This window comes from Procambarus clarkii, chromosome 69 (genome assembly GCF_040958095.1).
Source record: "Procambarus clarkii isolate CNS0578487 chromosome 69, FALCON_Pclarkii_2.0, whole genome shotgun sequence".
NCBI classification, from domain to species: Eukaryota; Metazoa; Arthropoda; class Malacostraca; order Decapoda; family Cambaridae; genus Procambarus; species Procambarus clarkii.
Window position 1 is genome coordinate 19862567 of NC_091218.1, and position 72089 is coordinate 19934655.

Below are 72089 nucleotides of genomic sequence, written 5' to 3' on the forward strand. Positions count from 1 at the left end.
TGTATAAAGAATATACTTAATACTTATGCAGGTCTGTGCATTACAGTGTACCAAAGAGTGTTTGATCATACAGGTTTGCTAGCTGCTGTTATTGGTTTAATACCAGATTGTATATTAAGTTGCTGGCCATTTTAGTTTTTTTTACACACTTTTTTATGTACTTATAGACTCCTGGCAATAATGTAGAAAGCATTATGTGTACTGATGGAATACTGTAAATCTGTGCACCTTGAATGTTTAGTGCAAATTTAGAGTGACCTTCAGTCCATTGGCAATAAGACCAAGTGTAACCACCAGTTCACTTCCAGAATTCCAGGAGAGCAGGTATTATATGAGCTGTGCTTGGTCTTGGTACCAAGAGTAAAGAAGATTGTACAGCTGCAGCTGCTTGGTCTTGGCACAGCTGCTAGAGTGAAGAAGATTGTACAGCTGCAGCTGCTTGGTCTTGGCACAGCTGCTAGAGTGAAGATGGTACAGATGCAGCACCACTGGCTTAAACACAATTGGGTCATGTTACTACTTTGTAAAGTTTGCCTTGTTTGAGGTTGTGTTGTGAGTGTATCAAAAGAGTGAGGTGTGTACCTGGAAAACAAACTCAAAGAAATCTAGAATGAAGGTCTGCAGGTTGGAATATACTGTACTTTGTGCAAAGGCTTGCCTGGTGAGCTGCCTTCATCCTCATATCATCACTTACTTGGGACTCCACTATGTACTGGTAGACACCTATTAGATTCTTTTGATGCTGAAGAATTTCTAAAAACTGTTTTACACATCTTTTTTATAGCATTATAGTCTTAAGCTTATATGTGAATGTTGGCAGAACTTTAATTACAAGCCATTTGTGATGTCATGTTTTCCATGTTTAATTATAGAGTGAGTGGCATGTGAAGGTGTATCTTGATTTAAGGTTTACACTAGACCACCACTACTGTGCCAACTCCTGCGGCTTCCACACAAGTGTGGAGGACAAACAGTACAGGGGTAAATCACCTTTCCTGAGCCAGTTTTTTTAAATAAGAGTTAACATCACATCGTCTCCTTTCTCTACGTGCATGAACACAGTTTTATTTTCTTATTTTGATATCTTAAAATACATTATTGTTATATGGTACAGTATTGCTTAGCTTTTGAGCAGTTTATGTGATATGTTTTCTTCTATAATCTCAAGGTTTTGTTACAACCATGTGTAAGAATGAGTATACAGTATATTGATCATAATATAAGTTACTTTATATATAATGTAATAATGTTCAGCTTCACACACAATTAGTGTGTATGATGTGATTTGAAAATTCAAACACCGTTTTAATATAAAAATAAAATCTGTAGACATTGAAATGGCCCTGCAGTCAATTTTAATGAGCAAGGAATTATATACATCATTAATTTACTGCTTTTTTATAAGTGATGTGATCATTATCATGTATGTTAATAAATTTGTGTTGGGAGGAATTTTATTGATAGTTGATGGAAGTGTATATATGTGTAAGGGTTATTGCAGCTGTGAAAACAACCAGCTTCTGTTGGGACTGTAATGCTGCTAAGGGCTCATTTGATCACATTTCTTGTACTGTACATTCCTAGTTTTTTTTTTTTTTTACGTGAGTTTCAGTTACTTTTTGTACTTATTGAAAGTGGTATATCATTATCATGACACAATAAGCAATACAATTTTCATGTCGAGACAGTCAATTTGACAAGGTTCAGAACTGATTAATTTCATTGCTGGATGTAAACAGTGTGACATTTATTGTACAGTACATCTAAAACAATACAATTTGTTTATTGTATTTTGCTTGGCATTAAATTCCTTGAGATGTGGTTACTGCAGAAAATAGGTGCAGATAATTATATTAATTTGTATCCTTGACTTATTCCTGCTGACCTGTTTGTGAAAAAACATTTGGCAGTCCTGTACTCACCTAGTTGTGCTTGCGGGGGTTGAGCTTTGGCTTTTTGGTCCTGCCTCTCAACCGTCAATCAAATGGTGTACAGATTCTTGAGCCTACTGGGCTCTATTATATCTACATTTGAAACTGTATGGAGTCTACCTCCACCACATCACTGCTTAATGCATTCCATTTGTTAACTACTTTGACTCTTGAAAAAATTCTTTCTAATGCCTCTGTGGCTCATCTGGGTACTAAGTTTCCACCTGTCCCCCCCTTGTTCGTGTTCCACCCGTGCTAAAGATTTTGTCTTTGTCCACCCTGTCAATTCCCCTTGAGAATTTTGTAGTTGGTTATCATGTCTCCCCTTACTCTTCGGTTTTCCAGGGATGCGAGGTTCAGCTTCCTTAGTCTTTCCTCGTAGCTCATACCTCTCAGTTCCGGGACCAGTCTGGTGGAATACCTCTGAATCTTCTCTAACTTTGTCTTGTGTTTAACTAGGCATGGACTTCAGGCTGGAGCTACATATTCCAGGATTGGTCTGACAGATGGTATACAGGCTCCTGAACAATTCCTTACACAAGTTTCTAAAGGCAGTTCTTATGTTGGTCAATCTAGCATATGCTGCTGATGATATCCTATTTATCCTTCCTGTGTGGTAGTTCAGGTGACCAGGGAAATATGTGACCTCTATCATAATAGGATTTTTTGTATCTTCATCAGCATTGCCCTTGGTACATATTAATGGCAAGTTCAGGAATCTTGCATGCCATGCTTGTGGTATAGAGAGAATTGCGCATATTGTGTGTGTGACATAATAAAATGTTTGTATGTCTCGATCTCATAACTAATTTTTTTGATTACACAAAGGGTGGGAGCCTCATAGTAGCAAGTTATAGTTGCCAACAAAGTTTATACAGTATATTATTTGCATATTTTATATATAATTTGCATATATATATATTTTTTTTTCTGAGGGGAGCCCCTTCGGCTCTGTGGCTGATATATGTTATATTGGTCTGGGGCATCAGTCAATTTGGAGTTCAGCCTACCAGGGACCACGAGCCAGAATCTGGCCCCCCTCAGAGAGGCAAAGGGAGCAGTGGCCTGTGGAAACCCCCATGTATTTGGAGGCATTTCGTGTCTGCCATTGACACCCAGAAAGGTAGGCAAACAAAACAGACCCCACATGGTAAGAAAATTGTAACCGAAGGCCAAACAGAGAGGTAGAATTCAGCATCTTTAAAGAAACAAGCAAACACCACACTCCACTGCAGCCTTTACCCCTCTGGGAGGGGGAGGGGGGAGCCCTGAACCCCCCGTGCCGGCTACCCAACAACTTCAGTTCGTTGACTGATGTCGTCTGGGGCGGACGTTGATTCTGGCTTGAGATTCTAGGCAGTTGTGTACTTTAGTGGTGTGTTCTGCTGTGTGTGAGGCATGGTGGCCAGGAGAACTTTGAGAGTGCTGGGACTGCATGCATTTGCATGTGTTAATTTGGGCCTAGCTGGTTTTGCAGTACAGTACCTTGCCTTGGCTTCCCGTATCAGTCAGCCTGCGGGCCTTGAAAATCCCCATTGGGGCTCATTAGACTAATGGATGCGTCTTTCGAGTTCCACCTCGCCTTTTGAGTTTAAAGGTTGCTATGTGCCCTTGTCTCAGGGTGACAGTCACCGTTTTTGCCTCTTGTCATGATGCCTGTTGAGTTGACGACATCTTTGACCCGGAGTCTTGCGAGTTGTGCTCTGCTTGTTCTCCAATTTACTCATTCTGATGACAGTGATATTCGGGTACAGGCAGCATCTGCATTGCATGCTAGGTTTAGATTGCTGCAACACGCTAGGTTGGTGGTCTCAGGGCATCTGGATGCCCTGAGGCCCTTTCTTTTTTTTTTTGCCTTTCCCCTGGACTATGCCTTTTCTTCAGAGGTAGGGGGGATGGAGGACTGCTCTCCCCAGGGTCCGGGTTTGGACCTGCCGAAGACCAGGGAGCCTAGAGGCTCCCTGGTACTCTCCCTCCCTCCCTCTGGTTGGCAGTTTTTATGTGGGTTTTGATGCTCAGCCTCCGAACTGGAGTTGTTGGGTAGCTGGCGCGGGAGGGTCCAGGGCTGCTCCTCCCACTCCCGGTGAGGGGAGGGCTGCGTGGACAAGCGGAGTGTGGCATTTGCTTGTTTCTTTAAGGAGGGGAGTTCTGCCTCTGTTTGGTCTTCGGTTGCAATTTTCTTACCATTTGGGGTCTGTTTTGTTATGCCTACCTTCCTGGGTGCCAACCCTGGTCAATCGCAGACATGGAATGCTTCCAAATACATGCGGGGTTTCCATAGGCCATTGCTCCCTTTGCCTCTCTGAGGATGGGGGGCCAAGTTCTGGCTTGTGGTTCCCGGTAGGCTGAACTCCAATTGACTGATGCCCTGAACTAATGTAACATATCAGCCTGATAGCTCCAGGGAGCCTCCGGGGGCTTACCCAGAAAATGAAGTTTCATTACATTCAACGCTGTTTTGATTTTTTAGTACGGCCAATGTTGGGAAGGTTAACTAATGTGGCAGAATTAACAAAGTATATCTATAACACTCAGATAAAGGCAAAAGATACTTTTTTTTTTTACTGAACATTATAAGCAATTGCTCTTAATTTAGGACTTGCATTGATACAGTCCACACTATTCATTACATTTTTTATTAAAGATGATTACTATGATATTTTAAGTTTATTATTTTTAATCACATAATGTCTAAGATTTTTACATTTTAATGGAAATAGATTGAATTTTCTCTTGACATGCATGATGCTCATTGTACTGTGTGGAGCTGAGTGACACAGTAATACAAATACTCTTAATGCAGTACCTTACAAACCTGAGGTTAATTTCCCAAATATAATGTTGTGTATTTATCTTGTCAATGTTCCTATCATCTTTATATATATTTTTATAGTTGGTATAACCAAGGTGGTGAGGAATATTTGTATAGTTAATATAACCAAGGTGATGTGGAATATTTGTATAGTTGGTATAATAAAGGTGATGAGGAATATTTGTATAGTTGGTATAACAAAGGTGGAGCGGAATATGGATGCCGGTCATGAAAATAAAAGGAAATTTGTTATCGTTCAGAACTTTCCTTCACCCGAATAATTCAGTAACGGCAATATCTGTACCTTCTGTACCTTCAATGCAATGAAAGTAATTCAATGCATTATGTAATTAAGAATTAATCAGTAAACATATAGTTATGCTGCATCTAACTTAGCCAATAAGACTATAGCTGACTACACTTTACATGTAACCTGTCATATTTAAATGCAAGACCAAAAATAAGAAAGTTAATTTAGTACATCTGTGCCATGAAAAGTAGTATTGTTGTAATATGTATTTTTTATGTATTTTATATAAATTACAATACCTTCACTTGCTACTCGATCTTTTATAATGGGACAAGTTTAAAACATGAAAACTACAGATTCCTTTTTGTATACACTCAAATTTATTGGAAATTTTGTACAAGGTTTATGGAAATTGTCTTGTCCCACACATAGGTTGATGCTTGTCATGCACACACATTGCTCTTTTATAGTGAACATTTACCAAACCATATTCATAATCATTCATCCATCTGGTAGTGACCAATGAATCAAATAATTACAAGCCACATGAGCCTGCAGCATGGCATGGGTGTACTTTGAGCAGTATCCCTTAACTTGGTTCTTCAGATTTGGATTCTGTCCTTTTGTTGTGTGGGTGAGGAAAATGTTGTAGATTGTATTATTACAAAAGTGCTTCTCTTAGATTAGAAACTGAAACAATATTGAGACAAGGAAAAACTCATAAACTTTGTGTTTGGTAAATGACTGTATATGCTATTGACATCTAAAATTCACTTACTGTATTTGTAATTTCCTTATTTCACACCAATAAAAGCTATTTATTTTATACTCTGGCTAACTAAGTTTTGTAGAAGTTTTATAATACAGTACTTAAAGAAGTTATTTATTTAAGCTGCAGAGCCACATTTTTTACAAACGGTGAATTTCCACTCGGGCATCTGGACATAATACTTGAAAACTGTCATCATATGCAACTTGTTATACCTTTTATCATCTGGATGTTTTATTTTTGTTAATTATTTAAATAGCCTTACTACTTTTCTAAACATAAAGATATGAAGAGGTATTTTATGAACTAAGCTATTGTGTTTGTATTGAAGGATAAAGAGATTAGAGTATGGTCTCTTGATGTGGTTAATATTTGTTATTTGCCTCTGGATTATGTACCAGAATTTTTTTTTACTTTGTATTGTGAGATTAATTAATTCAATGATCAATTTACTCTTTTCAAGGCTATTAAAAATGCAAAAAAATTGGCACTATTTACAAGCAAATTGACTGAAATACACGTACTTCCAGTGGACAACTAAAACACACTTTCTCAGTTGCAAATATAGTACACCTAATTAAAAATACATTGTTACTTAACTGCATGTACTATTGACTGTTGCTCTGCCATGACAAAAAGTACTGTAATTAAAGAATAGTCCTTTAGTTTTGATCAGTGAATCATTTTATTTAGGTTCAATCCCATTTTCTGTAATGTTAACAAATTGTAAGCTCATAGTATCTTGCCTTCTGTCAGTATGTGTAACGTGCCACGAGAGGTGGGACACCGGGGAGGTGCATGTGTGCCAAGAGTCAACCCAAGTAGGGATCAGAAACAAGTACAATCCTATTCTCTAGTGTTGCTAGCACTTAGGTAGCTCATGGTAATTTTCATCTTTAATTTTGGTTGGGTCATTTCTAACAAAAGCTAAATATGAAAATATTTATTCAAACTGAAAATGTAAATAATTTTATAAGTGTCAATTTATTAGATCTATTGCTGTTTTAAATGCATATTGGTATGTGCTCGTATCCAGTGTATGCCATTTAGTGTTTGAAACATCTAGCAGTGTTTTTATATCATAAATTATCTTAGTTTAAATTGCACTGATGTGTCATCTTTCTTTTAGCAATAAAAATGCATTTGAGATGTAGATAAGATACAGTAGATTTAATTTTGAAATTGTTTAATCTCACAAAATAGGTACTGTATACAGCATATTAATATTGTACTTATAGGAAACTTGTACGTGTACAGTTCACTGAAGAATTAGTCCTAAAGTTTGTTGAAATTTGGAACATAGTCATATTTTACAAAAATGTAGTAAAAAAACACCATTGTGTTATCAGTTTGACCAAGTAGTACACTTACATACATTTTTTTTAGCTATCTGTTATTTGACTAAAACATTGATTAGTTCACATGTCTACTACCAGTGAGCTCACACTTATCACACACTCCCATATCAATCTTCTGTACTCTTCTCACCTTTCATTCCATGCACACATTTCTCAAATTTTTTAATTAATATCAGTTCTCTTCTTTACAGCCCTTCAGTCCATTATGCTATATCATCTTTTGGAGATATAATTCAGAGTTGTTATTCCCATTTTTTTCAGGTCAGAACTTAATACTTGTACAATTCTTTGTATTGTATATTGTATTTATATATTCTGGATAATGGGCGTGCAGTTTCTTTACATTTTACAGGAGATGTGATTCTCCCATAAGTGTTGTTGTAGTAATGCTTAATATTACATCTTGTGACATAAGTTACTTGCAAATAGTCATTATGTGAAGTAATCCTTAACAAACACAGATGGGGGTGGAGTCATCATGGATGGCAACATTATTTCTACACGACAATTTGATGTTGTAACTGCTTGTAACTATTTTCAGTGGAAATTACTAAAAGCTGATATTTTTGTAGTATTCTTTTGTATGTCTTGTGGATAATACATTATTAATATATGCTGAGTTAATCAGTAGTTGTGTCACTAATATCTACAATGCATTTAACAATTTTGTGACTTTTTAATGTACAGTACGTTAAATCAAACTCTTAAACGTTTTTGTGTTTAAATTGAGGATTAAGACCGTGAAAGACCAAATTTTTATATTTTGCAAAGCAGTATTACTGAATGTGACACAGGTATTAATATTATTGAAAATAATGTGTGGTAGCCTGTATCTAATTCATAATACAAGTAAAGCATGTGAAGAGTGTTTGACCTTATGTTCTTGTTATTAAATTTCTCTCCCATCGTTTGGTGTTACACACCGAAGTGAGAGGCATGGTATTGATGGCAACTTTTTAATGGTACTGTGGAATTTTTACATTAAAACCAACCTTTTAATAAATATTCTTCCAGATAAATAAAATGATATATTTATTTAGATAATTTTGTATCTTTAGTCTTTATGTTTTCATGCTCCAAGGATTTTTTTTGTAATTATCCTCATTATGTGTATGTTGAAATGAATTTATTAAATAAATTGAACTGCAGCATATTTTTTGTATCAATTTAAAGTTTGACCAAATGCAGAGTATAAGGTATCCTACCCATTTACTCCCTAAGCAAACATATATATACTTAACATGGTGTAAAGGGCGGGGGCCTAGCATAGTTGCAGTTATTTAAAATTAGGAACATAAAATAACCAGCGTCGAATGTAATGAAACGCCATATTTTGGGCGAGACCTGGAGGCTCCCGGAGCTATCCGGCTCATACGGATATATAAGCTTTGGGCATCAAATTACATGGGTACACAGCACCGCTCCTGTGCCAGATAAGTCCACTACCGGCTCACCATAGCCCGTGCTACTTGCCCTGCTCCTGTCAGGTAAGTTACAGGCTCACCATAGCCCGTGCTACTTGGAACCTGTTCCGAGTAGCTGAATCTATAACATGTACATGGAGTTCTAGGCCTACCAGGGACCGCCAGTCAGAACCTGGCCCTCTTAGAGAGGTGCGAGGAGAATGGCCTATAGACACACTTTATATATATGGTTTAGAAGTACTCTGCCATCGACCAGGTCTTGCACCCAAAAAGATAAGCGCCCCAAAACACACCTTTCCCCGATTCTGGTGAAGAAATGCTACCAAACGCCGAACAAGAGGCTAGATCTCTCCATGGAGAATAACGATCAAACGAGCATGACGTCATCTCGTTACCAAGACGCCGCCGTCTGTGCAACCCCCCCCCCCTCCCCCGGGAGGAGGAAAGGGGAGCCCGAGACCCCCTGCCGGCTACCCGAGCCTGGCAGTTAGGCTGGATATCACAACACGCGAAAAGAACTGCCGACCGGAAGGAGGAAGGGATGTCGTAGAGCCTCCGGGTCTCGCCCAAAAAATGGCATTTCATTACATTCAATGCTGGTTTTCTGGGGGGGGGGGAGAGCTCTTTCGGCTCCCCGGAGCTAACTACCCAAATACAAGGACAAAAGAGGGACAAACCCGGGAGGCGAAAACCACGCATCCGAAAGCAAGATAATTGGCAACACCAAACGACCCCGCGGATGACCCGGAAGACCCGAACCCTGGAACAGGGACGAAGGGGATCCCCCAGGACACTTGAAGTGCGCCCAGGGCCGCAGATGACGCGACACGCAGGCAATGGCTGAGAGCCACAACCGGACATAAGATGATGCATCCCCGGCCAAACCAACCAAGCATCAACAACCCCAGGGACTCCTCCGGACAACAGCCGGCCCGACCTCGCCAGAAAAGAAGTGACGGCTGCAAACGAACAAACCGGACACCAGAACCCAAAGGAGTTTTCATTTTCAAATTACGACTTTTTATACTTAAAATAAGGCAATTACTGAAAACGGCGATGGGTCATATTTTGCCCAAACCCCCCTGCAGTTTTCAAAATATCTGAAATGTCGGAAATTTAACTCCTGAGCGTGACTTTTGAGCCGAATTCTGACTTTCTGCACCTATTTTCATTTTCAAATTACGACCTTTTATACCGAAAATATACCAATTACTGAAAACAGCGATGGGTCATATTTTGCCCAAACCCCCCTGCAGTTTTCAAAATGTCTGAAATGTCGGAAATTTGACTCCTGAGCGTGATTTTTGAGCCGAATTCTGACTCTCTGCACCTATTTTCATTTTCAAATTACGACTTTTTATACAGAAAATATACCAATTACTGAAAACGGCGATGGGTCATATTTTGCCCAAACCCCCCTGCAGTTTTCAAAATATCTGAAATGTCGGAAATTTGACTGCTGAGCGTGATTTTTGAGCCGAATTCTGACTCTCTGCACCTACTTTCATTTTCAAATTACGACTTTTTATACCGAATATATACCAATTACTGAAAACAGCGATGGGTCATATTTTGCCCAAACCCCCCTGCAGTTTTCAAAATATCTGAAATGTCGGAAATTTGACTCCTGAGCGTGATTTTTGAGCCGAATTCTGACTCTCTGCACTTATTTTCATTTTCAAATTACGAAATTTTATACGGAAAATATGCCAATTACTGAAAACAGCGATGGGTCATATTTTGCCCAAACCCCACTGCAGTTTTCAAAGTGTCTGAAATGTCGGAAATTTAACTCCTGAGCGTGATTTTTGAAACGAAATCTGACTCTTTGCACCTATTTTCATTTTCAAATTACGACCTTTTATACGGAAAATATGCCAATTACTGAAAAAAGCGATGGGTCACATTTTGCCCAAACCCCCCTGCAGTTTTCAAAATGTCTGAAATATCGGAAATTTAACTCCTAAACGTGATTTTTTAAACAAATTCTGACTCTCTGCACCTATTTTCATTTTCAAATTACGAACTTTTATACGGAAAATAAGGCAATTACTGAAAACGGCGATAGGTCATATTTTGCCCAAACCCCTTGCAGTTTTCAAAATGTCTGAAATGTCGGAAATTTAACTCCTGAGCGTGATTTTTTAAACAAATTCTGACTCTCTGCACCTATTTTCATTTTCAAATTACGACCTTTTATACGGAAAATATGCCAATTACTGAAAACGGCGATGGGTCATATTTTGCCCAAACCCCCCCTGCAGTTTTCAAAATATCTGAAATGCCGGATATTTGACTCCTGAGCGTGATGTTTGAGCCGAATTCTGACTTTCTGCACCTATTTTCATTTTCAAATTACGACCTTTTATACCGAAAATATGCCAATTACTGAAAACGGCGATGGGTCATATTTTGCCCAAAACCCCCTGCAGTTTTCAAAATATCTGAAATGTCGGAAATTTGACTCGTGGGCGTGATTTTTGAGCCGAATTCTGACTCTCTGCACCTATTTTCATTTTCAAATTACGAACTTTTATACGGAAAATATGCCAATTACTGAAAACAGCGATGGGTCATATTTTGCCCAAACCCCCCTGCAGTTTTCAATATGTCTGAAATGTCGGAAATTTGACTCCTGAGCGTGATTTTTGAGCCGAATTCTGACTCTCTGCACCTATTTTCCTTTTCAAATTACGACCTTTTATACGGAAAATAGGCCAATTGCTGAAAACGGCGATGGCTCATATTTTGCCCAAACCCCCCTGCAGTTTTCAAAATGTCTGAAATGTCGGAAATTTGACTCCTGAGCGTGATTTTTTAAACGAATTCTGACTCTTTGTACCTATTTTCATTTTCAAAATATTACCTTGTATACGGAAAATATGCCAATTACTGAAAACGGTGATGGGTCATATTTTGCCCAAACCCCCCTGCAGTTTTCAAAATATCTGAAATGTCGGAAATTTGACTCCTGAGCGTGATTTTTGAGCCGAATTCTGACTCTCTGCACCTATTTTCATTTTCTAATTACGACTTTTTATACAGAAAATATACCAATTACTGAAAACGGCGATGGGTTATATTTTGCCCAAACCCCCCTGCAGTTTTCAAAATATCTGAAATGTCGGATATTTGACTCCTGAGCGTGATTTTTGAGCCGAATTCTGACTCTGCACCTATTTTCATTTTCAAATTACGACTTTTTATACGGAAAATAGGCCAATTACTGAGAACGGCGATGGGTCATATTTTGCCCAAAACCCCATGCAGTTTTTAAAATATCGGAAATATCCCAAATCTGACTTCTGAGCAATATTTTGGAGCCAAATTCTGGCTTACTGCACATATTTGGAGTTTGAAATTATGACTTTTTGTACCGAAAATATGCCAATTAGTGAAAACGGAGATGGGTCTCATTTTGCCCAAACCCCCCTGCAGTTTTCAAAATATCGGAAATATCTCCAATCTGACTCATGAGCGTTATTCTTGAGCCGAATTCTGGCTGATTTCACATATTAGGAATTTGAAAATACGACTTTTTGTACCGAAAATGTGCGAATTACTGAAAACGGCGATGGGTCACCGTTTTCATCACCCTTACACAGACGGTAGTACTGAGCTTCTCAATTCTTTTACATATGGTTGAACGCGTCAGCACCTCATGTACTCTACCTCCCTTCTATCCCAGTGAGGATAGTGTGCGTTAGGATAGTATCCCAGACCTCGGTACAAGCCTAACGTGGTTTACCAGCCCATCCTCCTAAGGGTGACCAATGCCAAGAAAACGGTCAAGTTATAGTGACCTCTTCTAACCTACCAGAGGACCCAAAACAGAAAATGGGACAGAACGTCACTTTTGCCAGCCGCTTCCATGTTCTAGTACAACAATTTTTGGCCCTTATATAACGCAAACGAACGAAAAGCGACGATCTTTGTAGGAGTACAGGTTGTATAAACACACACACACTGCCTGTCCCGCGACACAATGAATTAATAATTATTATTATAAACCCTCGGAACCGCCTACCCGCCGAAAGTATAAATGCCAAATATCTGCTGAACTTCAAACTCTCCCTGGAAAAAATTATCAGGACAAACTGAGGACCTTTGACAAGTCGCCGGCTTCCTGTCCTCGTCGAAGCCCCTTGAGTGTTAGTGGCCCTCAGGTAAAAAATTCAGGTATCTTGTCCAGTATACTGAGTAGTGGTAATAGCATCTAGAGCATTCTAGATGGTTAGCTCAGGCAGAAGTAACACCTCTGATCTGCCTTGTCTAGCCGCACTTTACATCTCGCTTTGAATTGTGTATTATGATTCCTTGGTCCTTTTCCTTTGTTAATTTTGTAGCTGTGATGTGGATTGTTACGCTCCACATGCAAGGTCTTGCAATTTGTCGATATTAAAAAGTATTTGCCCGTCTTCTGCACCTAGAAATAATATATCTGAATTATTTTAATCTATGCCCGAAACGTTTTTCGTAATAATGTGGCTTTAATATACATATTTTGTAACAACTAATTGTTACAACTTCTCTGTATCGTGGTTAATTAGTTGTTACATAATTATATCTTTTGTATATTTCTTAAACTTTAATTATTATTATGACTGTATTATGCAACATTTTTATTTACTGCGCGCTTGGCAAAAGCCTCAACTTTATTTTGTTGTTGAAGCCTATTATATGATTGTTTGGGGGGGGGGGATCCACAACAATTTAACTCTGGCCTCCTTTATTAAGTATATTCATATACACCTATCTGGCTCCAGAGACAAGCATACGATAGTTTGAGTGTAAACATTTATAAGTGGTGAGAGATGGTAGCAGCGTCGCCAAGGTCATCAGCTTGTTGCTGGTACTCTGTGTTAAGGTGACATCTGCCAACTCTCACTTGAGTTTCAAATTCACCTTAATTATGGTCAATATGTGTAGTAACTATTATGTGACCTTAGAAGGGAATGTAACCTGGTGCCATTAACGTTAATATGTAAGTATATATATATATATATATATATATATATATATATATATATATATATATATATATATATATATATATATATATATATATATATATATATATATATATATATATATATATATAGAGAGAGAGAGAGAGAGAGAGAGAGAGAGATGGCCATGTATAGCCTCTTTATTACAATATATAATATGCAGTATAATTGCTCTTCGGTTGAAAAATAATTCAAGTAGTGGCTAACAGAGATTATGGCTTAAAGATACATTAGATCCATAGAGTATGGTTTAAAGATACATTAGATCTAGAGATTATTACATTGAAACTGCAGTATTTGAAATAGTGTTTAGATATGGCATTTGTGCACAGTGGTAACAGAGGATATGATTGAGGTTCTTATGCCGTGGGTTCAGAAGACCAATATTACACTGCTCACATGTATTGTGTACTTTAGCCTCTCCACAGCCACCTTGTGCCAGGGATCACCAGGCTGCGTTGCCAGTCTTCTGCATCGCCTTGAGAGTGCTGTTAGTTCTTCAATGATACAGAGGAGAAATCACTCGTTAGAATTAACCATAACACTAACAAGAAACCATTCCAGCATTTGTGTTGCTCTTGGCAACATATCATTCAAGGTATTTTAAGTTGATGAGTGAATGTGTAGTCTTTCCGTAGTATAGTTGGCTTCGTTCTCGACTCAGAATCGGGGTCCCGGGTTCGATTACCAGGTGGGACAGAAATAGGTGGACATGTTTCCTTTCGCCTATAACCTCTGTTCACCTAGCAATAATTAAATAGGTACCCTGGAGTTAGGCAACTGGTGATTGATATTGTCTACCAATTAAGAAGTGTTACTTGTTGTCTTGGGAAAGCGCCAAGCCATTACGACTATATAGCACTTGGAAGGGGTCAGGATAAGGATTTGGGAAGGGGGGGGGGAAGGAATGGTGCCCAATTAAAATATATTATGATACCTGCAACATTATATAGTATAACTGACTGGTAACTGCTCAATATGTGAAGGTGTATTGATGTAATAATATGCATTACATTTTGTAACTAGCTCATCACGATTGTAACTTGCTTAGCTAAATGAATTTTGGGATTCAGTCCCTGAATTTATTATATATACGTCTGTAACCCATTTCCACTACTGCCCACAGGATGGGTATGGGGTGCATAATAAATGAACTTAACTAAAAACACTGTTGCAGGAGTAGAAGACAAGCTCTGGCGGCAGCAGGCGATGGTGGTGCGGGTGGTAGTGGTGGGCGGCGGGGTGAGTGGTGTGGGCAGTGCTCTAGCCCTCCTCCAGCGTCTCCCTCAGTGTAGCCTCACCATTATAGCTGAACACTTCACACCCACCACCACAGGTCAGCTGGTGGGGGGGGGGGCGTGTTTTTAGCGGTCAAAGGGCAACAGGTCAAGGTCGGAGATCAAATACTTGGATTAAATATGAAGCCCGGGGTTAATTATGAAATCAAATTTTGCTCTTTTCCGCTAAATCTGAAGTAAACACTCGACTCCCAATCAATGTTTCAGTTTGAGGGAAAGTTAGAAGACAACTCTAGTTAGGATTACACCAAGACGCAGTTGGTGCTTGCCCATCAGTACTTATACTTACTATAAATTTATCAGTTTTTTGGAGCCCCGATTCCTAGCCATTTATAGTTTTTTCTTTTTATCTAATGTTCGCGCACTGTTATTTACTCTTAAGGCTATGATAGGAGAAGTCTTCCACTGCTTATTATTGAGCATTTCACGTGTTGGCCAACCTAGCAGTATATAATTATTTCTTTGGGTTAATCTCACTCGTATACATTTCCAACTTTCATCCATGTCTTTTTATCCTAATTTGTCTCATAAAAAGAAAGTTTGCCCTTTTCCACCTTGTCTACGTTCAGTCGTGAATGATCTTGAAGTAAGTAATATTGAGGTCAACTCTGTTAATCTTATATCAACTGGTGGTAAAATAGGACCCTATTAACGTAAAATGTTCATAATCTATAGCATCATTTTAATTCTAGCAGATTGAGTGTAGTACGTTTGCTGACACTGTTTTGTGTCTGATTGCCAAAGTTGACACCGTGCTTATTATGTCATGGTCAAAGTTGATGGCCAAAACCAAGCTTAGTGTCAGCCAGACAAATACATCAGCTTGATGTTAACCTGTATGCATTTGAGGTCAATTTGATATTGTGACCAACAGGTGACGGAGCAGCAGGACACTGGGAGCCTTATATGAGTCCTGGAACTTCAGAGGAAAAGATCATGTGAGCCAAAAACTATCTTCTCTTTATATTGCTGTGCGACCGCACGGATTAAGTTCCAGCTCCTGGACCCATATACATTACCTTCAATCACCTGACATAAATAAGCTTTATTATATAAACTTGTAAAATTATGAATAGACTCACCATCTACGACTTTCTCTTAGATTCTACTTCCTCACTGCAAGCTATTCCTGCATTACTCTGACCCTCCTGGGCGCTCGACATTCATGGATTCTGGTTCTGGTCTTTCCCGTTTCAAAGAGTGTCTTTGTCTACTCTTGTTTGTTCCAAGGAGTATTTGTATGTCGTGATTACATATCCTCTTGTTCCGTCCTTTTCTAGTATGGTGAAATCCTGCTTATAGCCTCTTCTCGTAATTCTTGCCCACAAGCTTCAATGCCAGCCTGTTGATAACTCTGCACTTTTTTGTTTCTTTATGTGTTTGGTTAGGATTAGAACTTCAAGTTGGATCTTCGTACTCAAAGATTGGCTTTAGATACATGTTGCATATGATCCTGAATGACTCCTTATACATGCAGGTGCCACTGATAATATAGAGTTTAGGGGGGCTTGTGGAGATGAGTTCTGTATGATATCTTCTTTCTAAGTCCTTTCCTTTACAAGTCTTGTGAAGTTGTTCCTCTCCAAAGTCTTACATTTCCTCCGGCCTCCTTCCTTTCGAATCAGTCTTCATTATTGTTTTTTCTTGATAGGGGTTGAACTTCAGGAGATACTTAATGGAGCTCGTGTAAATATTCCTGCAGTTTTTTTTTCCAGGAATAAAATGTATACTAATACACAGGTTTGGGCAACCCCACTTCTTCGAGGTGCAAATTTTATTCTCACCCGGACTTGCATCTCAATTTTTGTTTATCAATCTATTCGCCCTTCTCTTTTATGTATTTTTGTTGTTGCTGTATGTGTGTGTATATATATATATCTAACTACTTTCCTAATGGCACTTACCTAATAGAGTTAACCGGGCCACATTTCAGCTCCTTAGCTTCTTCTTTCCTGTTGTCGGTCGAATGATGTAATGATAAACAACTCCCTTTTCGATTTTTGCTATACTGTATTTGATTAATGAGCTGTGAATAGGTCTAGCTTCAGGATTCTTCTTCTAATTCATGCCAATATGTACTCCCTCCTGTCTGGTGAGGGAAATTCCTGGTGCGGCGTATAGCCAGTGGTCCCGGGAGACATGGGAGCTGTTCCGTGGGTGGTGGGAGAGTGGGAGGCAGATGGGCGTCTCCCTCGCTTATGGAGAAATCATCAGTCGCGACCACATGCAAGAGAATCCCTGGCGACATGTACCCCTTGCGTACCGAACCCTCACTGACGCTGAGTGCACTAAGTACGGTCCCCAGTACCGGTAAGTATTCTTATCTACAACTACACTAGCTGCCTTGCAAAGTTGCAAATCAAGAGAGGCCATTTGCCAACCGAAATGGTTTGAGAAACCAGTAAAACTATTTACGTGCAGCTAGTTTTGGCAACTGGCTTATGTGATGAGCATCCTCCATGATAATTCAACAGAGGAATGCATGCAGAGTTAGCTGCAAGTTAGCTCTTCAAGCACTTGAAAACCCAACATGCAAAATAGATACTAGGAATATTGTAACATCAATTATATTCATAATTAATGTATTGATCAAGTTTCAGAATTTCCTGTGACCATCTCACCTAAGTGTTGTCCAACCTGATTATACAGACGGCAGCTAAAATTGCTTGTAATAAACCTGAAATTTCAAGAAACTTAAGGCTGATAGAAGAGCGATCACTGACACTCAAAGGGCAGAAAGCACTAGTATAAAGAATTATGATAGTGAGAACTATATGTACGGATATAATACATCCACCAGACAGTGACATTGTAATTGCCAGAGTTAGGCTTGTGTGGGGTAATCCTAGCAGGCAGTATGTGCTTATTAATTAGTGAATATTTATTTTGTATTTTTTAGTTTACTTCAATATAAATTATGATTCTAAGTGGACTGTATTTTAAATTCAGCCTGCCTGTTTTTACCTGCATATAGTGGATGGTAAATGTGGACAACTTATCCCACAATTGATGGTGATATAATAAGCTATAGACATTTACCGTTTGCTACATATAAATTATACCACATATGGTGGTAATTAGACTACAGTATTTGTTAATACTACAATTTATTGGGTTAATATAAAGTAAATGGGTAGCCTTAGCTGTGATGGATGTTATGGCCTGTTTAGGCTGTTCCGTCATCTGTTAGGGTGTGGCACATGTGGTCCTGGGTGTACCTGGTAATGGCGTCTGTAAGGGCAGCTAGTGTATGCAAGAAGTCATTGTTTCTTGCAGGTTGTCAGCTCAACTAATATCTCCAGATCACGAGCTTACCTGCCGATGGAATGGGCTATAAAAATGGTTCCATTAACATATAAAGTACAAGAGTGACATATAACAAATGGGGAATTATGTATAAGAGACTTAGCTTACCCTGTTTTGGGGGTTCTCGTCCATTATAACCGGACTACATGACATATAATTATAAAGGCCCATATAAATTATGTTAAATTATATTTTATTTGTAGACCGGATACAATATTTCCCGAAGTTGATGACGTTACTATGGCTGGATCACTATTGGGCTGTCTAATTTGAGACCTATGTAGTGCCACGTTTGCTAACCTCAGGGAGTATCCTCTCGAGGCTGTTTTTTTCCTGTTTGTAACTGTTTCACTCATAGATATTGGAATATATGCTCATTCTCTACCCAACATTTTTTGGTGCAGGCTAGTACACTAGTAGACTTACATTTTCAGTTTCGTCATTCGAAAGATTGTATTGCAACTTCATACAGAAGTGGTCACATACATCCAGCAGTTCATCTTTCATCTTATCATCACTGCAGATCTGGCTACACCTTTGGCACTTTCTCGGCGGAGGTATCAAGGTTCCTGCCGGTGCTGCTGGAGGAGGTAAAGGAGCTGGGAGGTCGCTTGGAGGTTCGTCGTCTGTCGTCTCTGACAGAGGCGGCACAGGAGGCAGACCTCGTCATCAACTGCAGCGGTCTTGGAGCCAGGGATCTCGTGCCTGACCCAGCTGTCTATCCCTGCAGAGGTCAAGTCATGAGGGTCAGTGTCCTATCTAACTGTGGTCAATATTATTTTTATTATTCTTGGAGACCTTTCCTATGTTCATTCGTCTTTAATACACTTCTTTACAAATATCGTCTTAAACCAGAAATTGATGTTAATGCTCCTATATGTGTCGGAGATGCTATCATTCGAGGGACATCCTATAAAAGTGCAGCATACTTGAAGTCCCCCCCATGTTTTTAATAATATATATCTTATCTAAAGAGATTATCTGAACTGATGTTGTTAGTAGGAAATCAAGGTTCCTTCTTTTTTTGTTATTACAGACAAAAGTACGTGTAAATTCTTGATAATTCCAACTGATTTTGAGTTATCGTAAATTAAACTACCTTTAACCAATTTAAAATACTGTATATATATAAAGAATTTCTTCCAAAAAATATTAGTAATTGATTATTATATAGCACTAATTTAGCAAATGTATTAGGGTTAGGAAGTAATTATTAATGGTTGTTACCAATTTTCTCAGGACTATAAACAATCCTTGAGGGATAGATATATGCATAAATCATTTATATTTATTGACCTAAAATTATGTAAATATGCTATTGTAACAATTCCAACTTTAGCATTATCAACCTATATAACTATATCATTAAATTGGTGCCATCTTTTGATTAGATGAACTTATAGCTAGTTTTGTATCTACACTTTGTAATATTTCATATAGAATAGGGTAGCACATTGCTGTGTATACCTAAGCTTGTTAATAAAAAAAATTATAATTACTTTTAATTTATGGTTTTCCATAATCGAAGAGAGGAAGGTTGTTGAGCTTGTAGAGATTCCTCTAAATTCCTCTACAATTCCTCTATAGAGATTCCAATTCCTCTGTAGAGATTCCTCTACAAGCTCAACCTTGTACTGTACCTGTACAGATTTAGAAAAAAAAGAGCCCAAATGTAAGAACAACTCTCCTTACATCCATAAAACCTGAGAATTTTGTAGTTCAGTTCTAGTTTTGCTTCTTGTACAAAATTCTTAATTTTTGTACGGTTGGTTTTCAGGTTCGAGCACCGTGGGTGGGAAGGTTCCTGTGTGACGAGTCTGACGAGTCCTTTGCCTACATCCTCCCCAAGTGAGTCCCAATTATCTTCTCCACTCACAACATGTGTACTAACTAACTTATATCCTCCCCAAGCGAGTCCCACTTACCTCTCCCGAGGCCACGCGTCCTAGCCTATCTCACAACCTAGCAACGATACTGTTTAAAAAACTGAAATATTGATTTACATACAAATTTAAGTAATAATGATAATAATAATTATTATTATTGTAGTATTAGTAGTAGTAATATTGTAATAATAATGAAATATTATGATGTGACGAGTATTGAGACGGTAGTGGTAGGAGGAACCCACCAAGACGACGACTGGCGGCTGGAGGTGGACCCCGCAGACTCCAGAGTCATCTGGGATAACTGCACCACTCTCATGCCCTCACTCAAGGTTCTCTGCTGTTATTTGTTATGCTCTGAGTGTTCTCGCCACCGGCCGTTAGCTTACGTTACAGTGACAGGTAGAACAGAAGGATTACAGAGAGTGTTTAACTACATCCCAGAGGATGTTGTTTAACAATGTTTTTTACAGTTTACTGAATCTTTATTTATTTATTTATGTATTTATATATTAGAAGGTATATTGGGTTTATGAGAGTACACAGCATTGATGATTTTACATTCTTGCAAAGATAGATGCTCAATTATTCATCATAACCGATTGTTCGCACACAGGCGGCTAATTTACTGTGCACCCTATACTCATCCTATGAGCGGTAGTTTATTATGCACCCCATACTCATACCGTGAGCGATAGCACAAAGAATTACAAAAGGGTGAAATTTTTCTCAATCCGACTTCAACAACAATTTTGACATCATTACATCTAATGTGCACTCCAATTTACATTGTCATTTTCATAATTGTCAGCTACTAGCTGACAATTACAGTCAGCTAGTAACAGACTTCTTTCACTACATCTTGTATGTATTAACAATAGATTATTATATATATAGGAGGTATGAAACTTTGTTAATGATTAAATAGTTTTCAACATTGGTTTTCACAAGGAAACCCGTACATTGAACATACACATGTTATTCATTAACTAGAAGCGAAATATAGATATACTGCAAGCATTTCACATATTTTATCATTTGCAATAAAATGATTTGATATTTCATGCAGCATATGTGCAGTGTTATCTCTAAATGGCTAAATTGCTAGTATAAAGAATGCAATGCTCTAGTCATTCTAGTGTGTGTCTTGTCCACACTTCACTTCATCTAAAACTCAGTAGAAATGTCTGGCGATGCAGCCTAATCCCCGTGTACTCACCTATTTGTACTCACCTATTTGTGCTTGCGGGGGTTGAGCTTTGGCTCTTTGGTCCCGCCTCTCAACTGGAGTGTGGGTTGTGGTTGTCTTAGTGTTGTCACCTGCAGGCGGCGGTGGTGGTGCAGGAGTGGGTGGGACTGCGGCCTTGTAGGAAAGGTGGAGTTCGTCTAGAAGCTGACCAGATTAAAGTAGACTCACGAACTGTCCCGGTAAGTTTACAATTTGTGCCAAAACGCATGATAAAGTGTGTAGTTCTGTATCTATAATTTTGGTTATAATATACCGATACTAATACAGTATGTGTATATTCGTATAGTGCACTGTTACGACCCTGGGTTCATCAGTGGAAACCAGAGGTCAAATTGAGCTAAATAAATGACTATATTATTTGAGACGCTTGTTCACGTGTCTCTGTTCGTATCTTCCTTGCCAGACGTAAGACGAATCATTTATAACATGCACACTCAAGCTGTGATGGAAAGATGGTGACAATAACCATGGGCGTGACTATATACTGCAGGTGGTGCACAACTACGGCCACGGGGGATGTGGGATCACAATGTTTTGGGGGTGTGCCAGTGAGGTCGCCCACATAGCCCGCGATCTCGTCCACAGGCACTACGGACTACCCTGCCGGCTCTAGCAGTCTATGAACTCCTAGCAAGCTAAATACTTCGCCAAGAAGCTGTTCAAACTTACCCACAGGTCACAAACTCTACGACTTATCCAGCGTGCTCGTAGCCTTTCTCCTGATTGATTTTACGGTGTTGCCGCCAGCGACAGCAAGCTTATTGTGCACCCCATTCTCATCCTGTGAGCGGTGGGGGAAAACAAATATCATAGAGGATATAATAATTGTCGTTTGAAGTGAATAGCTTATACTTACAATATTATAAGCACACGTTATATTTAATTATAATGGTAGCTAGTAGCATAACACTCCAACCTTTATATATAATTACTAATATATCGTTTTCTAAGGTAAGCAATGTTCCAATTGAGCATCTTGATGTCACTATACTTGTTTACATTACAGTAATTGCCCATTTCTCAGTAATTTTGAATTACTGGATTTCTTTTCATGATATCTTCCAGACAACGATACTATTCATTATGCCTTTGAATTGTGGTTTCATCCAAGTCAGGCAGCGCCAAGTCTTCCAGTATGAGGTTAATTTTTATGGATTACAAGCTTCAAACATCCAGTAACACGAATACAAATTTGAATTCGTATTCAAACATGAATACTAATTTAGTAAATCGATAAAACAATTCAACTAGTCTTTAATTTCCCACTGATTACTACAAATGTGCTTGCCTAGATGTGTTTGTGGGGCTCGAGCGCCAGCTCTTGGCCCCTTCCTCATAGACACATTGCAGATTGATATACATTTATGAAGCGACTTGCCTGCGTAACATTCAACTACTGCAACGAGAGTCATAAACGAGCACTTTACACCACAAGTAACTTATAGAGCATATTTAATTTAAAATGAAATAAATGTGAAAGATATGTATGCAATCAAAGCTCCCGAGTGCATGTTAAAATTGTAAGATATTAACCAGACCACTTCTTTAAAAGATCCAATGTAATGCAAGTAGGAGTCACAATGTAATACAAGCTCAACAAGTCACAATGTAGGACAGAAAACAAGATGTTCTTTCACCATACTGTTATCAACCTCCAGCCTCTCCAGCGCGGAACCTCAGAAGAACGTATAAATCCACGATGGACAACATTGATTATGAGTTACTTTAGTTCGTTTATTATGGGTACCCCACTTACCAAAGGGTTGAGGCCAACCCCTTTTTGTCATTAACATCAATGACATAGAGGAGATTATTACAAACCACATCATCAAATTTGCAGATGACACAAAGATATATGGTAAAGTGGGAAATAATAATGATATTGGAGCCCTACAGAGAGTTCTACGTGAACTCCACAAATGGTCAGAAGACTGGTAAATACTTTTTAATATCGACAAATGCAAGATCTTGCATGTTCAGGCATGATAGGGCGGATCTCTCACATTATGCCCCTCATTTGGTCCTGAGGCGGGACCAAAGAGCCAGTCAACCCCCGCAAGCACAATTAGGTAAGTACATTATGCATGTAGGACATAACAACCCACGCAAGTTTCCAAAATTATATCATTATATTACAGCAGATTGATGAAGAAAATGACCTTGGAGTCAAAATCCACCATTCATTAAAGTTGCACAACAGGTGGGAGCAGCAGTTAAAAAAGCTAACCAAACTCTTGGGATAATCAAGAGTACTTTTGACTATAAGGACTGAGAACAAGAAATGTTTTTTTCACCCTCAGGGTAATTAACCCATGGAACCGCCTACCTGCCGAAGCCGTAACTGGCGAAACTGTTTAATTTCAAAATGCCACTAGAAAATATTATCAAGGCAAATGGGGGGGGGGAGACCTTCGACAAGACGCCAGCTTCCTATCCTTTTCGAGGCCACTAGTGCCACTAGTGGCCTCTGTCATGGCCACTAGTGCCAGTGGCCTTCAGATAAATTCAGATAAAAACCCATGGACCTGCCAACCCGCCTGAGAGATGGATGCTAGATTCCAAACAAATCCTCAGGAATAAGTGAGGGAGGGGTGAGATATTTCACAAATTACCAGCTTCTTGTCCCCGTCGAGGCCACCAGAGATATGCTAGCCCTCAGGTAAGTTCCAGTAAAATCAGGTGAATATATTTTACACGATGCACTCTAGAATTTTTATATGATGCCTAATGTATGATGTGACGTCACACTAATCCGGCCCCAGACGGCGGCTGGCGAACACCTTCAGCGTCTGATAAAATGGAGTCGCTGGAAATAAGCTACAAAATCCCGTGAGTAATTATCTTACTACTCATTAAAACTTTGTAATCCAGCTGTGCGGATTTGTTGTGCAGCAGGAGAGGCGAGATAGCGCGTGCTGGAGGAGAAGTTGGAGCGTGTAAGAGTGGTAGGTGATGGACAAGCCAAGAGTTGCCCCAAACATGTTTGAGTAAACAGTTTGGGGAAGGTAAACAAAATTTGGTAGCTAACCATCTTGCTAAGGTCGTGACTGGCGGCCTTGGCTCTTATTGTTGTTACATACTTCACCTGCACCACTTGGGTAGTGGTGTTAGGGAGCTGAATGTTTGCCTCGAGGCTGTCAACTCCACTGTTGTACATTGGGTGCCTAAACGCTTCTGTCCTGCTACAGCAATTAAACCTGAGACGACTTTTTCTTTTCCTGGTAATCAGCCGTGCCCTAAGAAGATCAGGAGAATATTGTGATAAGATACAGTAATCAGTAAAGGTTAATTATTATTACAAAATCTGTAACTAGTCTGGGAAGATTGGGCATGTCTCTTTTTCACCTAATGCTACTATTCACCTAGCAGTAAATAGGTACTTTGAGGTCAGGCAACTGTTATGGGCTGCATCTTGGGATAGGTCACCAGTAGTTAGTGTAGGTGAACCTCAGTAAGCCTTGCAGGGTTTCACTCCATGGCTATGTGAGGTGAACCCATAAACTGAAACATAGGATCTGCATTTTTGATGGTACAATATACTGTACAGTATTTGTATAGTGCAGTGTGCCATGGGCTGTGTCCAAATATCACAGCATCTAACACTTGCTTCCAACATACCCACAGTTCATAGCTTAGATAATGATTCATTATGCATATATTTAATAATACTCGAATGTACAGTACTACCGGGACCGAAAAGGTCCCAGTAGTAGTTAGGTTAGTTCTCGACTCACAGTTGAGAATTTCATGTTTGAATCTCGGGCGGGTCATAAATGATTGGGTGCATTTTCTCTCGCCTAATGCACCTGTTCACCTAGCAGCAAGTAGGTATTCAGGAGTCAGCTTGTTGTGGGGTTGCATCCTGGGTGGGGTCTATAATTCGACCTTGGGGGGGCAAGTGGGGACCATATAAGCCTAATGTGTATAAACACATGAATTATTATTTCTTAATTACTGCTAAGAAGTGGTGCTCCTCATGTTATTGTCTACTTGCCAATGATGTACTAAGCACACCTCTTGGTGGACGATAAGTAAAATTCATTAATTTGTGGTTTATTTTATTTTTCAGAGCAGGGCAACAGCTTGCTTGCTACAGTTGCAATGCGGTATTTAAGGATGTGTTGTCTGCAGCCGAGCACACCCTGGAGTGTATCGAACCTTCAACCCCCATAAAGAAACCAGAGTTTGTGGCAAAGGAAAAATGTACCCCAAATAAAGTAAAGATACCAAGACGTAAGTGTAATTATTTAAGGAAACCGATTCACAAGTTGTCTGGAATTAATCACAATAAATCACACTATTTACAACAAATTACAGCTTGATTTCTGTTAGCACACATTTCTAAGTACGGTGAGCTTAGGTTTTAAGGTATTTTTGGGTTTTAGTTTAGGTTTTAAGATTACTTTGGAGAGTAACTCGGTAGTAACATCGGTAACAGATCAATCAGAGCTACCGATGTGCTTTAATATACCTACTAATCTCTCTCGTCTTTTTTTTTTTTTTTCTTGCAATGTACCTGTTAGCACTTCATAAATTTTGCTAGAATTCACCTACTTAAAATTATATGTTGGATTAAGGACCTGCCCGAAACGCTGCACGTACTGTACTAGTGGCTTTACAAGAATGTTAACACCATGCTAAGTATCCTCAGAAACCCAATGTACCTTTTTGTATATACAGTATATAAATAAATAAATAAATAAAAACACCTCACAGTGCACATTCTGTACCATGTTAATCTAAGGTTCCATTGTGTTGGTTTAGGTAAGGGTTGGGTGGAAATAGGATGACTCATCATGTAACCATTTAGAATGTAATATAGGGGTACCTCGGTTTAAGAATTTAATTCGTTCCTGGAGACGGCTCGTAATCCGAAAATTCGTAAACCGAAGCTAATTTCCCCATAAGAAATAATGGGAAATGAATTAATCCATTTCTGACTACCCAAAAACTTCACTTCAAACTAAATTTTATACCTAATTCATCCAAATCTACACTACTAAAGTATGTTCAAGTTATTATTTACCCTTGCTGATGACGCGTGTTGGCGTATGGAAGATGGTGAGGACGGGGGGAGGAGGAGAGGTGTTACTGTTTGGAAGGGGAGTCCCCTTCCATTATAACATCAGGCAGTGAGGACATCACTGGTGTGCACTCTCTGGCACGTTTTGCCTGCATGTGGCTCACTGCTTGCTTGTCTTACTAAGGATCTGTCTAAAGACACTTGTTTTTCCCTACATTTTAATACTTGTCTGTAGTAAGACATCACATTGTCATTTAAAATGTTAATGCAATGGCCTGCTACAGCTTTATCTGGGCGAGTTTTTTCAACAAAACTTTGAAGTTCTTCCCATACTTCAAACATTTTCTTAATGAGGAAGGGACATCCTCTGCTGCCTCTACTCGCAACTATTTTCTTACGTTGAACCTTACCACTGGCTTTCTTGGGACCCATGGCGAGATATATAATAACAATTTTTATGCTTAAGTGGCCAAAAATCCGACAAAAAACTGTAAATCCTTGTGAAGAATTCAGGCGGGATAATCACTTGGCGCGAGGCACTGGTAAACTGAGGCGCAATCATCGTGCCACCACGCACTAGGTCAGCCCGTACGCGTATCAACAAACTCGTAACCCGATGCAATGCTCGTATCCTGATGCAAATTTTCCGACCATATTGGGCTTGTAACCCAAAAAACTCGTAAACAGGGATGCTCGTAACCCGGGGTTCCACTGTAGTGTGATCCATCTTGTTTGCTTGTACTGAATGTTCTGAAGAAATTTTCCTGTGAGGTACATTAGCAGTTGTCCACTATCTTATTGGTTTTTCACATGGATTTGAATTTATCCTTAACTTTTGAATAATAGTACAGTACTAGTATATATAATTTGTGCTACAATTGCAAGTGAATTGGTATAGTATGTGTACTGACATGAAATCGTTACTGAGAATTGGGCTAAATAACCCATTATTTCTTTCCTTCTTTACAGTAGTTAATTTGATAGGCAACAAATTGTTGTTAAGACAAATTTTATTTTCCAGCTCCAAGAACTTGGATAAGGGAATATGAAGCTATACTCTTGAAGTGCATGATGGAACATGTTAATGTTATTGGAGAAGCAAAGGCGAAGGTCGGCAAAAAACCATACACAATTGTCATGGAAGAACTAGCAAAGGAACTACGAGTATCTGTATGTTACTCTTACATTTATTATTATGTGCAATATATAATATTAATTGTTATTGGCAAGATGAATGTTCTTACTACAATCTTTGATGAAATAAGATATATTAACCCATAAAGCCACATATATTAATTTAAGAACTTGCACTAAGAAACATTTTGAGAATTTTGTGTTGGACTGGCCTGGATATGGCTAACACTCAGAGTACAGTAAAGCAAGATTAGGTTTGTAAATACTGAAAGCTCTTTTACTGGTAATTTTGGTGCAGTCCAATGCTGAATACCGAACTTACCTCTTCATCTCAGAAGGGACACATGAAAGTAAAAAATACATGCATACTCTACTATAACAATACTGTAATGCTAATCACATTAATTATAATTTATCTTGCCAGATATCATCTGGATAATGTGAAAAAGATTTGAAGGTCTTAATTAGAAGGAATCTTTTTTTTTTTTCAGATTGGGGAATGGGTTGACAGGAAGTCTATTATAAAAAAATGGTTGGGCTTGTTGCGGCGGGTCAGGAACTTCGATGCACTCCAGAAGGGTAATCAAATGCTAGGCTACCTTCATCTTGATCCTCCAGAGTTTTATGGATCTATTAAAGAAATTGATAGAGGTAAGTAGAGATAATCAATATTCTTAGCCCTTGAACCATGGCTGGCATCATTTGATGTTATCCTAGGCATTCATAGCTGACATCATTTGATGTTTTAGTTTTTACAGTACTCTTTTGAATATTAAAGTGCAGCCATAGGAGATGAGGCTGTCGTTCACTGCTTTAGCACCAGTACATCTACTGCCATGATGAGAGATGTGTGTGCTTAAGCTCCTGATATCATGTTAATCACTCTACAGAATGTTGGCAAATAGCACTCACTTTACAAGACCAAACAAAGGTAAATGTATAATTTTCTATGCTTTAATTTTCAGTCATTTTCAGTGAGATATAGTGATCCACAGTGCTTACTAAGGATCAATCACTCGCTCAGTCAGACAGGAATGTGTATGTATGTCACCATTGCTACAGAGATAGTGGCATCCTAACATGCTCTTTTAAGTTGCTTGGGAGATAATAGAAGAAATATCAATCCAGCCAGGATATCAGCTATTTAGAGGCTTTGTTCTCAAGCCCAAGCTTAGCAGACATCAAATACACCACCACTGATATCAAATGCAAGCTTAACACTAATCAAAACAAATATGTACTTCTCCCTATCACTGTTAGGTGCATCACTACTGTGGCACCTTCACTGATCTTACATCTGGACTGTATTAGCAACAATGTTAGGCTGTCAACCAGGTATCAACCAGGTATCAACCAGGCTCTTGTATAGATAAGTGTTGGTATTCTTGAGTTTGGTGTTAAACTGAAATATTGGGTATTCATCAGGTTGGCTAGTTATGGATTATTATTCACTGACTAGATTTGAAATTTATGTAACTAGCGATGCTGTTCCCAAGTTGGAGAGTCTCAGGGTTGAGACGATCTAATAGCTCTCAATGGTTATTTAATTCTATTTTGTTAAGGTGCTGTTCCATGGGTTTGACATTTTACTGAGAGACCAGCCTTTTTCTGTGTGGGAGAGGAGCAGTAGTCTATTTTAGTTTGCAAATAAATCTGTAGGCATAAGCATTGGAGTATGAAGCTTGAGATTTGTCCACAACTGACCCAAGTTTGTCCATCTCGATGGGTAAGGAATGGTAGGCAAAGATTTGTCTTTGTTGGGAGTCTGTATACCACTTAACAAAGTATCTTCTCACTTTGTTAAGGGGTATTATCCTGTTTTATCAGTTTTTGGTATAGATTTCCACAAATTGAAAGGGGCAGCAACATGTAAGATTTTATTTGGGGGTCAAAATCAAGGTTACCATATAAAGTTAGGGGTTTGCATGGTTTTGCTTTAGGCATGCACCCTGTTGGTATAAGAAAGGTTTCACCTACAGGCTTGTTACATATATAGGGTATCCACCCTACACCAGTTCAGAAATAGAGAGTAGACATGAAATTGAAAATCTTTCTTGATCCAACTAATTGTAGTGTAATATGTGATTGTTAACAATGAGCCTGTAGTGAAAGCAAGTGTAGAATGTCTGATGCTTATATATCTAAATATTTTCTATCATTTTGGTGTTCATTTTACTTTTATTTCAGAAATCCAAAAGGTAAAACTAAGAGTACAGCGGGAAAGAAAACAGAAAAAAGATAAAAATGAAGATACAGAGGAAACTGCACCAGAAAGCACCAAAAACAACAGTGATAAATTTGGAGTGAAAGACTGTAAGGTATGGAAAAATACTGTATTAATTAGTTGAATCAAATCTGAATTATTATAATAGAAGCACAAGGAGACTTGGTTCTAAAAGTTCAAAGCTCGAAAAAATTAATTAGGTATCATCTGACATGAGAATCATCTTCAATAGAAATATTGTTTGTAAATAGGATTTGTTCTTGATAGGTTGTTCCTGTAATGTACTATTGACACTGTCTAGTAGTAAGATTATTAGAAGATTGCCTGATACAGTAGTACTAGTGGTGGTTGAAAGGTTGACTGAAAGAGTGCAATAGATTGTTGATTTTTACTGAGCTAAAATCACTCCCTTAGGTAATGTCCTGCTTTCTAAGATATAGTACAGAAACAGCCAAGTCAGTGTGAATTCCTCATCCTTGATGCAGCATGTGTCTTTTCAAAATTTGGCTATGTAAACACATTTCTCTATACCAAACTAATTAGTGCTATTATTTCAGGTGGAAGCTGATATCGAGTATATTGTGGAAGGTGGTACCCATGATCGAAAATGCATTGAGGTGGTTGATGTTGCAAATACAATGATGCGCAAAGATATTGTGATCTCAATTTTGAATCGGCTAGAGCAAGGAATTTTTACTCCTGGAGATATTGCACAAGAGTTTGAGATTGATGAGATTTTTTTGGAGCTGATAAAACAAAGAAAGGAAATCATTATACAAGGGTAATGATGACATTATTTCCTGTTACACTATAGAGTATTACTCAGTGCAGAGCATTATGCTTTCATTTGTTGTTTGTCATCTTGTTAATACTCGAGTCTCCAGCAGTTATCTTTAAAGACAGCTACTTTTTTGGGTTGCCAGATTAGTCTACATTTATCAATGTACAGTATATCATTCTTGGCAAAATAAGGTGGATTCTATGCAACAAAGAACAGTATAAAACATGACCACAGTGTAATTACTCAAAACATTTAGTTCATTTAAATATATTTATTTGTATTGAACTTGTAAATTTTCTGATTAAAGCATCTTAAAGTTTATTAGAGTTAGCTAAAGTTAGCTATTGATTTTTCTTACAAAAAAAATTAGGTAACAAGAAATGTACTGTGAAGAATTTGTGCAGCAATAACAGTTTACCTTAGAGTTTCATTCCCTGAAGGTCACTCTCAGGGTAAAGTCAGCCATAACTGGATAATAAGTAGTTGTATGTGCCTGAAAAAACAGCACCAGCTTCAATGTATATAATGAAATCACAAACTCTTCAAATATACTCCAGCAACATGTTATAACATGATAGGTATAGAGAAAGAAGGTAGGAATAAACATTTAAATGATAGATTTCTCATGATTTTTTCCATGCTTTATATGAAAATTCACTGTCCATCTCTTGACAACAAGCTCTGTTATCTGTTTTATCTGTCATTTGATGGAAGAAACTCAACCTGTACCAATGCCATAATTTTCTGCCAGTCACTTTCATTCAGTATACTCAAACTCAATTCTGTCTAGAGCCCTAATACCCTACCCAGAGCTCCCCATTAGGAAGTACTAACACTTGCACCATCACCACCCCCCACATTTTGGTCAGATTCATTTATCACCAACACTGCTCTACTTGATAAAAGTGATGGGTGTGACTCCATACCCATCACCAGCCTTTTCCTCACTCCTTGCTGTTAGTTGCTTATTTCATCTTCTGGTGGATAATATTCAAGATTACTTCTTGTAAAATATTTGTCTTCACTAAGATCTTCCAACTTTTGCAAAGTCTGAGATTTTTGTATTGCATTAATGGTCACTTGCATGCTTGCACTCTTGCACTGTGTAGTCTATGAACTTGATGGAAGAGTATCAGATGAGTGGGCATTAGAGCTACTTGCAGATGCCCAGGAAGGAACTAAAGCACCCAGGATATTTTTTTCCCAAAATGGCAGATTTCCAAAACCCTCATAAGGATGGAACTGTAACTGTACAGTAATATTTGAATAATTAAGTTTAATTAAAGTATTTTCTTATTTCAGAATTGAAAGGTGCTCCTTGTGTCACCTTTTACTTATTAATAAGAAAGATCTGGTATCACATGAACTACAGTGTTCTGCTAAGAATAACTGGGTCAAAAGTAAGTAGGTTTTATTATTGTAATTTGTTTAAAATTTATAGTTTTTTATATATTTGTGATTTGAGACTGAGAGGCATAGGGTACTAGGATGATAGAATAGAGAGATATAATGTCATTGAAGTTTAGAGCAAAAGTGTGTGCTTGTAAGATAGAGAAGAAAATAATTTTATGGTATGGTCTTGAAAAATGAATAACTTGTACAGAGAGTGGCGAAGAAAGTTACTATGGTTGTGCTTTAGGGTAGAAGGACGACAAGAAGGCCTATAGCAAATACTGTATAGCATGTAAGTACAATATTTGGATAAAGTATGAACATGACTGTAGAAGTGGTTTATTAAAGGGAAGTGGGTGGTAGGGAACTGACTTTTGTGACTGTGTGTGTGTAATTACCTTAGTGTCATTACAAGATGAAAGTTACTCTCGTGATGTCCCGTCTTCCTTATAATCACTTAGGAACTACCAAGATAGTTTTAATATCTACCACCTTCTCACTTAAATTTTTCCAACTGTGTGCAGCTCTGTTTGCAAAAGAAAATTGTCAGATTTTTCAAGAACCTGTGTTTCCTTAGTTTGTCTATGGCCTTTTGTTCTTGAAGTTGCAAGTTTAAAAAATTCCTTTTTGTCAACCATGTTGATTCCGGTTACAGTTTTATACCAAACCACACACACTAGAAGATGAAAAGACAATTGACTTGATAATGGTCCAGGACGGATCAAAACATCGTCGTCTTTTCATCTTCTAGTGTGTAGTTTAGTCATTGGTATATTTAACTCTTCAAGACTCTTGTAGCTTTTTTTTTTTCTCCACTTCTTGAAGCCATTTAGTAGCATGTCATTGCACCCTATTTATTTTATTGATGTGCTTCTTGAGATATGGACACCATACAACTGCTGCATATTCTGATATGCCTAGCAAATGTGGTGAACAGTTTCTTTAGTATTTCTCCGTCCCTATATTTAAACAAGATTCTGAAATTTGCTAGTGTAGCATAGGATTTTGTCATAATATCTTTGATGTGATCTGATGACTGTTTAACATGTAGAACGAACCCATTTCCCTTTCTTTGTCAGCTCTTTAATATTGTTTCATGTGATTTACTGTGTAAGTTGAATGTGGCCTCTTTTTCCCAAATCTACATATCATAATGTAGCATTTATTCACATTTATTTTATTCACTTATTTTGTCTAGATCATCTTAAAGGGAATGACAGTCATATGGCTTTTATTTTCCCTAGTAATATATCCTGTTCATGTAACTCTGTATCCCCTCTGGTAGATTGTTTATACAGTTTAGACAATAAACATTACCAGCACTAGCACTAAACCTTGTGGTCCTCTGCTAGTAACATTTTCTAGTTTAGAACATTACCATTAACTACTGCTTTAATTTTTCTGTCAGAAAATTGTTTACCTATATTTGCTACTATTGATTTTAAATGCAGATGACGATATTGAACTGAGTATAATCATTTCTGCACTCAGGTTGTACAGATGACAGAGTTGACAATGACAGTTTCCAGTTTTTCCCAGCTACAGTTGAACGACTAGTTCAGCTTGTCATAGAGACCAACCCACGTGAAAACAGAAGAAACACTTGGAAAAAAATTGCATTTCACCTGTCTGGCCTCGTAAGTTATTCTGTTGTGTATAATACTACAGGATGGTACTGCAGTTTCACTGATGGATAGATATTTATGAATATAATCTGCAGTTTGAGTATGCTTGTTGTACCAATGGATTCTCACCAGAAAAGATGGAGACAATGTGATTAATAAGTAAACAGTTAAAACACTGTCAGTTGACATAAATGTATTTCTGGGTGGGGATCCACCTCGGTAGCTCTCCCAAGTTATAACACTTGGGCTAGGTTATTGCCTATGGCAATTGGCCCAGACTTTTGAAACCTACCCTTACATACAGTCAGCCAAGACCAAAATCTTGAAAGAACTCTTCTAGAAAACATAAGCCTGGCAAAACAAGCCGCTGCTTGAGAGTTTAGACCTTGAAACTTAACCACGTGAATTTCACGTGACCGTGAAACTGTCACATTTTAAATGTGACAGCTTTACAATTGAAGCTCTTGTAAAAGTCTTAGGGCAGAAATGCAATGGAAAATTTGTTAAACTGATAGCTGGCTGGAATAATCTCATTACACCACCCTGTTCATATTTCAGTTGTTTATAAACTTTACACTCCCAGTACTTGTTACACTCCTTGTAGTTATTATGCCCTATATAATGACTAAAAAATTTTGTTTTTATGTTGAGATTTATTAGCCTTAGAGAAACCATTACCCATATGCAACTGAGCCATACCCAATGATTTTTTTTTATTTAACAGTTCTTTCAGGTCATATCTGTCGGTTTTGATTCTCATATGGTACCAGGCCTCTTTGCCTCTCTCTAATTTGTTACAGTGTTACTTATGTGAGGTAACAACACTGGTGCTGTATATTCTCATTTGTTTTATGGATGTACCTACCTTCTCACCACCCAAATAATGCAAAGATCATTCTCACTCAGTGATGGTAAAATCAGTCTGTCAGTCTGTGAATTATTTTGTACTACTACTGTTTATTTTAATGTATTATTTATTTATTAACAGCAAGATGGTGTGACAGTGAAACGCTGCAACCAGAAGTGGCGCAACCTTGTTAATCAGTGCCGGTCTTATGAACAATTGGATAAGTGGGCCATAGCTCATAATTATACACACTCTAGACCTATGCCTGAATTCTACCATTTGATTATGCCATATGTAAGTGCTTCAGAGGGCAAAAGGGCTCGACCCTCTCTTGATGAAATTCGAAAATTCATTTCTACAAGCAAGGGTGTTGGCAGAGATGATGATGGTAGCTGGGATGAATCCAATAATTTCAATGATGGTGGGGATGAAGACAATGATGAAAGTCCAGGAGATTATGAAGACCCTGATTTAAATGATTCCTGTGATCACCTTGACGAGGCTTCCAAGTCAAAATCCACACCAGAGCCTCCTAATGATGAAGTTTCTAATGTAAAAATGCCTTCCCAATCACACACACTATCAGATCCACCAAATGATGTAGTTACCACTGTGAAGTTGCCCACCAGATCAAAATCTGTATCAGATTCTCCTAGTAAACAGGTAAATATTTGCACTATTGTAAAAATGCTTGTATAGATATTTTGGGTATTAAATAGCATATTAATGAACATTTTACATATTTTAATTACTGTACTGGCATATGCAAATTTTTATCACTTTCTCATAGCCTACTGGTCTTGTCAGAGATATGTATTACATATCTTCAATCAACACAATTAAAGCCTCTTTATTTTTTCTCTCCTTGGTATTTAAAAATAAGTGCACTGGAGAGTCGAGCAAAGTTACTAAGCCTAAAGTGAGTGATCCAGGTGATAACAAGGCCCAAGAAACCATCAAGAATCAAGCAGAGCTCATAACAAAGTTTGGAACCAAGTTGGATAATGCTTTAGGTATGTATTAATTAACATGGAAATGTTAAATAATATCTTGTTGCCAAAGGAAGAGAGACAGTACTCACTATGTATCTGACCATTCAGAGACTCATTAAAAAAGCATTTTTTATTAATAAACTTTTAATTACTACACTTTAGATCAAGTATTTGTGAATTTTATACTAATTGGTTATTGATTTATCACTTGAATTTTTTTTTACAGTTCTGCTGAGAGATATGGCAAGAGAGAATCAGCGACTATGCAAAGTGGCAGATACAAAATCAAATTCTAGCATGGCAAATGTTGTGGAGAAGATTTGTAAGGTAATTCAAATGCAGTTAGAAATGCAAAATCAGATGATGAAACGCTTTGATATAATGACAAACATGTGGGAACGTCATCATCAGGAGAATCTAGATGTTATGAAGACACTCATTGTGGAAATAAGTCCAAAAGCTGCATCTAAATTATATGTTAAGAAGAGTACAGAACAGACAGCAAACCTAAATCAGTCAAATAACAGCACTACAGTAAAATCAAAGCAGGTATATGTTCAAGAGGGAAGTGAACCAGACCAAACTTATAACAGTAAGGGAATGAAACCAAGTCAGACATACAAGAGGAGCATCAAACCCAAACAGACAGGCAAAAGCATTAAGACTGACACAACAAAACTGCATCAGACTTGTAGCAGTAAGCAGACAGAGACAAATCGGCAGTGCATAATTATGACTAGAAAACGAGGTCGACCTGGCAGCAGTGACTCTGCAAAAGTAGACAATATAAGCAACACACAGACAACAAAACTAGATGGCACATGCAATAGTGTGACCAAAACAAGTCAGGAAAGTGACAGTAAGACAGGGAAATCAGAGGATGAAATGCCAAATAAAAGAATAAAAAAAAAGAAAGTCATTTATGACTATTAATTCTGTACAATAGTTCATAATGGAAAGTTTTTATTACTGTAATTCTGTGAGATATAATAAATACAAATTTTATTATTAGTTCACCTTGTTTTTCACTTCCATGGTGTAGAAAGGTGCATTAGGAAAGGTTAGAAAAATATTTGACATATATGGCTAAAGATTATGAGCATGTAAATTAAATACATACTCATAATGATGTATGAATTAAAAATGGTATATTTGCTAAAAATAAAGAATAATTCTTCAAGCCAACCCCGGTTTGGTGCCTTCTTTTGATAATTATTTACTCTTCAAGCCAACTTAACAGTGAAAGACAAATAATCTATCAATAATTCATATTGAGTAATTGGCAAACTCAATGGTGTCACCTTAATGTGGCTAGGGGACATTTACATGCTGTTTCCAGGTGCTTGAGGGTAACTTCTGCTCCCTTCTTACTTGCTGGAGCTGTGTATAGCAATGGCACCTGTGTTTGGGTCATTGGATCCATGAAAACTATGGTATTGAGATGAAATTTGTGTCCGGTGCCTGGGTAGGAATTCTCAAGTTCTGCCCACAAGATGGATATGGGGTGCATAATAAATGAAATGCTGGCATATCACTTTGTTATCCTACACCAACTCATCTGTAGCTTGACCCTAAATGCTCGTTTGTTTATAGAGTTTATTGTTAGATATCATTAGGGATCAACTTTGTCAATCAAGGAATTGCTCCCCAATAGGAAGAAAACCCACTGAGTTGTTCATCCTGTCACTTGTACCCAGACACAGCTGGGACTTGCTTAACTGTCTCAAGTGAACAGCTTCTAAAACAAATGATTAATATCTGTCAAACCCTTAACATCTTATGTTATCTTGCGGGTGCAAAATGGGGGAATCTTTTAATCAGAGTATCAGTATTTGACAAAGTAAGTAATTATCAAAAGAAGGCACCAAACCGGGAAGGCTATGTAGCACCATCAAATACGCAAAATAATCAGAGGGCGCTAAATATCACCAAGGATGCCAATACGAGAACAAGAACGATATCAAAAGTATCCGAGTCACCAAGAATTCTATCGAGGGACAGGTGACCGCGAGGGGCGGTTGGAAAGTAAGACACACGCTCGTCCTGGAAGTCAGGACATGCACGACCGTAAGAGGGACAATAAGGAGCAGGGCGGCGCTCCATCAAGTGACCATGGGTTAAGCGAGTATGGCCAATACGCAACCTCGCCAGAGCTGTTTCCCACCGTCGGTTACGGTGGAAGGAGGACGGCCACGAGGAAACACAACATTTAAGAGTACGTAGCTTGTTACCAGTAACAGACAACCAAGAAGCCTGCCAACGGGTAAGGACTGAGGAATGGATAACCGGGTAAAAGTCGGAATACGGAATGCTTTTGCGAGAGATGGGACAAGAGTGGACAGCTTCCTTGGCAGCAGCATCCGCACGCTCATTTAAAGACACACCAATATGGCTGGGAACCCAACAAAACTCAACCGACTTAAATTTACTGTGAACGAGAAACAGCCAATGCTGGATCTCGACAACTACTGGATGAACCGGATTAAAGGACCCGAGAGCCATGAGGGCACTACGAGAGTCAACAACAACCACAAAGGAAGACTGAAAACGAGAAAGCAGGAGACGAAGAGCATAGAGAATAGCATAAAGTTCCGCTGTAAAGATGCTAGTCTCCGGAGGCAAGCGACACATATAAGTGCGATCAGGAAAAACAACAGAGTAGCCAACACCGTCCGCTGACTTAGACCCATCGGTGAAGACAGAAACGGAGCGGGAGTGAGAAGAAAAGTGCTCGAGGAAAAGGCGTTTTAGAACCGTAGGAGGGGTAAAAGCTTTAGTGATACGGGTCAAGGATGTACAAAACCGCGGAAGAGGGACCCTCCACGGGGGCAAAGAAGGAACAACACGAGGAGAAACATCAGAAATACGAACGGAAAGAGAATCCTGTAGGCGAGATAACCGGACAGAAAGAGGGAGGTGGTGAAGAGGAACAGGAACCGCAGGAGGGGTAAAAGTTAAAGCACGACAGAGGCGAGAGGAAGGATGTTGCAAGGATCGCGCAAGATAGCAAAGACAATAGCGATCACGGCGGTCCTGGAGAGACAGGAAGCCAGTGTCAACATACAAGCTAAGGATGGGAGTCGAACGAAAGGCACCAGAACTGAGGCGCAACCCAGTATGGTGCAAAGCATCAAGATGGCGAAGAGTAGAAGGAGAAGCAGACGAGTAAGCAGGGCAACCATAATCGAGCTTAGACAGGACGAGAGAGGAATGTAAAGCAAGGAGAGTGCGCCTATCTGCCCCCCAAGAAGTATGGGACAAGACCCGAAGGAGGGTAAGGGCCTTAGAGCACTCAACACGGAGGTAAGAGATATGGGGAGACCAAGACAAACGAGTGTCAAGGAATAACCCCAAAAGCTTCGCGGAATCTTTGTATTCAAGGGGATGACCATAAAGTGAAAAAGAGGGACGAAGAACAACCCGTTTCCGCGTAAAAGTAATGGCACAAGTCTTAGAAGTAGAGAACTTGAAGCCATGACCTGTGGCCCAAGACGACACGGCATCAATTGCAAGTTGAAGCCGGCGTTGAAGGAGAGGCGAATCATCACCCTGACAACAAAGGGTAAGATCATCGACATAGAGAGCGGAGAAGACACCAGAAGGAAGAGAGGAAAGAAGACCATTGAGGGCAACCAGAAAAAGAGTAGTGCTCAGAACACTACCCTGGGGCACACCTTCGTATTGCTGAAAAGAGGGAGAGAGAGCGGTACCAAGGCGCACCCGAAAGGAACGACGAGAGAGGAAGCTGCGGAGAAAGAGAGGGAGATGACCACGAAGGCCAAAAGAATGAAGTTGAGATAGGATATGATAACGCCAAGTGGTGTCGTAAGCCTTTTCTAGGTCAAAAAGGACGGCAACAACGGAGGTCTTCGCAGCAAAAGCAGTACGAATATAGACCTCCAAGTTCACCAGGACATCTGTCGTGCTGCGGCACTTGCGGAAACCAAATTGAGAAGGGGAGAGGAGGTGATGGTGTTCCAGGAACCACATCAGACGAACGTTAACCATACGTTCAAAGAGTTTGCAGACACAACTTGTGAGAGCAATAGGGCGAAAGTCCTTAGGGGAAGTACCCAGAGACCCCGGTTTGCGAACAGGGAGGACAACGGCATCGAGCCAGTCTTCAGGGACTGACGACGACTCCCAGATCCGATTATACAGACTCAGTAAATACTGAGACGTGCTCGGAGGGAGATGGCGAAGCATCTCATAATGAATACCATCGGAGCCCGCCGCCGTAGAACCGCAGAGGGCCAGGGCAGAACGAAGTTCAGAGAGAGAGAAGGGATCATTATAGGGAAGCTGAAGATGAGTGCAGAAATCTAAAGGACGAGACTCAAGGACAGGTTTACGAAGAAGGAAAGATTGGGGAAGATGAAGACCAGAGCTAACAGAAGAAAAGTGGGAACCCAGTTCGGAAGCGACCTGCAACGGGTCCGCCACAAGAGTATCATGGAGGTGAAGGACCGGTGAAACATCGGGAACGAACTTACCCGCTATCTTGCGGATACGCTTCCAGATCTGGGCCAGAGGGGTTTCGGACGTAATTGTTGAGACGTAAGATGCCCAACATTCACGTTTAGCCGTACGGATGGCCCTACGGGCCACCGCACTCGCTCTCCGAAAGAAAAGAAAAGAATCGGTCGTCTGCCTACGGCGGTGCCTCTTCCAGGCTGCACGCTTACAGCGGACAGCCCGAGCACAGTCCGCATTCCACCAGGGAACGCACTTCCGTGGACCCCGAGAGGAAGAGCGAGGAATAGAGCGGAGGGCAGCGTTGAAGACAGTGTCATGAAAAAGGAGGAGAGCGCGAGAGAGGGGCAGAAGGGAGAGGTCAGAGTGAGTAGCACTGAGGGAAAATAGGGTCCAGTCCGCCTTAGCAAACTGCCACCTAGGGAAAGAGAGGGAAGGGCGAAAAGAGAAAAAGGAAACAAGGATGGGGAAATGATCACTTCCATGGGGGTCATCAAGAACCTGCCACGTGAAATCTAAGTAAAGAGAAGAAGAGCAGAGAGAAAGATCAAGACAAGAAAGGGTGCGAGTCCGAGAGTCCAAATGAGTGGGCTCACCAGAATTCAGAAGAGACAGGGAAGAAGAGAGGAGAAACGGCTCAAGGAGGCGACCCCGGGTATTCGTCAGAACGTCACCCCAAAGAGAATGACGACAATTGAAGTCACCCAGCAGGAGCACAGGCTCCGGCAAGGAGTCTAGGAGGTGTTTCAAATCAGGAAGAGAGAGCGGGACACTCGGGGGGAGATAAATGGAACAAACTGTGTACCATTTCCCCACAAAGATACGAGCAGCAGAACAATGGAGAGGTGAAGGAAAAAGTAAAGGAACAAAGGGAACATCAGCCCGAATCAAGAGAGCAGAAGAATTAGAAGCCCCAGCAATGGCTGGGGAGGGGAAAGAAAGGAATAGCCACGAAAACGACCAGGACGAGCACCAAGCATTGGCTCCTGGAGACAGACACAAAGGGGCGAAAACCGCGAAATCAGAAGTTGGAGTTCGAGGAAATTGGCGTAATAACCTCGAACGTTCCATTGAAGAATGGACAACGACGAGAAGAGAAAGGACAAAAACAGAGAACAAGGAAGAAACAAAGGCGAAAGAGCAACAGAGCACATTAAAGAATATCAGGGTCGGGATCAGGGTCAGCAAAGTCAGGGTTAGGGGGCATGGGTAAACTGAGCAAAGACGGAGGGAAGGAAACGGGAGAACAGATCAGAGGTGGGCGGGCAGGGTCCGGAGGAGGAGGAGGAAGAGGAGGAGACAACGGAGAGGAGCAGTCAAGGACAGCAGCAGGAAGAGGGGGAGTAGAAAGAGGGGAGTGCACCCCAGCAAGAGCAGCAACCGAAAGGGAAGCAGGGGCCAAAGAAACCTCCATAGCAGGAACAGGGGGCGCAAGCACTGAAACGAGAGGGGAAGGAGCAACAGAGCCAGAAGGAGGAGCTGAGGAAGAAAGCGAAGCCTTCTTACCCGCCGGGGAAGAGGAAGGAGAGGAGCCAGGCTTACGCTTCTGACTTAAAGAGACCGGTGTCCCAGCAACTACGTACCGGGCAACGGATTCCAGTGTCTCAACAGGAGAAGCCGAACGAGAGCACACACGACGGCCGTTAGGAGAGCGATGGACATCCGCCCGCACCGACAGGCGGTGGGGAGAGCCGATAGATGGAGGAAGAGGATGGGAAGGAGGATCGGAGGGGGACGAGGAAGAAGACACAGAAGACACGACAGACCGGGTAGAAGGAAGGGGAACCCCAGACAGAGGACCAGGAGGAGGATCCTTCGGGAGAGAACCCAAAGGGACAGAGGAGGGGGCAGTGGGCGCATCAGGGTCCAAGGCCCGGAAACGGTTGAGTCTGAGGAAGGCGGGAAGGACGAGGAGAGGAAGAGCGCAACACGCGAGCATAAGAGATATTAGCATAAGGCGGGAGCCGGCGAACATGGCGCCTCGCCTCAGGAAAAGATAAACACTCCCGGTGCTTCAAGTTGAGGACGGCTGCCTCAAGCTTGTAATGGACACACGCACGTGAGAAGGTAGGATGGGCCTCACCGCAGTTGAGGCAACGAGCCTGGGGAGAAGCGCACTCCGACTTAGAGTGACCTTCGCCACCACACAAAGGACAGAGAGAGACAGTCCCGGAGCAGCGGAGGGCACCATGCCCAAACCTCCAGCACTTGTTGCAGAGCCGAGGAGAAGGAATGTACTCCTGGACAGAGCACCTGGCACCAGCAAGAATGACAGAGGGTGGAAGGGTCCTACCATCAAAGGTAATCTTCACAACCCGGAGGGGTTGACGGCGACTACCACGAGGGGGACGAGTAAACGTGTCCACCTGGAGAATAGAATGGCCCTGGGCAGCGAGGATATGCCGAATATCGTCGTGGCAGTCGCGCAGGTCCCGAACACCGGTCGCAACATGGGGCGGGAGCAAAATAGTGCCAACACTGGCATTCAACTGAGCGTTCTTCGAGACCCGAACGGGGGTCTCGCCAAGGCAGGATAAGGCAGCCAAGCGGGAAGCAGCATCCTGAGAAGGAGCAGCAACGACACGTGTACCGAGACGAGTGGGGTTGAAAGTAATGGAGGCATCCACGGAATCAATGAGATGTCGATGGAGGGAGAAATCGTCAGGAGGCGCAGAATCAAGAGGGAGGAGATCAAAATATTTGGCCCACGAAGCGGGACCAAACAAGGCTTGATAGGTAGCAGAACTGGAAGGAATCGAGCGAGGGCGGCCGTGACGAGGACGGCGGTGAGAACCCCCAGAGAGAGAGGGGTTAAAAGGCGCAGTAGTTACAACTAGAGAAGGAGCCGCGCCAGGGGACGAGGTAGTCACCACTGGGGGCTTGGGGCTCGACCCAACCACAGAGGAGGGAGGGGAGCCAGGGGAAGGAGTCAGAGAGGCCAAAGGAGGAGCAAGGTCGGGGCCCAATGCAGCGGAGGCTATAGAGCCCGGTCTTCCAATACGGACCGACTCGGGGGCTTGGTCGCCCACCCCACGAGCCTGAGAAGGTAAACCAGAAGAAGCCGAAACAGGGCGTATCATCTTGACGAAAAGAAGAATTCACTCACGAATGTGCCCCCACACCCACCATGGAGCCACAATTAGAGGCAGGACACCCAACAAGAAGCTATCGCCGATCTTGTCGGGGCCTCCTAGGGGTGCGTCGTGAGTATACGCCCCACAAACGCCACCTTAAGAAACCGACAGTCCGTCGTGATCGGGTTCAGTGACGAAGTGGGGATTGACAATAAAAGGTTCCCCTCGGTCTCGACGTCGGGTACTGCAGTTCTACGGGTGCAAGAGTATGCCTCCTCAAGCACCCGGGCGTCAAAATAGAAGAAGTCCAAGGGAAGAACCAGAACGAGCAAAAGGTCGGCAGGAAACGGCAAGCAGATAGGAGAAGAGGGGGGAGAAAAACGAAACAGAAGGAAAAGGAAAAGATGCCCTGCAAAATTGGAGAGGACGGCAGCAGGAGCACAAGGCTAGAAAAGGACAGAGGACTGTCCCAAGGAGCATCACACTCCGGCAGCCGCCCACTAAGCCCCCACACGGCGACAACGAGCTGAGCGGGGAGGGGGAGTATTTGACAAAGTGTTTTCCTAACTCACTCAATGTGGGGTTTATTAAACACATATTTCTAATGTCTATCAAGTGTTCATATTCATGTAGACAGTGGTCAAGGTGGTGACCGTCACTCTCATCACAGATTCTGCAAGGTAATGAAACCATCTCGGGAACTAAGGAAATAAAACTGGCGAAAAGTTTTTTTTAGTTTAGTTCATTTATTATTCACCCCATACCTATCTTCTGGGCAGTAGTGGAAAGGGTTACAGAGGCACATAATGGGCTCATGGACTGAACCCCACAATTCATTTAGCTAAGCCTACAGCATACAGCAGATTGGCAGCACATATAAGAAGACAGCAATGATCACAATGGTAAAGATGTTCAAATTGGGAACATAAAGGTTGGGAGATTGGGTAGCAATAGATACAGTGCAATTTTAAGGCAAAAAGTGAAAAACTATGAAGATGAAATTAGGTACTTTTTAGTATTGATTTTGAATGATGTAAAAGTTGGTCAGCTTTTCAATTCAATAGGGAGTGAGTTCCATAAACTGGGTCCCTTTATTTGCATAGAGTGTTTACACAGATTAAGTTTAACTCTGGAGATATCAAAGAGATATTTATATATATTTATATATAGAATTATCTCTGAATTCACGTATCTTTACGAACTCCATCGCATAGTGACGGAGGGTGTGAGAATAATTTTGTTGACACAGTTTACATTTGGTCAGGTCTACATCAGCAGATAATGAGAATTCCCAGAGATATTTGTAACCGAGTCTAAGCCGAGCAATAGTAACATTTAGAAGTCTGCTGATTTTATTGAATGAACCACAGATGTGTGGCTCATTACACAGATAAATCACAATAGCGTGATGCATCAATTGAACAAATCCACGGCCCTTGTGGATTTGTTCATGTGTGGGTTTTGCATGATAGAATGATGATAGATGGAATTACTGGTGCCGATTTCACTTTGCCTCAGATTCTCAAGATTTTGTTGAAGTTCTTGGTGTACTATTGCTCTCAGATTGCTCATTGACAATCCAAGGTTACACTCAACGTCTCCTTTAAAGGCAGATTCTTAGGCTACCAACATGAGTACAAGAGATGAAACAGAAAGTCATGAGCTAGATCAATGTGCTGAACGTTCCGAGTAACGTCCATAAGGTGGCGAGCTTTCAGAAGAAATATCTTTCTGTGATTGGCTGTTGCCGGGGATGCCACACTTTTTATGAATAAAATGTCAATTAAGAAATACGTTCTTTGGCACTACAACCTTGTTGTTGGACACAGGATAAACAATTTCTGTTTTGTTCCTGACAGAAATTTCCATCTAACTGAATCATTTAGTGCATTAAGACGGCGAAGCATCGTATCATCAATATTATTTGTGTCGAGGCAACACCCACTGTTGACGTCACAAGTTAGGTAGCCAGGCCATGTTTATATAACACCTGTTATATCCTGCAATATTTAATTATCACTTTATTAACACTTTTTAAATCATTAATACTTCACTTTTTGGGTAGATTAAAGTTAAGCTAGGTTGGTGTGCTGAACTAAGATGATTTATTATGTGGATGGAACTTTTAGCTGATTCCTTCATGTGATTGGCTTGTGGCGAATGTCAACAAAGAGTTTCTACCAATGATATGCCAGCATTTCATTTATTATGCACCCCATACTCATCTGTGGGCGGAGCTTGGAACCTCCTACCCGAGCACAACAACCCGCTTATGGGTTGCTGTTTGGCTATTTATAGTGCACGGGGAAAGCAACAGAAGGCGTTAGTGGTATTTTGTAGGGTAATTTGTTATAGGTGTAATTTGATGTCAACAGAAAATGATTATAGAATTTTTATTGATTTACAAGGAGCTTTTGATAAAGCCAACAAAGAGGTTATTTTATATGAATTAGCTGGTCCTGGTGTTAAAGGGAGATGTTGAGTTGCTGTTGAGGATATGTAAGATATATGTAAGGTTTTGAGGCTAGGTAATGATGATAGAGTTACAAGATACGAGCTAGATGATGTTGAGATTGAGAAAGGTTTTATGATTAGAATTTAAACCAAAAAATAAATGCATAAATGTTCAAAATAAGGCAAATAAGACGCTGATATTTATTAACATAGACAAGGATTCACTTCTAAAATATATTATTTTTGCAATGTTAAATGAGATTCTTGTACTGTGATTTGTGCATTTGTACTCATTGAATTTGTGAGTTCCTTGACGGACTTGAAGAAGAGGGGGGCAGAAGTAGTCTAAGCTACTCTATCCCTTTGAGATGTATTTTTTCTTGTCTCAATAAACATACTTGAACTTGAAATACTTAAGGGAATACTTAAATCTATTAATAAAAAAACATGACCTTGAGAAGAAGTATAGGTTAGGAATTGTCTCCAAAGAATAACTCATTATTGCTATCTAAGATAATTAGACGAGCCAAAACTAAATACTACGAAGATAAATTTACCCAAATAAAGAGCAACATTAAACAAACTTGGAGAACAATTTCTCAAATATTGGGATCAAAGAAGTCTTTAAATAACAAACCGACTCTCCTGTCTAATAACGATGGTCAGCTTTCAGCCTCTGATTCTGCTATTGAGTTCAATAGGTTCTTCTCTTCCATTGGTTCATCCCTTGCAAATGATATTCCATCTTCCAGTACTGATATTAAGGACTATCTTACAGGTAACTATCCACAGTCTCTGTACCTAAAGCCTATTAATTCCACTGACGTCAATGAGATAATCCTTTCCCTTAAAACCAAGTCTGGTGCCCTTGAGGAGATACCAACTTTAATTTACAAAAAAGCCTCCAGATCTTTAGCCCCTGCTATTGCTTTGCTCTTCAACAAGTCACTTGAACTCCAAACCTTTCCAGATATTCTAAAAAAAGCGAGAGTAACGCCTGTCCACAAATGTGGTGATCTCACAGATGTTAACAACTACAGACCTATATCAATCCTGCCAAACTTGTCAAAAATTTTTGAAAAACTAATCTATAAGCAGCTTTACTCATATCTAGCCAAACTCAATATACTTAGCCCTTGCCAATATGGCTTCAGACCCAAAAAAAGCACTAACGATGCACTTATTAGTATGCTTAACTCGATTCATACAGCTCTTGATAAAAATGAGTTCCCTGTTGGGTTATTTGTGGACCTACGTAAAGCTTTTGATACTGTCAACCACCAAAACCTTCTTCTTAAATTACATCATTATGGAGTCAGAGGACACTCCCTACAATACCTCAAATCCTACCTTACTGACAGGCTACAATATGTTTCTGTGAATAATAAAATTTTCTCCCACCCTACCCATCAACATTGGTGTTCCTCAGGGCAGCATACTTGGCCCTCTCCTCTTTCTCATCTACATTAACGACCTTCCAAATGCCTCCCAACACCTCAAACCAATTCTATTTGCTGACGACACAACCTTCATTTACTCCAGTCCTGATCCCCTTGCTCTAAATGCCACAGTAAATACTGAGCTAAATAAAGTCCTTCTGTGGCTAACTGCCAACAAACTCACCCTTAACATTGACAAAACTTTCTATATTCTGTTTGGCAATAAATCCTATAATCAAATAAATCTCAAAATAAACAATACCCAAATTTGTAACAAATTAGATGGCAAATTCCTTGGCATTCTCATTGACCACAAGCTGAATTTCCAGGGACACATTCTAAACATATCAAAAAAAGTTTCAAAAACTGTGGGCATTCTTTCTAAGATCAGATATTATGTACCACGCCCTGCCCTGGTGACCCTCTATTACTCCCTTATCTATCCATATCTCAACTATGGTATTTGTGCTTGGGGCTCTACTACCCAAAATCACTTACGTCCTCTAATTACTCAATACAAAGCTGCTATTAGGACAATATCCAACTCTGGCCCCAGACATCACTCGATCGGTACCCCTACTCAAATCTCTGAATATGTTAGACATTAAGTTTATCATGCCCGAAACGCTTTGCGTAATAGTGGCTTTAGGCATTGTATGTACTAGCTCTACCTATAAGTCAACCAATCTTTGTAAAAATTTATTGTATGTATGTACCTTATCTAAATAAACATTTTATTTTATTTTTTTATTTTTTTTTGAACTTGAGAAGTCAAGACTCATATCAGAAGATATTTAGAAAAATAGTATAACTCCCTTTCCATAAAACTCTATTACAAAATCCACTATGAGCTCTTTTTAATGACAAAATTTAGCCATTTTGTGTAACAACTGTTATAATCTCATACATTTAATAATCATAGTAATCGAAATATTCATATTTTTTATATACAAGAAAGTCATAAGCTAGATCTGTGTGTCGCTCCTTAGGACGTCAATAAGGAGACGAACTTTTAGCAAATACCTTCCTGTGATTGGCTGTTGCTGGGAATGGCAACACTCTTTCTATAAATTATATGCAAACTAAGAAATAAGTCTTTTTACAAAACAATCTCTTTATTTCAAACACAACGTCTTCGTTATGTACAAGACAGAAATTTCCATCTAACTGAATAATCGAGTTCAATAAGAGAACGGAGCATTGTATCATCGATATTATTTGTGTGAGGCAACTCCCACTGATGACGTCACAAATCAGGTAGCCAGCCCATGTTTCTGTAACACTCGTTACGTCCTGCAGTATTTAATTATCACTATATTAATGCTTATACATACTTAACCCTTCACTTTTTAGGTCGATTAAAGTTGAAACAGAATATCATAAGCAAGGATGGTGTGCTGAATAAAGATGATTTATTAAATGGATGGAGCCTTTTGCTGAAACCTTCCTGTGATTGGCTGTTGTGTGAATGTCAACAAAGAATCTGTGGGCGGAGCTTGGAACCTCCTACCCGAGCACAACAACCTGCCTTATGGGTTGCTGTTTGGCTATTTATAGTGCGTTGGAAAAAAACTAGATGGCGTTAGTTGTATTTTGTGGGGTAATTTGTTATAGGTGTAATTTGATGTCAACAGATGGCGTAAGCTGTATCTTATGGCCACTATTGACCAGCCAGTTGATAGTGTTCTCGTCTGCCGACAGATGGCATCAGCTGTATTATTATTACTTCCGAATTCCCTTTAAACACTGATCTACAAATCCCTTGGCTTATGATAAGGTTTTATACCATTTATGATAAGTATTAGATAACTGGAGTTCCTCAATTACTTTTATTTATCAACTGTTCAAGATATCATCATATAATGTCTGGTTAGGACGTACTGCTCTCGATTGATGAAGATTAAGCCACCCAAGAGGTGGCACGGGCATGAATAGCCCGTAAATACTGTTCTCGTAATATTATTCAGGGGGGTGGAGGAACTATCAAGTGAAAGCGCCAAGCCATTACGACTATATAGCACTCGGAAGGGATCAGGATACGGATTTGAGATGGAACGGGGGAAAGGAATGGTGCCTAACCTCTTGGGCTGTCGGGGATTGAACGCGGACCTGTAGGAAACGAGACCGTCCCTCTACCGTCCAGCCCAAGTGGTTAAGCGTAATATTATTAAAACAACAATTTATGCATATAATAACAGCATTTCACACTAAAAATACTTGGATATATTGAAATTTGGTAGTGAATTCCAATCTTGGAATCTCCTATGACTAAACTGTACTTTTTAATTATTTTTATGTACTTACGACTTATTATTAAATTATTAAGTACTTACCATAATAATTAAATAAATTATTTTATTTAATATTTAAATTAAATGATAAAATAATAGGTAATAATAAATCATTGTGTAGGGGGACAGGCAGCCAGTGTATATATACATGTTAGGCTTATACCAAGGTGCCACAAAGGTGCCAAATTAAAGACTGGGAGCTGCCGGGGCGGGCCCAAGGGCTGCTGGCGGCCCTGATGGCCAGGCTGAACTTCCGCGCCCTTATAATCACCATTGTTTAATAATCTTCACAGGGAGAAACAACTGTAAATATAGGAATAGTTTATTACAACATACACGGTAAAGAAAACAGCTCGGAAACTAAGGAAATAAAGCTGCCGAAAAAACATTAAAGTCCACTTCAAGTTCAAGTATGTTTATTGAGACAATAAAAAAATACATCTCAAAGGGATAGAGTAGCTTAGGCTATTTCTACCCCCCCCCCCCCCTCTACTTCAAGTCCCTCAAGGGGCGCACAACTTCAGTGAGTACAAATACACAAATCACAATACAAGAATCCCATTTAACATAGCAGGTTAAAATAGGAAGCACAGCATATAAGTGAGTTACATGTTACAAGGGAACAAGTGATATATATATATATATATATATATATATATATATATATATATATATATATATATATATATATATATATATATATATATATATGTCGTACCTAGTAGCCAGAACGCACTTCTCAGCCTACTATGCAAGGCCCGATTTGCCTAATAAGCCAAGTTTTCATGAATTAATTGTTTTTCGACTACCTAACCTACCTAACCTAACCTAACCTAACTTTTTCGGCTACCTAACCAAACCTAACCTATAAAGATAGGTTAGGTTAGGTTAGGTGGGGTTGGTTAGGTTCGGTCATATATCTACGTTAATTTTAACTCCAATAAAAAAATGTTGACCTCATACATAATGAAATGGGTAGCTTTATCATTTCATAAGAAAAAAAATAGAAAAAATATATTAATTCAGGAAAACTTGGCTTATTAGGCAAATCGGGCCTTGCATAGTAGGCCAAAAAGTGAGTTCTGGCTACTAGGTACGACATATATATATATATATATATATATATATATATATATATATATATATATATATATATATATATATATATATATATATATATATATATATATATATATATGTCGTACCTAGTAGCCAGAACGCACTTCTCAGCCTACTATGCGAGGCCCAATTTGCCTAATAAGCCAAGTTTTCATGAATTAATGGTATATATATATATATATATATATATATATATATATATATATATATATATATATATATATCTACATTTGAGTGAGGTGGGAAGGGTGATGTGGCATTACATTTGAGTAAGGTGGGAAGGATGATGTGGCATTAGAGGATATTAATAGGGTATTAAAAGTATCAACACAAGACAGAACACGAAACAATGGATATTGAATAGAAGTGTTTGTAGAAAGCCTATTGGTCCATATTTCTTGATGCTTCTATATTGGAGCGGAGTCTTGAGGTGGGTAGAATATAGTTGTGCAATAATTGGCTGTTGATTGCTGGTGTTGACTTCTTGATGTGTAGTGCCTCGCAAACGTCGAGCCGCCTGCTATCGCTGTATCTATCGATGATTTCTGTGTTGTTTACTAGGATTTCTCTGGCGATGGTTTGGTTATGGGAAGAGATTATATGTTCCTTAATGGAGCCCTGTTGTTTATGCATCGTTAAACGCCTAGAAAGAGATGTTGTTGTCTTGCCTATATACTGGGTTTTTTGGAGCTTACAGTCCCCAAGTGGGCATTTGAAGGCATAGACGACGTTAGTCTCTTTTAAAGCGTTCTGTTTCGTGTCTGGAGAGTTTTTCATGAGTAGGCTGGCCGTTTTTCTGGTTTTATAGTAAATCGTCAGTTGTATCCTCTGATTTTTGTCTGTAGGGATAACGTTTCTATTAACAATATCTTTCAGGACCCTCTCCTCTGTTTTATGAGCTGTGGAAAAGAAGTTCCTGTAAAATAGTCTAATAGGGGGTATAGGTGTTGTGTTAGTTGTCTCTTCGGAGGTTGCATGGCTTTTCACCGAAGAGAAACCTCCGAAGAGACAACTAACACAACACCTATACCCCCTATTAGACTATTTTACAGGAACTTCTTTTCCACAGCTCATAAAACAGAGGAAAGGGTCCTGAAAGATATTGTTAATAGAAACGTTATCCCTACAGACAAAAATCAGAGGATACAACTGACGATTTACTATAAAACCAGAAAAACGGCCAGCCTACTCATGAGAAACTCTCCAGACACGAAACAGAACGCTTTAAAAGAGACTAACGTCGTCTATGCCTTCAAATGCCCACTTGGGGACTGTAAGCTCCAAAAAACCCAGTATATAGGCAAGACAACAACATCTCTTTCTAGGCGTTTAACGATGCATAAACAACAGGGCTCCATTAAGGAACATATAATCTCTTCCCATAACCAAACCATCGCCAGAGAAATCCTAGTAAACAACACAGAAATCATCGATAGATACAGCGATAGCAGGCGGCTCGACGTTTGCGAGGCACTACACATCAAGAAGTCAACACCAGCAATCAACAGCCAATTATTGCACAACTATATTCTACCCACCTCAAGACTCCGCTCCAATATAGAAGCATCAAGAAATATGGACCAATAGGCTTTCTACAAACACTTCTATTCAATATCCATTGTTTCGTGTTCTGTCTTGTGTTGATACTTTTAATACCCTATTAATATCCTCTAATGCCACATCATCCTTCCCACCTTACTCAAATGTAATGCCACATCACCCTTCCCACCTCACTCAAATGTATATATATATATATATATATAATATGTGTGTGTGTGTGTGTGTATGTGCAGAAATATTATTAATAAAACAATTAACATCGTATAGTGTACTCTATATATCAAAATATATTACTTTGAAACCCATATCATTCACTAAAAAAAATTGGGTTACTCTTATTACAAATTCGCTACTTTTAGTCCCTCAGCTCGCCACTTTCAGTAATTTAGAACTAGCAACCGTGAAATTTGACTACGACCCACCAGTCGTTAGGAAGCAGCGGCGGTGTGAACTACGTCGTCGTTCCCGTGTAGGTAATTAAGGCTGATCATTTTTTTTTTTTTGTTAATTTATCTGAGCAGTTGGTAGGTAGGCAGGAATATATAGTCTACCTCCACCTACAATGCTTAATGCATTATACATTTGTTGGCTATTGTAGTTTAGTTCATTTATTATACACCCCATACCCATCCTGTGGGCGGTAGTGGAAAGGGTTACAGAGACACATATAATGGGCTCGGGGACTGAACCCCACAATTCATTTAGCTAAGCAAGTTACAATCTAGATGAACTAGAAGTCTGCGGAATTTATTGGATGATCCATAGATGTGTGGCTCCTCTTGCGTGATAGTATGATGATAAATGGAATTACTCTCAGATTGCTCATTGACAATCCAAGGTTACACTCAACGTCTCTTTTAAAAGCAGATTCTTTGGCTAACTCATCAGCTCTATCATAACATTGAGTTTTTGTAATGTCTCCGAGGGTCATTATTTCCGTATTATTTTTTTTTCATCTGGGCTTTGTAGTATTCAAATGTTTGTATTCCACTAATGCTAAATAGTCTGTCCTCTCTCGGATATTGTGGAAGATTTTGAGGATCATAATTTGCCAACATTATATGGGTAGGATATTATGTATAATACACTTCCTTAGTGTGTTAAACCATCCTGTCGTCAGGCTAGGCTTGTTAACGCGGCGGTCGACCCCTCACTTTCCAAGACACGCATTTATTATCGACTTTCATGTACTGTGTATTAAAAATACATTTCATCGTGTATAAATTAATTTTATATTCTAGGTTTAATTAGGCGTATAGTAGGTTCGGTATTTAGGTTCTGTTGGCAATTATTTGCACTTGAAGTATGTGGAGGGTGAAGCATTTACAGTTGCCTGTCCTCAGGCCAGGCTTGCCTACGCCGCCGCCCAACCCAAAGCCGCATTACTCAAATTTATTGCAGTGCGTATTCAGATATTTTTTTTATAGATATATACAAGAGTTGTTACATTCTTGTATGATTCATTCTTGTATTCTCGCATATAAGATAATATTATTTCATCAAGTTAATAGTTTAAAAACTAAGTTTAGTGACAAGCGACTGTCCATTTCACAAATACTGGAATAGTTGAACTTCCCAACAGGAAGGAGAAGGGACACCCCTCCAGGAACTGAATTTACCTGAGGGCCACCAAAACTAGTGGCCTCGATGAGGACAGTAAGCCGGCGGCTTGTCAAAGGTCCCCCCATTTGCCCTGACGATCTTTTCCAGCTGTATTTTAAAACCTAGCAGAGTTTTGGTGGTTACGGCTTCGGCGGGTAGGCGGTTCCACTGGTTTACAACCCTATGGGTGAAAACGCATCTATTGTTTCCTGTCCAACATTCTGGCTTGTTGAGTTTGAACCCGTTGCTCCTTGTTCGTGTAACTTCTGACCTTTTGAAGACATTGTCCTGATCGACATCCTCCAAATTGTTTAGTATTGTAAAGGTTTCTATGAAGTCCGCCCTGTCATGCCTGGTTTGCAGTACTCACCTAATTGTGCTATTGGGGGTTGAGCTCTGGCTCTTTGGTCCCGCCTCTCAACCGTCAATCAACTGATGTACAGATTCCTGAGCCTACTGGGCTCTGTCATATCTACATTTGAAACTGTGTATGGAGTCAGCCTCCACCACATCAGCCCATGGAACTCCATCAGAGTCAGCCTCCTCCACCTTTAGTGCATTCCATTTACTAACTACTTTGACACTAAAAAAGTTCTTTCTAATGTCTCTGTGGCTCATTTGGGTATTCAGCTTCCACCTGTGTCCCTTTGTGCGTGTGCCACCCGTGTTAAATAATCCATCCTGTCAATTCCCCTGAGAATTTTGTATATGGTGATCATGTCCCCTAGCTCTTCTGTCTTCCAGCGACGTGAGGTGCAGTTCACGTAGTCTGTCTTCATAACTCATGTCTCTTAGTTCTGGGACTAGCCTAGTGGCATACCTCTGAACTTTTTCCAGCTTCTTGTGCTTGACTAGATACGGACTCCATGCTGGGGCTGCATACACCAGGCTTGGCCTTACATATGTAGTATACAGGTTGTGGCCCTCAACCGTTTCTGATACGAGAGATGACTAAGCTCTGTTATGATTTTTGTCGTAAGACAACGTAAGTAAGACTCCATAACTCTGGTGAGACATGGCTCCAGAGCAGCTATGTCTTTCTGAAGATGAGGTCTCCATGCCTGGATGCAATAATTCATGTGGGGGCGCACCAGAAACTTGTACAATTGAAGGTCTACTTTCTTTTCTTTGAAGGTAAAGATACGCATGATTATTCCCAGGGTTTGGGTTGCTTTTTTTACTGCCGCTCTCACTTGTTGTATAACTATCAGTGATTGGTAGATTCTGACTCCAAGATAATGTTGACTTGGCAGTTGTATTGTTATGCCTCACGTGATGGATTCTGACATCAAGGTCCTTTTCTTCATCTATCTGTTGAAAGGTAGTGCTGTCAATTTGGTATATGTGACGTGGAGTGTTATGTCCCACATGCAAAGCCTTGCATTTATCGACATAAAAAAGTAATCTGACCATTTGTGGAGTTCATGTAAATCTCTTTGTAAGGTTTCAATATGACTTTCACCTCCCACTTTACCATAGGTCTTTGTGTCATCTGCAAATTTGATGTGGTTTGTAATATTCTCATCTATGTCATTGATGTATATGACAAAAAGGGTTGGCCCCAAAATGAACCCCTGTGGCACCCCACTTAACACATTGGTGGGGGGTTGGATGAGGTATTTGCTTGGTAGGCTTGCGATTACACAACTGGTCGGGCTCCGAGGGTGTGCCTTGTTGGGCTTCTAGTTGCTCATGATCGGGCTCCGGACCGTTCATGGTTGTGCTCCAGGGGTTGTTTGTGTACTAGTGTTCCAGGTTTGGTTGCTAGGCCTCCATGGTTGTATGTTTGCTAGAAATTCGGGATTCTTTTTTCGTACAGAACTCAATTTTTGTTTGCTATGGCTCCATAGTTGGTTTCCAGTGCAAATGAAAGGTTTTTAGGTACGGCTAAAGAAGTCTTTGTTTGGTAGAGCTAGGAATGGAGTTTGGTTGGGCTCTTGGGCTGTTAACTTGGTGGGGGTGGGATGAGATGTATACTTGCTAGAAGTACGGTTACACAACTGGTCAGGTCCAGTTACACAACTGGTGAGGCTTCGGTTAAATAACTGGTCGGGCTCCGGGGGTATCACTTGGGCTTTGGGTTGTGTATGGTCGGGCTTCGGTTCATACATGGTATTGCTTCAGACGTTTTTTGTTCAGTTCGTTCATGCTAGGCTTGCGGTTAAACAACTGGTCAGGGGTCTGGTTACACAACTGGTCAAGCTCCGGTTATACAACTGGTCGGGCTCCGGTTACACAACTGGTCGGGCTCCAGTTATATAACTGGTCGGGCTCTGGGGGTGTCACTTGGGCTTCATGTTGTGTATGGTCAGGCTTAGGTTCGTGCATTGTTGTGCTTCTGATGTTTTTTGTTTGGTTTGTTCATGCTAGGCTTGCGGTTGCACAACTGGTTGGACTCTGGTTATACAACTGGTCGGGCTCCAGTTACATAGCTGGTCGGGCTCCTAGGGGTTTTACTTGGGTTTCAGGTTGTGCATGGTCGGGCTTCGGTTTGTGCATGGTTGTGCTTCAGAGGTTGTTTGTTCGGTTCATTCATGCTAGGCTTGCGGTTACACAACTGGTCGGGGTCTGGTTGCACAACTGGTGGGGCTTCGGTTACATAACTGGTCGGGCTCCGGTTAAATAACTGGTCGGGCTCCGGTTAAATAACTGGTCGGGCTCCGGTTAAATAACTGGTCAGGCTCCGGTTAATCCAATAAAATCAGCAGACTTCTAGATGTTACTACTGCTCGGCTTAGACTCGGTTACAAGTATCTCTGGGAATTCTCATTATCTGCTGATGTAGACCTGACCAAATGTAAACTGTGTCAACAAAATTATTCGCACACCCTCCGTCACTATGTGATGGAGTGCGAAAAGATACGTGAATTTAGAGACAATTCTATAACCAATGTTCCAGCGATGTGTCAATATTTCATTCAAAATGATCTGCTACCAGAAATTTTAGCCAAATATCCCCAGTTTGCTAACTGTAGGTAGTAACTAAGTGATTGTAACCTATCCACCGCTGCCCACTGGATGGGGGGCGGTGTGCAGGACAAACATATAAATTTTGACACTAGCTCTCCACATATGTCAGTTGCTTAATTTAGAACCTGTACTTGAGGTCGATCTCGAACCCATTGTTGATGTGATGACTTATATTGAATTTTGTAACTAGCTCATCAAGATTGTAACTTGCTTAGCTAAATGAATTGTGGGGTTCAGTCCCTGAGCCCATTATGTGCCTCTGTAACCCTTTCCACTACCGCCCACAAGATGGGTATGGGGTGCATAATAAATGAACTAAACTAAACTCCGGTTAAATAACTGGTCGGGCTCCGGTTAAATAACTGGTCGGGCTCCGTTTACACAACTGGTCGGGCTTCAGTTACATAACTGGTCGCGCTCCGGTTACACAACTTGTCGGGCTCTGGTTAAATAACTGGTCAGGCTCCGGTTAAATAACTGGTCAGGCTCCGGTTAAATAACTGGTCGAGCTCTGGTTAAATAACTGGTCGGGCTTCGGTTAAATAACTGGTCGTGCTCCGGGGGTGTCACTTGGGCTTTGTGTTGTGCATAGTCGGGCTTCGGTTCGTGCATGGTTGTGCTTCAGATGTTTTTTGTTCGGTTCGTTCATGCTAGGCTTGTGGTTACAATTACACAACTGGTCCTGGTCCAGTTACACACTTGGTCAGGCTCTGGTTACACGACTGGTTGGGCTCCGGTTACATAACTGGTCGGGCTCCGGGGGTGTCACTTGGGCTTCGGATTGCACATGGTCGGGCTTCAGTTCATGCATGCTTGTGCTTCAGATGTTGTTTGTTTGATGCTTTTTTTAATTGTTTGGTTCGTTCATGCTAGGCTTGAGATTACACAACTGCATGGTCGGGATCCGGTTACGCAACTGGTTCGGGTTACATAACTCTGGGTGTGTGACTTGTTGGGCTTTGGGTTGTGCATGGTCGGGCTCCGGTTCGTGCATGGTTGTGGTTCAGAGGAGGTTCTTCGGTTTGTTCATGCTAGGCTTGCGGTTACACAAATGGTTGGGCTCCGGTTACACAAATGTTATCCGGTTATATATATATATATATATATATATATATATATATATATATATATATATATATATATATATATATTTATATATATATATATATATATATATATATATATATATATATATATATATATATATATATATATATATATATATATATATATATATATATATATATATATATGTGTGTGTGTGTGTGTGTGTGTGTGCAGAAATAATATTAATAAAACAATTAACATCGTGTAGTATACTCTATATATATCAAAATATATTACTTTGAAACCCGTATCAGTCACTAAACAAAAAATTGGGCTACTCTTATTACAAATTCGCTACTTTTAGAGCGTCAGCCCGCTACTTTCAGCAATTTGGACCTGGCAACCCTGCTCCTCGGGGACCATAACATCAACCCACAAACACGCCGGATGGAAGGTGTCTCGTTTCTTCCCAGATGACATGGAGAAGGTCCCTCTTGTCAACTGTGTACTTGAGAGGAGGAAAGAAGGCGGGATATGGAGAAGTTAAGGTCAAGGAGCCTTCGTGTGAGCCCCAACGAGCTAGAGAGAGCCGTGCAAGAGGAGAGGAACAAGTGGAAGATATTCCGTATTCAACAGGTTGGTCTAAGGTAGTCTTGTGGGTCGGTTGGGCTCATACGACTACCAGTCCGGTTACTGTATTGCCGTTTGTTATCATTGAGTTATCATTTCACTATGTCAATTCAGACATATGGGGTGTGACCATTGTGTTACAGGATGAAGGATATGTAATAAGTTTTAAGCTGTGATTTTTCTGTGTCCTGAATTAATGTGTTTAAATTTCGTAAGTCAGATAGGTTAGGTAAAGATTTATTAAATCAGCTGCTTCTCTGTTTACTCCTTAGAAAGCCCTGTAATTTCTGATGTTAAACTTTCCAGTGATGTGTGTAGGAGTATCAGGAGGAGTTGCCTCACTTCGAACTTGTCCTTTTTCTAAGCCTTCTGATTAAGTTTGGCCTGTTTGTTTTGTTAGGTAAAGATTTAATGAAGTTGGTTAGTGTTAGGGATGAGTTGAAAATGTAGCTCCTAGTCATAAAAGTGTGCATGTTCCAGTAGGACATTATTGTATCATGTTTCCAAGTGTTTTGAGTTGTTTTGGGCCCAGATGCACTGATTATGTTATATAAAACTATGTTAAGAAGGTTATCCTGTACAGTACAATTATTCAAATAGTCAAGTTCTACATTGCATGGGTTGGTATCATTCATTTTTATTGGCAAGTGTAACAATTATCTTAAAATATAGTAGACTATTTTCATGCCACTGAAAATTGTTTTAAATGCCTTATTTACAAAGGTTAACTGATCAAATCCTTGACACCCAATCCTTTAAGATTATTCCATAATGTATTTACATGACATTGCCCAGGCATAAGGAAATGGATATTGCAGATACCTTATGCTCATCAATTACTTTTTTGGGGAGTGGGCAAATGTACAGTACAATACTGTATTACTGTATCAAATTTTGTCAGTTATGTTACTGTACCAGAAAAGACATACCTGCAAATATTTGATTTAAATATAGTTTCCTGTTTTCCATTGTCGAGGACAGGAAGCCTGTTAGGGTTATCAAGGTCCTCCTAGCCAACAATTGATCATTTCCCAGGATGTAATCTACAACAATTGACTAACTCCAGTGTACCTATTACTGTACTGCTTGGTGGACATAAACATCGGGTTCACCGATGTCTATGTCTTGCCCTACTCGGGAATCAAACTCGGGACCAATTGCATGTGAGCCGTTTGTGTTAACCGCTGTGTGCACAGGTCTCCATTTTTTCTCGTCACAGATAGGATTACCGTATTTGTTCAGCCTTGGTTACACATTCTTGTATTGAAATACTGTACTGAAAACTCGGTGTCCTATGGGCTAAAATATTAGAGTACTGTATATACATTGGCAATTCTAATGCCAATGTATACTACTTTTATTTACATTTTGTTATCAATACAGAAAAGGGAATTATCAGAAGAAAGTGCCAAGCCATTACGACTATATATCACTTATAAGGGTTCAGGATGGGATGGGGGAAGGAATGGTGCCCAACCACTTGAACAGTTGGGAGTTGAACGCTGACTTGCATGAAGCGAGACCGTCACTCTGTCATCCAGCTCAAGTGGTTGGGCACCAGTACAGAAAAGCATACATGTGCTGTGAATCATCAACCAACATAATGTGGCTTATAATTTGTTTAAGGTTCGAGAACAAGCAAAAGAAGAGGCAAAGCGTATTCGTGAAGCTGTTCATAATAAAGAGTCACAAATGGTCCAAGACTTAAGGAAAGAGTTGTACTGTAGGTGGCAAGCAGAGAAAGGTAATCAAGTACAGAAACTCCAGCAGGAATATAAAGAATCCCTACAGGCTCTTGGCCAAGCTCATAAACTTGCTAATGAACAGGTAATTATTTGTAATCCTCTAATATGTTACTGTACTCATATTTCTTTTGTTGTTTTTCATACTATAAAGCTAGTTGTGCTTGCATACATTGTCATGTTTACTCAAAGCCCAATATTTCTGCCTCTTTCTCAGAAAAAACCTCTGTATCAGAACATTCTTATATACTCCGGTACTTCCCAGCCATACTTATACGATACTTTAAAGTATACGTGTGTGGTCACTCGCCACATAAAAATATAAATGAGAGTAAACATTACCTGAGCTTTTGTAGAAATAAAATTAGTGCATAATGCGTGTGCTAATTGTATTACAGTACTGTATATCCAAACTTTATCTGAACTGCAATAATAGCCAGTTGTAAAACTGGACTTTTAAGTACCAAGAGTTTAAATGTGCTACTTGACAGTTCTAATTTGTATGACTTTTCTATTAAATTTTAAACATCTTTATAGCCTGATGTGAGTGAGGTCTTAGCTCAACGTGCCCAGTTTAACCAACAAAAAGCTTTAAAGCGTGGAGGTGAGGCAGGGAAGGCACACAGAGAGCAGCGGTTACAACAAGAACATGGAAAAAATAAACTACTCAAACAGCGTCAAGATGCACTTAACTGGGAAAAGCTTCGAGCCAGTCGCATTGCTAGTTTACCAACACCAAAGGCCTACAAAAAGAAGACGTAAGTAAATGAAAAGTCTGAATAAAAATTAGGCTTTGAGCTTAAAAGCACATTTAGGAGCACGTTATATTTTCCTTCATATTCTGTAGCACCTTAAGGTTTGATCCTCTGTGTTCATTGGGTAGTCATGACAGACAGGCTGGAGGACAACTGCACGGTGACAATTAAAGTCAAAGTTATTCACCAGAGAATAATGACCAACAGGGCATCTACTGTATTCATAAAATTATGTTTTAGGATAAGAGAGAGAGAGACCTTTCAAGCAATGTGAATGCCTTGATTTTATTTTTCATTTATTTCATGTATAATAAAATATACTGTATCTTCAACACATGTAGTTGGGGCTGGAGCAGATTGCTAGATGGGGAGGCAAATGAGTAGGTGAATGGGATTAAGATTTTCCATGTAACAACTCTCAAATTGTACATTTTCATTAACAACTTTTCAAGTCTTATATGCCATACATGTTGCTAATTTTTTTCCTGTCGCATTGAATACAATTTTTTTTTTAGGTGTGTTCATGAAAAGAAAGTACCAACAGTACAATTCTATGAAGCAGGAACTCTTACAACCACATCCTATGTCCCCAAAAATGTGATTATTGAGAAGGAACTGAAGTCTACTAAGGTATGCGCATTTCACAATCAAGTGCAGTATGTACTGTTTTACATATACTCCCAAGTTTTCATATGCCACAGATTTAAATATAAATACAAATATGACATTAAGTGTAGAAGAAACATTTGTTCAGAAATGCTCATTTCCTTAGGCAATATCTTCTCATTCTGAAATTGACAGCTGCCATGATTTTTAAGTCACTGATAAATGTAGCTTCTAAATCAGAAATTTTGAGTACTATACAGTTTATAATTGCAGACATGTTATGTTGTTATTATGACTGTAATTTGTGTAAAGTAACTCTAAATGTACAAACTTTTATGAATTTTTTTTTTATTTATATATACATACAAGAGTTCTTACATTCTTGTACATCCACTAGTACACATAGCATTTCGGGCAAGTCCTTAATCCTAATTATCCCCGTAATACAACCCGCCAAATCATTTAACAACCAGGTACTCATTCACTGCCGGGAATGGGTACCATTCTGTTCTGTTAATCTGGTACTCTGTTCAGGGGTGAACAGAGGCTACTAGTTAATAGTTAAGGATTGGCGCCCAGTAAATCCTCCCCGGCCAGGATACAAATCCAGGCTAAAGTGCTCGCGAAACACCGGGCGAGTGAATTAATAAAATATTTTAATTCAGTGAAGGGCAGAAGTGGAAGAATGAATACGCTGGCTAACGAAATAAAGATGACATACTAAGACTAAACTTCTGGAGGGAAAGGTTTCACTAAAGCTGCCAGTAAGGTGTAGGTGTTAGGCATAAGGTGATACAGTACTTGGCAAAAAGCCAGGTCAAGGAGGCCATAAGCAGTGGCACTGACGTGTGAGAGAGAGCAGAGAAATAGAAACTACTGGAGTGAATACCAAGAGCCACCTTACCACCAACATTTAGAGACTGATCTGTATTTGTAACAGGTTTCTGAACGATGGCTGAAGACAATGAGCAAATTGGGTAGGGAAGCAGGGTTGGACCAGTGAGCAATTTCTGAAATAAATGGAATAAGGAGAACACATTCTGCATGCATAGACATGGTAAAATGCCTAAATTGCTGGGACCATCTCAAAGCATACAAAATGTACTCTTTGGAAAGGAGATGAGAAAGAGAGAGAGAGCACATAATATATACATACGTGGAAGATATTTGAATATCAAGTCTCAAATACTCTGTATAATAAAATAATTTACTAGAGTGAAAAAGATTGATGAAAAGTACAAGTCCTAGACAAAATGAGAGAAAGTAAACATTAGAGGCCCATTGCTTTTCAACCTCCTTCCACCAAATGCATATAAGAAATATTGTCAGAACAAAAGTGAAATTTTTTTAGCTGCATTTGGTATAAATGTCTTTGAGCAGTGCATATTAACCAGGTTGTAATGAATATGTGGGTCTGCAGGCTGCTGTTAGCAACAGCCTTACTGATCAGGTTATCACCAGACAGGCTTGGCCCCTGTAGAGCAGAACTCTTGAAACTGTTTACAGGTAAACTGCAGGTAAGTACCCACTCAAAAATGTTTATCAAATAAACCTGTAAATACTTTAAAAGCTACTTGTTTGTGATTGAGTAAACCTAAATCCTTAATTTATGTTTTCAAGGCCTAAACTACATGCAAGTTTTTTGAGGACTTATAATTCTGAAATTGACTAATTGCTTAGTATGCTCATTTTTCATCTTCCTGTATTATACTACACTTTAATTAAATACAGTATTGGAATATCAGAAAAGACATAAAAAAAGTATTGTTCCTTTTATTATAGCCCAATGCAAAACAAGTAGCTGTGGCGGAGGAAATGGCACGATTGGCAGGTGAAGAAGCAAAACGTCAGGAAGCCGAGGAAGAAACCAGGAAAAGGGAACAGCGAGGCAGAGAGGCCCTGGACAGAGAGCGTCTGTGCCGCATGTATGAGCAGCTCATGAGCCAACTTGACCAAGCTCAACATGACCATCAGCTGTCGTCATACCTTAAGGGAACTGACCTCTCAGTAAGTACTCCTTATCTTTTCACTTTGGAATTGAATCTCTCTCTAACCACTAATTTGAAACCTTCAGATTTAAACATTTTCTGGCTTAATATTTGCTAACTCTGTTGAGAAGTGTTACTGTTATATAGTAAGTAGTACTATACAAGTACAGTACTATACTATTAAACGTAAACATCCAGATATGATCGTTATATAGATGGTGTAAGAATCATAATTTATTAATCTGAAGAGAAAGTATTTGGTACTGAGGCTGTATTTTTCAACTTTTCCCTCGCATCACTCTGGTCATTAATGTGGGGGATTGTGACTGTTGTCCACAAATGATTGTACTCATTTGTTTGTAAGTCAAGGTAGGCAATGGTTACGTAATTCCATTCTTAATTGGCCCTGACCATAGTCTGTGATATTAGAAGGAAATCGTGAGTGCTATAGATTTTTTTCTGGGTTTAGTGTAGATGCACTCCGTGTCTGGTGCATCAGCTTCCAGCTCATTCTGTGTGCATTGCCACTATGTAAGTGACCATTGAAGCCACACAAAACTACAAAGTCTTTAAGAGTTGGAAGATCTTGTGAGGAAAGGAATGTATTAAATGAGCTGCTGTGTTAAAGTAGCATAAATTGCTAGAAATTAGTGGACTAATGAAGTAAAATTCCCAGTGATCTCATAACATGTACTGTATAACAACATTTTGAAATCAAGAAAGCACAGAATAATTTGCATACCCCTGTAAAAATTAGAGAAAAACATTCAAATCTAGAATGAGCCATTTGGATATAGTCTATCCAAAGTTCCAGATCACAAGGAAGGGTGCCTCAAGGCTAAAAATTCCAAATTTAAGTCCTCATAGTAAAAAACCCGAGCCAGATATTCTAATATGTAATACTTTCATAGGGAATAATTGAATAGAACAGAGATACACAGAGATTGGTGGGAAAATTACATCCTTTTACAAAGCCTGGAAATAAAATATAATTAAAGAATAGCAGATCTGGCAACGCCACCCTTCTCAATATCCAACATATGAGCAAACAGGTACTTGTGCTCGAAGAGCAAACAGAGAAGTTTATCATGCTTTTATGGTTAGTAAATAGAAGGAGCACTTAGGAGTAGTTAGATGACAAAAAAAGAAGGGCCTTATGATCATGAGAGAGATTATTGTAAATGCAGATAAAAATAAATCTCAATTGTTTATACTTGGTGACTTAAATTTAAGACTTTAAACATAGATGTATAGAACAAAGAAGTAAACTAATATATTTCTTACAGGTTTATGAAACCGAGGAAGCCAAACTGAACCATCAAGCCTCTCTGCAAAGGCAGATGGAGAAGGCTGTAGAGAATGTCCTGCAAGAGGATACTTCACTGTCAGACGTTCGCCATGACAGCATTCGACTTGCTGCTGATCCCTCGGGTTTAATAGGTAGTACTCGTCTGGTTTTGTTTATTGCTCACCTGAAACATTTGTTTAGGTGATTAAATTGTCTTCATTATTGCCTCCCTGCTTTTTTAATAGTTATATTCATATGCAGTATCCTTTCCCATCCTTGACCCTTTCTTTCACATCGAGCAAACAATCTGGCCAGTAGTTAGGTTCTACTAACTACTGGGCAGTAGTTAGTAGAACCTAACTACCACCTTCTAGTTCCAGCTGCTCACCAGGTGGCAGCAATGGGAGCTCACAGATCAGTCAGTCACCTCAGTCAAGAGCTGATTAAAATGAAAAATCGATGCAAGGGCCTAGTGTGACTGGATAAGTGAGGAGCTAACCTGAGCGATTAGCAACAGGGAAGCACCTCAGACCTACGAGGAAGAGGCTTTTCACTCAGAATTTTCCATGAAATATCTCATTCCTATTAACCGATAAAGAGGAACATGTCTCACATTTTCAGAATGTCATTGAGCTGGAATTCACCATGACCTCTCTCTGGAATTTATATTTTGGTGGAGTGATGCTTGGTTGCATTGCTTAGAGCAAGCAATTATATGGAAGTACGTATGGATTTTGGAGGATTCAGGGTATTGTACAAAATAAAGGAGAAATGTATAAATTTTTCTGAACACGTATATTCAACGATGTCACTAATATATTTGCATCCATATCATAAAACATTTACTGTATTTCTGGTAATTTGTACACAATTCAGCTATACTGTAACCCCAAAATAACTTGGCAAAGGTAAAAAAAGTAAACATTTTTACCCTTTGCAAAGGAATTTGGAACATTTACTTACCTTTTGCCAGGATGGTGGACTGCTATAGTGTTAAGTCAAATGGTTGGATCTGATTAAAAATGTAAATGTGAATAGACTGTGTAAATGGTGTGAAAAGACAGTAAGATTGCATGCTTTATATTTTGTAATTCTAATGCTCTTCTTATTTTTTTTTTTATTTTAGATGGAGACACTTCAAGGGTTAGTCTTGATCAAAGCTCTTATGCAAAAGTTCAAGATCTGAAATCCTTATTGGATAGGATCAGGCAGCAAAGACGTGATACTCTTAGAGATATATATGGCTTCATACCTGAAGAAGAAGAATCAGAGGAAGATGTTGATAAGAAGGATAACATTGTGGATGAACATGAGATTGGACAGCCAAGAAAAGGTGTAGGATTAGATGATGATGAGGATGCTCGAAAGGAAATTGATTCGCAAGATAAAGAAGCTGTTAATATTGAAGGCAGTGGTCCACAAATTGACAAATACAGAAAATCGAGGATGGATGTTGAAATAGACGGAGACATACATATGGCAGAGACTGTCCCTGCTGATCTTCTCCCAGGTTATCATGATGGCAAAATTACAAACATATACAAGCCTTTATTTCAAGAGGTAAGTTCAGGTGACACTGAGATAACAATTGACATCAGTGGTGATGGAAGTACACAAATATCATATAATGAGCAATTAAGGCCTATGACTCCCATGGTTCAGTCAACACCAAAAGATCCAGTGGAATATTCGAGTTCTGAAAGCGGCAGTACAGATTTCCGAAGACTACCATCATCTCTTATATCCAGGAAAGCTCCAGTGCAGGTAACCAAGGACAGTTTAAGCAAAACTCAACCCCAGAGGCAATATGTAAGTTCCAGACCCCTCAGCAAAGATGATCAGGACATACACATGGCAGAAACTGTCCCTTTTGATTTGTTACAAAAAAAATATGATGGTAAAAACACCATAAAATCCTCAAAAAGTGTTTCTCAACCATCGTCATTTCAGGAGTCAAGTTCAGATGACATTGAAATAAAGATTAAAATTATAGGTAATGGAAGTACACTGGAAACAATAACTCCCTCAGGAGAAACGTCTGTGTCTGGGTCATCCAGTGTTGACCATTCAATTTCTGGAACCAGAAGTACAGTTTACATTAGTCCTCCATCATCTCTCCCAAAAACAAAAGTGCCAAATTTAGAGCTTCAGGATAATATAAGGAGAATACAGGAACAGAGACAAAGTATTCAGCACATGTTAGACTCATTATCAAAGCCGAATGAACACTCCAGTCTCCTAAAGAGTGCATCTCCAAGTGCCTACTTTGAGAAAATGAAGGAAGAAGGTAGTGGGAAAAGGCCTCTAAAAAGAATAGATAAATTTGAAATGCAAAAGAAGCAGCTTCTTCACTATTACTTGAAAAAATTGTTGAATATGAAGGGCAATGAATTAATTAATATTTCTACATCAACAGTTGAAGGATCAGGCTTTTCTGTAGATTCCCTAGGTACACTTCTTGATGCAGTCCAGGAGAAAAATAAATCGGTTTCATCTTCAGAAATGTCTTCTTCTACATCTGTCAAGGAAATGTCAGAAGTATCATACACTTCAAGTTATAAAGATATTGATGATATTCCAGTGAAGTTGAGCAGTGTCTCCTCAGCTGAAAGTGAATACTCCTCCAATGATATGGATACACTTTTTCAAGCTAGTGAACCACCAGAGGCAGACAGAGTCCAACATACAACTGCTTTTGCACATTCTAGAGATGGATCAATAACAGGACACGAGTTTCCAGCATATCTTCAATCCAGTAGAGAGTCTGTTCCATGCACACCAGCATCTTTAACTTCTCAGTCTGATGAATCAAGGTCATCCTCCATTAGTACTAAGAGTATTCAAAATGAGCTTGAAAAACTTAGCCAACTCAGAAAAGAACTCTTGACCCACAAAAATATTTTTCAAGAATTTTCATCTACAAAAGTGCCAACTGCTTCAAGTCAATTTCACAGCAGCAAGCCAGACGTAGTGGACATGACACCAACCACTTTCATTGATGATAAACAGGAGCAAAAGGTCACTTTTGGGTAAGTTAATAATGTGTTTTCCTTCAAAATTAAGAAGATAACATTGAAGTCTTTAAATAATTTATTTTGTAAGCTTTTTGTTCTTCATAAGGTTCTTAATAATTTCTTAATAACAAAAATTCAGAACAGTAGAATGAAAATTTTTGTTTTAAATGAAACTAAACTCTTTAAATTATTACAGGACCACACCACGAAAAGTTTATCTCAGTACAATTTATGAAGACAGCTCAGATTTATCTGAGATACATTATAATACAAGTGATTCGGGAAGCTATCAAACACCCTCCAGAGAATACGAATCTACTTTAGATGATGATAGAAGTCAAATTTCATTGTTGCAGAAAGAAGATTTGAGAACATACTTAGAGTCACAAGGTGCTAAACCAGTAGGGGAAGTTTCTGTGACTGAGGAGACAGCTACAGAAGAAGATATGAAGAAGTTCATGCACTTGCATACACACATGACTTTGCAGTCTAGATTTAGATACTTAGAATGTGCTCTCCCTGAGGGTAGACTGAAAAAAATATCCCAAAGAAATTACCACAATATAGATGCAAGTATACATATGCCAGTACCCAAGGAAAAAAGTATACATATGCCATTACCCAAGGAAAAAAGTATGCTTATGCCATTACCCAAGGAATCTACAAATTATTCGAGAATAAGGATGAAAGATAATAGCAGCCATGAACAATCGTCTCTCTCTGCTTCACCATCTTTTGCAACCGAGTCCCTTGTAAATTCTAGGAGAAGTGTTACATCTTTGCCTATTAGAAAGAGTGATCAGGTAGAAACAGAAGTTAAAAATGTTTATAGCAAGAGTACTCAGGGTTTACTACAAGAAGGTACATTGGATCTCACAAATGAGACCTCACGGTTTTTTCCATTAGATGTAGAAAGTACATTAACCTCTTCAGTGGGAGACATATCCCTTAAACACCAGATTCCTTATCAGGGCATTGTGAAGGGAGACCTGAATAAAGGTTCTTCCAAATCTTCAAGTGACTCGTCTGAGAAGCAAGGTGTGAGACGTAATGGCGATTCATCTAGTGACTCAGTAACCTCAATGCCCGACATGGCAGAAATTTTACAAAGATTTGGTTTGGCTTGGGCACAAAGTATGATGCGTAAAATGGAGAGAACTGAACAAAAATCTTCATCAGATATCTCATCTAGTCAGGAAAATGGATAAATTTGTGATTTGTTAGTTCAGTCATTAGTTTTTATAAAATACTGTATTTTTATACATAAACCTTTTCATTATATTGTATAAAACGTATTGTGCCATACTGTTTATACTCGCCCTCTTCAATTGACGTAGTTTTGTGTGTACCTTACGGTACATATCTTGACTTAATATAGTATCATTTTAAATAAATATTTTATTTCATTGGAACACTTGTCTTCTGCTCTAGAGTACCTATACCCTTTTCTCTTAAATATGTCATTATTAAGTCATTCAGTAAGGAGTTTATTTCATTAAGTTTCAATGTGAGTTTTTGCAAATCTTACATTAACTGCTATATTATCCTTGATAATTATCCTACTGTACAATACAGTGTATATATATAAATATTTCCAACAGAGTATTTAACATATTTTCCTACCATTATAAGTGTTATTTGAACTTATTCATAATATTGGGCAAAATCAATTTCAGGAATATTTGTTGTAAGAACATTTACATAAACACTAATCATAATGTAACTGAAGGTGATAGCAGTGTAATATGCTGGTATTACTATAGTTTATAAATGGCATGGTACAGTTGATGTGTATGCTGCTCAATCATTTGTGTTAAGGTCAGCACTGATTGGATGATTGCAGGAATAGCCTTGCCATTGGCCAGACTTAAATATACCTACATTCAAGTATTCATAGATCAACTCCAGTTACATTTAAATGGTTTCTGCCATTCTCTAATAAAATCAAAAGCTAATTATCAAGAAAGTCAAATAAAAGATTTACGTGTAAATAAATTCAAAGAAATTATTAAGGGAAGTCAACGTAAGTGCGGATTAACAGTTAACAGCTAAACCTGAGATAAATCATTACAAATTATATGTACAGAAATTAATGATTTTTCTGCAGTGGGCATTGTTTAGCAAATGTCACAAATATCAGGAGACAGCCAAGCAATTCCTGAATTTTGTTTTCTTTCTCCGATAGAGAATGGTGCCTAACCACTTGGGCTGGACAGTAGAGTTATGGTCTCTCTTCATGAAGATCTGCGTTCAATACCCAACCGTCCAAGTGATTGGGCACCATTCCTCTCCCCACTCCCATCTCGTCCCAAATCCTTAACCTGACCCCTTCCAAGTGCTATATAGTTGTAATGGCTTAGCACACCTGATAGTTCCCTTTCCTTCTCTCAAGAGCGTAGAGCACCGTGGGACACGTTTGGGTTAGCCTGACATCTACCCTTGATAGTTAGAAGTGCAGCCCTACATATGTAGTCAAGACTACTGTACCTTTTTTCTCCTAATCCATTTACACTAGTAGATAACATGGAATACAAGTGATAAAGCTTGTACAAACTATTAACTGATTTATTGTAAATAAATATATACAAATAAGGGAAAATCTCAAGATGGACATCATTATTATTATTGTATAGCATCAACCCAACCATCAGATAAGTAATTATCAAAAAAGGCCAAGCCAGAAAGACTAAGAGCACTTATGTCACTGGATATTCAAGAAGTGCTGAATATCACTGTTTGCCAATACCAGAACAAAATGACAAGGTTAATGATATCGAAGCTATCAGATTTACCAAGGATTCTATCAAGGGGCAATTGCCTCGGACATTAGGAAAGCAAAACGAAAAATTTTCCTGAAAATTGGGACATTCCTGGAGGTGGATGACTAAGTGGGACATGGCAGTTTGTACAAAAAGAAACAGGTTAATGATCGATTAAATGTGGTGAGTCCGTAATTCGACCCTGGGGGGACCTTGATATAAGGATCATAAGCCTATCATGGATTTGTACACAGATTGCCTGGGGCCGGATTCAGGAAGGTACTTACGAAGGTTTTTCCTCTTAGCTAAGAGCGAATTCCTTCTTAGCGCCTTCGTGGCGGCTAGGTCCGTATTCAAGTAGGTACCCTAAGTGGAAAAACCTTCGTAAGTTCATTCCGGGATTTAAGTGTGGTTTCGACCACTCGTAGCTTTACGTAAACTGGATATAAGTCATTTTTTCTCTACTACATAACACTGGGATCGATTTATGATATTGGAACATGACCAAAACATTATAGCTGGTGAATCTAGTGAAGAGGAATCCTTCGTGTTAGTTATATATGCATTCTCTGCTTGAAACTTGAAGTAAATATGTGTTTGATGATAGTAGAATTACTTTTATAATAGCAAGATATTATACCAGTAGTTATTAAGTAAATAAACACTGGTGAACATGAAATATGAGAGAAGGTGATGAGCCCTGCCTGATGGGATCATTTACTATCACCAAATGCCCCTGTTCACCTAGTAGTAAGGGTGTACCTTAGCTATACATACCCATTTCTAATTTATTTAGTTTGGTTTTATTTTGAAATTAAATCTGGGTGAGACATAAAATAAAAATATGCTGCACAAATGATGTTAGGTAAGGAGAAGGGTAAAAATGTCACAAACTTTATTCATTGAATACTTAAAGCTATAATTATGACTATATACTGTAGATTATTAAAAAAGAGAGAGGGAAGTAGGGGTCCAAAACCTCTTCCTGTTATACAATTTGGGTGTGGAACAAGTAATTATCAAAAGAAGGCACCATGCCGGGAAGGCTATGTAGCAGTAAGGCAGTGAGGTGAGGCAGCTACTTATTTGAGAAATGCTTATTTTATTTACCTTATAAGCTGAGGCAACTTATTTTATTTGAGGAATACTCAGCTGATTCCTCTACATTTAGCATGGAACAAATTTGTGTCCAAGACCTCTTCCTGTTACTCAATTTGGCTGTGTGTAACCAAACTAGAAGTGCTCTACAAATCAAGGGACCCAGAATGTGGAATGACCTCCCGAATCATGTCAAAGGCTGTACCTCTCTCAACCAGTTTAAGAGTTAAACCAAGTACTGCCTAATTAACTCCATGTAACCTAACTTACCTCCTAAATGTCAACCCATGTCTTGCTATTTTTTAAACAACGCTGTTCACCAACATGTGCAATTGCTGAGTTATGCTATGCTAACCCCCCTTTTTGTATTTTTTATTCCTTCTTTCAACACAATTTATACCTAATCCCGATTACTAAGTTTTAGTCTGTGTTTTTTCCCCCACACCTTGCCCGAAATGCTATGAGTATTAGTGGCTTTAGGTATTGTATGTACTAGCTCTGTCTATAAATCCAACATTATGTTTGTAAATCAACTGTATGTACTTTTCCTGAATAAAATGTATTTATTATTTATTTTTTAATCAGTAAGTATTAAAAGAAGGCACCAAGCTGGGAAGGCTATGTAGCACCATTGTGTGTAACAATAAACCAAATTTTTTTTAACAAATAATGCACCTGTATGGTAAAACAAATCCTGTCAGCTGTAAAAATATTGATGCAGTTATTTAAATGAAAAATATAATGAAAGAAATATTACTGGTTTATTTTTATCCTATCTTTTTGTACTGTACAGTATATCCAAGGAAGTGAAAAATTGAGACATAATACACAATTTAATGAATGATTAGCATGGATTAGCAGTTCAAAAGA

General features: G+C 39.3%; 3 protein-coding genes across 9 annotated transcripts; all 3 read left to right on the forward strand.

Moving 5' to 3' along the window:
- The first annotated feature begins 13978 nt into the window (after positions 1-13978).
- LOC123772103 (D-aspartate oxidase) lies at positions 13979-22539 on the forward strand. 3 transcript variants are annotated; one of them, XM_069311159.1, is made up of 9 exons: positions 13979-14151; positions 14731-14889; positions 15726-15789; positions 16973-17161; positions 18681-18903; positions 19935-20005; positions 20258-20375; positions 21370-21471; positions 21696-21835. In XM_069311159.1, the coding sequence occupies exons 2-9, from the start codon at positions 14763-14765 to the stop codon at positions 21699-21701; spliced, it is 900 nt and encodes a 299-aa protein (XP_069167260.1). In that variant the 5' UTR covers positions 13979-14151; positions 14731-14762; the 3' UTR covers positions 21702-21835. The 3 variants fall into 3 exon arrangements, with proteins under 3 accessions (XP_069167260.1, XP_045621013.2, XP_045621014.2); XM_045765057.2 differs by having other exon boundaries at positions 13982-14151; positions 21783-22539; XM_045765058.2 differs by lacking the exon at positions 14731-14889 and having other exon boundaries at positions 13983-14151; positions 21783-22539.
- Positions 22540-23805: 1266 nt separating this feature from the next.
- On the forward strand, positions 23806-36326 carry LOC123772102 (uncharacterized). 5 transcript variants are annotated; one of them, XM_045765053.2, is made up of 11 exons: positions 23806-23951; positions 25362-25525; positions 27337-27485; positions 27941-28100; positions 29637-29767; positions 30231-30454; positions 31757-31854; positions 33338-33483; positions 34460-34981; positions 35202-35331; positions 35537-36326. In XM_045765053.2, exons 1-11 carry the CDS (start codon positions 23938-23940, stop codon positions 36241-36243), a joined length of 2445 nt encoding a protein of 814 aa, XP_045621009.1. In that variant the 5' UTR covers positions 23806-23937; the 3' UTR covers positions 36244-36326. The 5 variants fall into 5 exon arrangements, with proteins under 5 accessions (XP_045621009.1, XP_045621008.1, XP_045621012.1 ...); XM_045765052.2 differs by lacking the exon at positions 23806-23951 and adding an exon at positions 24004-24121; XM_045765056.2 differs by lacking the exon at positions 23806-23951 and adding an exon at positions 24126-24237.
- Positions 36327-57739: 21413 nt separating this feature from the next.
- LOC123772101 (serine-rich adhesin for platelets) lies at positions 57740-68967 on the forward strand. Its single transcript, XM_045765050.2, has 8 exons — positions 57740-57975; positions 59596-59796; positions 60249-60469; positions 60982-61096; positions 62855-63079; positions 64347-64500; positions 65475-67377; positions 67559-68967. Exons 1-8 carry the CDS (start codon positions 57874-57876, stop codon positions 68568-68570), a joined length of 3933 nt encoding a protein of 1310 aa, XP_045621006.2. The 5' UTR covers positions 57740-57873; the 3' UTR covers positions 68571-68967.
- The last annotated feature ends 3122 nt before the right edge of the window (positions 68968-72089 follow it).

What these genes read in the sequence shown, in the direction of transcription:
- LOC123772103 (XM_045765057.2), top strand. Translation starts at nt 14,763, where the DNA reads ATGGTGGTGCGGGTGGTAGTGGTGGGCGGCGGGGTGAGTGGTGTGGGC. An exon ending in GCAGAGGTCAAGTCATGAGG is followed by an intron (nt 18,904 to 19,934) that starts GTCAGTGTCCTA and finishes GTTGGTTTTCAG; the next exon opens with GTTCGAGCACCGTGGGTGGG. An exon ending in CTCTCATGCCCTCACTCAAG is followed by an intron (nt 20,376 to 21,369) that starts GTTCTCTGCTGT and finishes TGTCACCTGCAG; the next exon opens with GCGGCGGTGGTGGTGCAGGA.
- LOC123772102 (XM_045765052.2), top strand. Translation starts at nt 24,090, where the DNA reads ATGGAGTCGCTGGAAATAAGCTACAAAATCCC. An exon ending in TATTAAAGAAATTGATAGAG is followed by an intron (nt 28,101 to 29,636) that starts GTAAGTAGAGAT and finishes CTTTTATTTCAG; the next exon opens with AAATCCAAAAGGTAAAACTA. An exon ending in AAGGAAATCATTATACAAGG is followed by an intron (nt 30,455 to 31,756) that starts GTAATGATGACA and finishes TTCTTATTTCAG; the next exon opens with AATTGAAAGGTGCTCCTTGT.
- LOC123772101 (XM_045765050.2), top strand. Translation starts at nt 57,874, where the DNA reads ATGGAGAAGTTAAGGTCAAGGAGCCTTCGTGTGAGCCCCAACGAGCTA. An exon ending in AAGGCCTACAAAAAGAAGAC is followed by an intron (nt 60,470 to 60,981) that starts GTAAGTAAATGA and finishes TTTTTTTTTTAG; the next exon opens with GTGTGTTCATGAAAAGAAAG. An exon ending in GAGCAAAAGGTCACTTTTGG is followed by an intron (nt 67,378 to 67,558) that starts GTAAGTTAATAA and finishes AAATTATTACAG; the next exon opens with GACCACACCACGAAAAGTTT.